Genomic DNA, 72,089 nt, shown 5'->3' on the forward strand with positions numbered 1-72,089 from the left:
CTGTTGCAAGGTGAATGCTGCTTTTGTATCTGAGGTGATCAAAACAGAATGAAAGCTTTGGACAGCCACAGTGCTTCCTGCTCACTCGGTGTCCAGCCAGGATCATGGGAAACTGAGTCTGATATCCCCACTGGGAAAGGACCACAAAACTGGAGCATACTTACACAGCCTCCTCTCCTAAAATTTGCAGTTTTGTACAGGGAACATTTCACACATACAGGCATTTGCATTTCATCCTTTGATTTCTAAGGAAAAACTTCTAGACAGAAGTTTGACATAAAATAAGAGCCCTGTACTGTTCAACCTGAGAGGGTCTTGTGATTGAATTTTCATCTTGGCTGAGGCAGATGCTTACATGGCTAGCCAGAGTTCTGGACAACAAAAAAGAGCTGAATGTTGACATCAAAGTTTGGCCCACTGATCTTACCAAAGAGAAGGTATTTCCTGAATGGGGAGCAGCAAGAGCCATGTAGTTCATATAAACTCCCAGCAAGAATATATGATGTTGCTGTTAGCAGAAAATCATTACCAGATGGCACAGTGATAGTGGGTGTATGCAAACCCACAGGGTGCAATAGGATGGATGAATAATATCTCTCTGTGGTACATTGCAAAGTCAAGGTGATGGCAAGCAAAGATCTTGCTCCACACTTGTTGGTCCTGCTCCATTGTGCCTTTGTGCTGGGCTGGGGCCCTGTGCAACAGGGAATGTGCCATGGGAATAGCCATGTCCCCAGGGGCCTGAAGGCTCAGCCTGGAGCCTAGCAAAGGAGAGCTGCAGCAAGGACAATGAAATCTGGCTTGGCCTGCTGCTGCACTCAGTATGGAGGAGGCTCCTCTGGGCTCATTAACACAGCTCTGATTCATAGCCCCGAGTGGAAGGAGGCCAAAAAGCACAGTGTGCAATTCCTCTGAGGGAGCTGCTCCAGCAAAGTGGAAGAAAAAAATTGCAGCACACTGTCCCCTGAGCTGCTTGAGAGGTGCTCTAAGAGTTTCATTAAAATGTCATGCCATTTTAATATCTTTTATAGTGAAGAGTGGGTCATTCACATTGCCAGGGAAGTTAGTATGTTGCTATAGTATTCTACCAAATCCTGTTTTCTGCTGCCTTGGTGGAAAGCAGCCTGTGTATTCTGTGAAAAATTAATGTTAAAAGCCCACCAACTTTTGAGGATAGTATAGGACAAAATAATTTTTTTCAAACTTGTTCAAGAGAGCCCTAAAGCTAAGCTGTGTGCCCTGTGACACACAGTTGTGTGATCCTGTCCTGTGAATCAGGTGCTGATCTGGGAACTTGGGATCACATCCTTTTCCCAGCACAGCAGAACAGGCTTTTGAACTCAGGGGGGTGGTAGGAAAACAACAGTGTATTTCTCAAGGACAGTCGCTTTTTCTGACCATGACTTTTCCAAGATCAAGGCCATTATCTTTGTAGACTTGGTAATTTCTAATAAGGGGTTGACTAAAAACTTATGCAAATTCATTTGTTTATGAACTACCTCCTGTGTATGTTCATGAAGGAATTTGCACCTTACATCTGGTGAGTTGTGTGACTTTTTTGATAGGGTTGTTAGAGCCACTCTTCTTCAGAAGGCAAAAACTACAAGACACTGTTGGCATGGCTGTCCATAGTGTGCTATTGTAGATCCCTACAAAGTTCACAAAACAGACCTGACTGGGAAGCACTGATCTCTGAACTGGGGCAGGCACACAGCCTAATTCAATGAGAAAGCTGCTGATTGAATGATTAAAGGAGATTTTGTTTCCTGGTTCTTATACTTGTGCTGAAGCTATTTTTCTAGTTACAGCTGAGTTTCAGCCAGCTCCCAGAGATGTAGAAAATCAGACTTTTCTTCTAAATATCTTTTTTTTACAACAATTGAATTCTACTAGTCTGAGAGGGATTTGGGGAAAGCTTTTAATGTTCCATATGGCTTTAGGATTCAAAGAATTTCCATGTAATGCAGTATTGTCTTCTGGACCTTTCCCTTTCTGCTTTATACTTAGCAGGCGGTATTCTAACACTAGCAGCTTGGGGCAGTTTAAATTTCATATTAGAACTGTAGGATCTGAACTGAAATCCCAAAGGGAATTTTTATCCCTTTTCTTTTCAGCATGTGTCAATGGAAACAGTCCTCTGAAGGTCAAGAACAAGTGCTGTCCCTAAATATAAAATTCCTTTGGTTATCACAAAAGCAGTGTTCACCACAGGAAGGGACTGGACTTCTGAGAAGGGTGCAAGTTTTGATTTCATAAAGTTTATTTTGCAGAAGGCTCATGGACAGAGTCTTGGAGACTGGTAAGAATCAGTGAGATATTATCAGCCCACAGCAAGGTTTTATGTTCCAAGGCTCCTGGCACAGAACCTGGGTCCTTCTATGCTACTGATTCTGACATTGTTATATAAAAACAAGAGTAAAGAAGACATTTTATAACCATGTTTTTCATTGCAGACATAAAGCAGATCATGCAGTTTGGTATAAATGGGGCAAGCACAGCTTATAAAATTTATTTGAGAAGGACCTGACTGCAAGAAAACTTATCTCAACACTCGCATCTGTAATAATGCACTAGTGTTACAGCACCTCTTTTTCATATTTGGGAACACGAAAAGCCAGTTGGCTTGATTGCACATGGAATGGTCACCTCATAAATGTGGTGTAATCCTTGTCATGAGGTGTTTTTAAAGGTTCTTGGTGAGAACTGGTCACAGTTTTCCACTTTTTTTTTTTTTTTTAAGTTATAATGAAAATATTAGGGTACTGCTGTTATCGTCTTCAAAACTTTTATGGATTTTGATTTTCTATAATACTTCAGTTAACATTACTTAGAAACAATATAGTTTGAAATATTTTTTTCCTTTCTTCTCCTGTTTTCTATCCCAGTTTTCTTCCTCCATCCTCCTCTGCTCATTTTTTGTCTCATGGCTGTAAAACCTCAAGTAGTGGTGAAAAAGACCTGTAGGAGTAAAGAACTATAAAGGGAGAAAGACCAGTTACAGGAGATGTGCTCTGCGACACATCTTCCAAGACAATATTACTGAATGATTCTCTGGCTCAGATTTTAAGCACAAATCTGAACATGCATTTAAACCCAGACTTATCCAGTGTCCAAATAGTCTGGGAATAGGTTTAAGAGAGCTCCTGAGTAAAGCTGGGAAGAAGCTCAGGCCAGCCTTTAGAGGAGACACAGTGTCTTGGCCAAGGTTCTCACCTTTTGTCAGTCGCCTTTCAGGCTCCCTGTGGGCGCCCCACGGCACTGGTGGGACAGATGCTCCCTGCAGGTCACAGGCAGCTGAGTGACAGATGTGTGGATGTACCCCTTGGGGTCCTGATGATTTCTCTCCATCAGACTTGGGCCCCTCTGTCCTGGTGTGTGAATAGGGACATAAGATTTCCTTGCCTCAAAGAACTCTTTTGAAGAAACAGTAAGTAAAACCTGGGATGCACTGAGGTACTGCATGAGGTGCTACAGAGAAGGACCACAAAGCAACTGTGACAGCTCCCTGTTGTCAGGGTGGGGGAAATGCTGTGCTGCCATTACCTAGAGGCCCACAGGGAGCTGAGATGCTTCTTGACAGGTTTCTGGGAGGTCCTGCAGGCTGGCTTCATCAAATCCTCATGTTTCTTTATGAAATGCACATGCTGATGCTTGGAACATTTGTCTCCACCAGTCACTGACACACAGGTGCCATATATCCTGACAAACAACTGCACTGCAGCAAGCAGAGGTGGAGGTGGGTCTTGCAGGGCACGTTTTGCCAGACAGGAGCCAGAGGACAACAGGAGATAGCCCCTACTTCCTTTCCTCACGTGCCTGTGATGAAATGCAAAAATATGTTTAGAATTTCTTCCTGAGCCAAACCTCTGTTTGTCAACAGCTTTGTTTTGTTCATGGGGCAAAACATGGCATGGAATATCTTGTAAATTAGCAACTGAACTAGAGGGATAGAGCATGATGCAGTGTCTTAGGAAGACCAGTGCAGGTGGGGCTTAAAATTCCAGCACAAGGAGTTCTGCCAGAAGCTGAGAAGAAAGCTGAATGCAAGTGAATTATTCTGTTTAGATTTTCCACAGCATGAAATTCCTGTTGTGTCAATCTTCATCTATCTGCTTGTTAGAGCCACTTGCAGAATGCCATAGGGAATAAACAGCTCTTAGCTTTTTCTGTGGTGGGGTGAAGCCCAGTGGTGCAGCAGCAGAGGAAGCCTCCTCTTGTGCTCATGCTGCCCTCAGTGTAGGGGTAAGCAGATTCCAATTTATATGCCTCTCAGTGGGCTTTCTTTTCACAACTCTTAAAATTCCAATTAAACATTACTGTAAGTCTTGAAATCAGTTTAAGAAAGTTAATCCATTGTTTGAAAAATCATTGAGACTCAATTTCATGTTGTGTGTAGTTATTCAAGTTCTGAAGCCCTGAAAAATAGACCTCACAAGAGAATTGGCAGCTGCTCCTTAACTTCAAATGTCATTGCTTTTTTGTGCTGCAATATGAATTATTTTCTGCTTTACAAGCTTATGTCATTCACCCTGCCATGGACTGGATTTTCATGTATATTAGTGACAAACTGTACTTGTTCTGCAAAATCCCAGGACTCCAGTGTTTTCTAGGTCTCAACAGCTGTCATCGTTTTCCCAAAGTACTTGAGAAATGTTCTGTGGAGTTGCTGTGAACCACAGATGTTTGTTCTGAAGGATAGGGTTGGTGGTCCAGGGCCATGTGTAGGGGCACCTTGATGAAATTCTACACGGGGTCACTTTCAATGATGCTCAGTGTTAGAAGGAAGCATTTTCCTTACAGTTGCCCATGAGCAGAAAAATGCTAATTTTTGAAGCCTCAGTCCCTGCCATAGAGAAAGGCAACAGGAGGTGGAAAAAGGTTTTGTTGTCTTTCCTGGTAGTTCATTCTGCAGTCTCCAAGATCCATCTGCTTACGGGAGTGGGGGACCTTCAGAAAGAACATCTGTGTGTATCCCATGTCATTGCACTTCCCAAGCCAATGGCAAAGACCTTGGCAAGATCCAGGGTTTTCAAACATGAGCCTTTTCTGCAAGTGTTTAGACAGATGGTTTGCTACTGTATGGAGCATCTTCAGGGAATTCACTCCTATTCTCAATGTTGCAATTACTGTAGGCTCAGGGCTGGCTGACTCCTGCGGAGTTTCTGAACGGTGTTTGTTTTTGCTTGATGAAATTCTGCCTTAGATTTTTTAGTGATTATGTTATATTGTGTTCTGCCAGGCTTTGAAATGGGATCAAATTGCTTTTCCCTCCACATTCACTTGCAAAACATATGTCGGCCAAATCCTGAAGTTCCTACTTGTGTACCGGTCACCCACCGAAAGTCAGTGGGACCTTTGACTGAGTAAGCACTGTGTGAAAACCAAGTGTGAAGGTGGGGGGCATTTCTTGGCTGCAGAATAATAGCTTGCAGCAGCAAATAATTTCTTTTCTCTGAAAGAGGGTATACTGATGTTGCCTTTGATGAGGTACTTTTAAGACAAACCTTGCCCAGACCATGGCAAAAGCAAGCACTAGAGCTGAACACTGCTCTCCAGTTTGGCAATATGTTTATTTTTTTAAAGTTGGTTTCAGTTTAAATGAAACTAAAACCCAAATTCAGTGGTATCTCCAGTGATTTGTAGAATCTGCTCACCAAAACTGACAACTTCTGTTATTTTTGCTGGCAATCTAGCTGTGAAATTGGTAAGAGAATCCATTTCACTGAGCAGTTGTGGAAAACTGACCCCTGATGGATCAAGAATATATTTTTGGGCAAAAGTCTTTAAGCTGGAAGGATGTAATACATAGGTCTTAGTGCACAGTTAATTGGTGTTTTAAAATTAAGCTTTTGTAAGAGAAACATCCACTAGTCTCTCATACACATATCCCAATATTTTCACTTGCTATTTTCACTTTCACTTCAACATTTTCACATATTCAGCTTACAAAGCTGAATATGAGCTTGGAAATTCTGATCCTTTGTGAAGGTGTTTGCAGTGGTGTCCCTTGGATTTCAAAATCAAAGAACACTTTAAGAGCTGCCATAGAACCAGGTTACTATCAGCTCTCTTTTCCATAATCAGGCAGACTTGACCACACAGTAAGGATGAAATGCATTGCTGAGAAAATAAATAGCATGCATGACTATTTAGATCCTTGAAAAACAAACTCGGTGGTCTTTGCCCTGGTCTGCTGAAGAGGAAGAATAGTACATTTTCTTTCCCATTCCAAATATTTAGCAATCTCTACACACTGCAGTCACTGTCCTACTGTCTATAATAATTGAAGCAAACAGGGCTGATTTTGTGTTCATGTACCATATGTGCCTGCTGTGATGTCAGTGAAATTCACATCAGTGTTAAGCTGGTGTGTTAGTGGACTTAGATCTGGATGCTATAAACACTTGGAAGATGTTGAAATCTTCAAAATTTAAATACCTTATTATTGCAGTGATTTAATTGTAGAAGGCAAGTTTATTTGTGGATAATTTTTTAGATTTTTCAGTTGAGTCTAGGGAAGTGAGCCCTGATTTCTTGCAGATAAGAGGATTTTGCATACGTGTGTGTGTCTGTGTGTGTCCCTGACACATTTTGAATTCATTGGCTGACTTCCACCAGATTTGTCAGAGGAGTATAGATGCCTAAGATAAGTAAGCCTTTGAAAGCAGATGGCTAGGTGAAAGAAAATTTTGTTGGGAGGACCTGGCAGTAGGGAAAAGAGCAGAACCAGAGTTCACTTTATTAGAAATGAGAGAATCCATATGGGGCAAAACCTTTACAGATGTCTGAGTTGCAAAAAAATTTTTAGATATCAAAATCACTCATCCGTGAGACACAAAACTAAAAGAAACTGATTTCATTGATCCTGGTGCTTTTGTTTCTGTGGCACACCTAGTTTTGCATTCAAGAACTGGGATAAGAATAAGAAAACCCTCTTCTCTGGAATAAAACTAAACAACTTAAATGTATTAGTGAGTATGGATCCTTTTAAAAAGAGCAGTGTTCTCTATTAAACTGAACTGAAACAGGTTCTGAATAATTGGTATCCAATAATGGTGTGTTGGGGGATACTGAGTAATTGGTATCTTCTGTTCTTCCATTCTTTGTGCCATTACTGTTTTAAAAATGAGGTTAATGATACTTAAGTGGCTTTGAATGTGTTTTGACCACTGCAAAGAAATTATTCTTGAGAGAAGTGGAAGTGTAATTAAATGTACTTTAAACTCTCGTTTCCTAGCACTGTAGCATTAGACTGTAAGATCTTTGAGTTACACATTTTCTTAATATATACAAGAGTGATCACTTTAATTGATGTTAAATCTGAGTAGTCACAAAAAGAGTGAGCTTCTTGTAATGCTTCCCTTTGTGTCAATTTATGAACTATAAACTCAAAAGATACCATACATACCACATAGGAAACATTTTGGTCTAGACTGTTAAGCAAGTAAAGTTTGGATGGGATCTATATGATCCTGTACAGTGGATGAATGTGGCTGTATGGTCTTCTGTACAGGAGGGTTTTTGAGCTTTGCTACACTTCTGCTAACTGGATACATATTGGTAAAAGGCATATGAAATATTTCTGTCAGATATTAAAATATAGGGAGGCTTGAGGCTCTATGTTTTATGTCTTTCCAAATCAGTCTAATAATTTCTTTTGTTTGAATAAAAAGTTTAAGGAAAATTTTTTCCAGAGCTAATATTTCTGGAAGCTTTTAAGGAACACTTAAAGCTTTGATGATGTCATTAAGAACATTGAAGTTGTGTTTGAGTAAGGGTTTCTGGAAAGGTTTAAGCCATGCAATGCTCTGTTCAGCTGTAGAGCAAGAGTTGCTGGATGGCTCTGTTGATTCTCCATGTCACTTAAATATGAAAAGTTTTATACCGTAGCCAGAATCCAAACCTCATTTTCTCTGGACCTAAATCTCAGATGTTATATAGCATTGGAGGGTTAGGGCTGAATATACCCTGAAAGATGCACCAGGGCTTTGTCCCAGCTCAGGTGAGGAGGCCACAGTGGCTTCAAGTATAAAACATGCAAATTTTCTGGGCAAGAAAATTTACTTTTTTTTAGTATAGGGAAATCATTCTAGCATGTTCTTTAAACAAATTAATCAAATACTGGCCAGATTCCCCCCAAATTCACTTGGTTACATTAAGGTCAACTGGGGCCCAATTAACTTGTGTATGCTTCCCAGGGTCATCTGATCTTGGCAATTTTCATCATTCCAATAAAATTGGGTTTGATTTCTGGTGCAGAGAGAACAGCTGTGATTCCAGGTCTTCATCTTTGTCTAATTCCAAGGAGCAGTGTGCAAACAAACTAATCATCTGAGATCTTAGCAATGAGCATGGGGAAGTGTGAGTTATGCACATCAGTACCTTATGCAAGGGAACTAATTAGGAGCAGATGCTTAAATTTTCCTAATGTTTATATGAGGAGAACAAATTGCCTGCTGGCAGAAACAGCCATCTGTAAAAATGGTGTTCCAACCTCATAATTTTAAATGTTCTTCTTGTATTCTTAATTTGCATGTACAAAATAAATTGCAGCTAGAGACATTCAATCAGCAATGGGTCTGAGTGCTTAAGGTCTGGACCATGTCACCCAGCAGTTCTATGAGACCATTACAGATTCTGCTGAGGATCTGGTGTCCATGTTTGTAAAAGAATTCTATGTATTTCCTCAAAAGATAGCATGCACAGAGCATCTCACAAAATCAGCGAGAGTAAGAAATGTTAGTTTTCTCTGATTCCCTAGAAAAGTAGTAAGAATTTTCTGGCAAATAAATGCTTCATTCTCCTTTTTTCTGTTCCACTAGATGGGAGAAAATAAACGAGTCATCAAAACATTGGTGTCATGCAAGGGAGTAATGTTCTCAAGGTATGAAAACACATCCCCTCCCCTTTGCAGAATCCAACCTCTTTTAAAAACAATGAATACTGAAGTGTTTAGGGATCCCTTTGTATAAATCATGCATGTTCCACACAGTGAAAGACCGGCCCATTCCCACAGATGTCAGCTGGGACATAAAAGCTTGTTTTGGCTGCACTCACCAAACCCTCCTGCTGTGGGCTGGAGCTGTCCCTGCCCCACCTGTGCTGCACTGATTGACTGAAAACCAGACTGCCGACCGCAGCCTGGAGAAGCAATTACTTGTGTCTCAAAATCAGTCTACTGGAGCTTGAAACTGACTTTCCAGAAGGCCCAGGAGGAGCGTTATGGCAGCATTGGGGTAGTTATTGGGAAGGTTATCCTCTGGGGAAATACTGACCCCACCAACCAAGCAGCAGGGGAGTGATTGACTGCCAGCTATTGCCCACCAAAGACTAAACCAATTGTATCCAGCTCACTGGCGTTACTGCACCACTGCTGAACTTGCAAGGGAGACATTGAGTTTGACTTTTATATCAAGGACACTCTATTTTGCAAGGCTACTCCTGAACAGAGTTCAATAAGTTGTGGTGGCAAAAAGTGTCTCCTTCAGGCTGGGCTTCAGCAATGATCTGAGTACTCCAAGCCATGGAGACATCCTCCAATTTTGGAGCTAATTTTTTTCAACATCTAATGGCAGACATGGATTTTATATAATAAAAAAAAGGCCGCATTTCTAACTGGAATTTTTTATGTCTTTGATTTGTCAGCTATTGGTCTGTGTTACAGTTATCTTTTCTAGATTAAAACAACCTGTCAGTGACTAATATATCTTAACATATTCTCTGTTTGAGGATATTCAGGCACCAAAACCAAATCACCACTAAATGTTCTTATTGAGAAGCTGAGTATATGAACATCTTTACATGCCTTGCTACAGGAGAATATTTACTGATGACATATTAATGGCTGTAGCCTGTGGACTTCTTCTCCTCTTGATGTCTCTCAAGACCTGTTTTCCCCAGACCTTAAGCCATTTCTGTGGTTCATTTCTGTTTCCTTCCTAAATTTATCAATATTTTCTGAAGGGCACACAAATTTGTAGCATGCAAAAATCTAATTTTTATTTCCTTGGGATGTGTTTCCACTGGGCTTCCAGGGATGTAGATCAGGCCCTTAATTACTCCTTTCATTCTTAACTCTTCTACAGCTGAAGTGAAGATTTTCAAAGCCCCTGGAGAGATCTCTTTGCTCATTTCTCAAGTAATTAAATTTTTCCTAGGCAGTTTTGACATTTCAGTCTAAAGCACTTTTTTTTTTCCTGGAGGCAGATCCTCAGGAGATAAGAAGTGTCACACATACATTGAGTCTAAACCAGAGGGTCTTATCCCAAGGCTGAATATAAACCAATCTTTTTCCCCTCCCATTCGTCAAAGATTCTTTTGCCTGGGGGGGACTTCACAGAAATCAATGGAATTGAACAGGGATATTCAGAAACACAATGATTTCTATCTGGGAGGATTATAAAATATAGGAAAAAGTTGCTAGTTGATGTAGGAACTTGGGAACTCTCAGTCCCTCAAAGTGTTTGAATTGAAAGCAGGTACCTTGCATTACATGTGCCCTACATCAGCCACATGTACCTACATGTTGAATGTGGAAATTTCCATGGAAAAACCCATGGCCAGCTTCAAGCAGTTGAGAACAGACTACCATAAAATCCTGTGCCTTAAAATCTCTTGATAACAGTTCAGCAGCATGGATAGAGCTAGTCACAAGCAGAATTTTGAATTAAAGACCTCTAGGACAGGGTGTGTAATTTTTCCACTGTGGTAATAGAATCTCTAAACAAAAAGGTGCTGGTTGTACCAGCACATCTCAATAACTTCCAGTGTTACCTAAAGTCGTGTCCTACCAGCCTGGGAAAGCTGTGCTTTGCAGGCATTAATTTGGATTCTTTCAGCTGTCTGTCCTCATTTTCAGCTAGTTTTTTTTATCACATTATCCTCATTTTCAGCTAGTTTTTTATCACATTTCAGGACATTCTGGTTCAGCTTTGTCCTGTGTTCCTGTTATTGTTTTAGGCAAATTCAAGAGCTGGCTGTCTAATGGTTTTCTGACCTCTGTAAATACCGACATGGCTAAAGAGTGCTAGCTGCTGAAAAGGCCAAGAGGACGAAGACAAGTCAGGGTTAAGTTCATAAGTTAGTTGAGTTTAAAGATCCCATATGTGGGGTTTATGGAACCACATTTTTCAGTTTTAAAAGATTTTTATTAAGTTTTCACAAAATACAAATGAAAAGTCATAAACAAAACCCAGGATCCTGCTCAGAGTTACCCTGAAATAAATCTGGAGTAACTGCCTTGGAGTCAGGCAATGACTCCAACTTTATGTTGCTGGGGCTAAAAGGAGAGCCTGACCCCATGAGTATTTTCAAACGTGCAGTTATAAAGTATGCAATGTTCTCTTAATAATTTAAACTAAGAAATTTACAGGCTGACATTCACAAAGGATTGAGTTTAACCAGTGATGTTTTGATTTAAATGCTCTTTTGGATCCACATGTCATAGGAATGGAATGTGTCCAGTGACTTTCCTGTGCCTGTTATCAGCACCACAGCTAGTGGTCCCCAGGCAGCAGGAGTTTGTCCTCATGACACCTCAGTCAAACAGGAAATCATGGTATTCTCTGGAGAAACTGAGGTACACGGTGATGAGAGACCTCCTCAGAGCCACCAAGGGCAGCCTGTTGTAGGGTGAGGGTAAAGCTCTTGTTGACTTCACCCATCATGGCCAAGGTTTCCCAAAGGTCCATCCAGGTCTCAGGGATGTGCTGAGTTGTGGAAGACAGCTACTGTCAAGATGTCAGGTCAGGATTTTTTGGAGGACTGAAAAACCTGTGTCCTTTTTGCCTTTCCACCTCTGCTGCTCTGTGTGTTCCACTTTGGGAAGAGATCTGTGTCAGGCATGGGCTGCCTTGCCTGATAACACCTCTGTTGCATTTACAGGCCAGGAAATGACCTGATCTGGATTTGGTTAGCATTATTTGGGTTTCTTTCCATTATTTCAAAATCGCTTGGATACCATCTTCTCTTGAATCCTTGCAGTCTTTTCCTTGACACCAGAGGGATCTGTGTATATTGTAGAGGGTGAGTGTCCCCACAGAGTTAAATTACAGGCAGAAACTGAACTCCTGTCCCTCTTGCAATGCAGGGAAGACTTGGCAGCCAAGCAGGGATTTCACCCAGACACCAGCCCTTTCTTCTGAGAGCTCTGCTCTGCAGGGTGTATTCTTTCCATTACAGCCTCTCTCCAGGACTCCACAAGGGCACTGTGAGAAAACCACTGTTGTCTCTTACATCAGATTTAGAGTCTGCAGTGCTCAAGCCATGAAAGCTCCACAAAAGCTGGGCAGTCAAATCCACGGAAATCAAATGAGAATTTGAGTAAAGCCCCTGGTTAATAAGTCTTTCCCAAGTCCAATAAACATAACTGGAAATAAATTGCATCCATACATTTCACAGTTTGATTTACATTAAAATGAAAACATAAGAAAGGCCTGCCATAGACAAGTTCAAACAATGCAAAATTCTGCACAGTTTGTGTTTATCCAACTGTAATTTATAGCTCAAATATTCCATTGAGATAAAAATAAATCAATAATAGTACACTACTTGTGATTTATCTTGGAGTCATTTACAAAACAGATGATTGTTTTCCTGTGCTAGTGTGGGTCTATCATAAAAGCCATCACATGTACAACATTTTGCTCTTCAAAGCCTCAGCAAAATGCCTTCTGACAAAGAGCCTCTTTTCACAGTTCAGACAGTTTTGCTTCTGTTCAAGCCTCAACCTTGCCAAGTTCCTCATGTGCTCAGTATCTGAAATAAGACCATCACTCATCTCTAGATTTAATCTCTGGATGGATTTTTGACTAGGGGGCTTCAATCACCGAGGCCTTTAGTGCCAGCATTGTGCCAAGGAGGTGGGTTTGGAAGCAGTGGAGGAGCACATCTGTGCACCCCCTGCCTGCTGACAGGAATGGCCATTCAGAGCTGGTAGCATTGTTACTCAACAAATACTATTGGGTGCAGAGAGAAAGGAATTCTCCCGCAGTCCCTATGGCTCCCATGGCTCTTGGCAGCGTTTCTGAGGTGAGTGAGTCATTGGCAGCTGCTGGGGAAGGGAGGGAAGGCTGAGCAGCAGCTGAGCAGCAGCCTGCCATGGCTTCTAGCTTGGCTCCTCCACCCTTCCAGCAGTTCAGGCAGTTTCTTTAAACTCAAGTGTCCAAGGTTTTAGAAGAAATCTTGGTGCTCCAGGTTGTGTGTTGGCTTTGGGCTTGTGTTAAGTGGGGAGACTCATTTAATATTAGTCAGAATGGTGATTATTAGAGTCATAAAGGACCTCTGGAGACCATCTAGTCCAACCCCCTGCTAAGGCAGGTGAGTCCTGACGAACTCCATGGATAGTGATTCCAGGGCCTCTCTGGGCTCCCCTCCAGAGCTTGTCCTCTGGGCTACTCCTGCAATAGGGTCCAGACACAGATGGGGGTACACACCTGCTATGATTGGGAAAGCTCCTGAAGGAAGAAGAGAATAAAAACTGTGCTTATTCATCTTAATGTGGCAAGCTCTGACATTCTAGGAGGCTGACAGCCCTCTCCTGCCACTCAGCCTTGTATGGATACTGTCCCATTTTTATGGGTGGGGAGGCAAGAGGTCACTGAGAAATTACTTCAGATCCACTGTCTGTAGCAATAGTCACCTTTATCAGGTTTGACTTGCAGCCAGCATTACTCTGGGTCATTCCTGTTAGGGCCAAATCTTTGCTGCACGAAGCATTTTCCACCAGGATCAAGACACTGGCCCTGATGTCCCTGCTGGGTTTCCAGCACCCTTGGCTGTCAACATTACTTCTCAGAGCACCTTAACAGCATGTCCAGCTGTCAGAGCACAGGGGTGCTGTTAACACAGCATTCAGCTAAATTTTATGCATCAAAACATTGCCTGCTATATAATTGCATTAGGACCTTTCAACAACCACAGCACATCTGTACATCTCACACTCCTGTGGCGTGTCCATCACTCTGGCGCCTGCATGGTTTCCAAATGTGGGCAGCTTTTTCCTGGCTGGTCCTTGGTATCTGCCCACAGTGCTCCTCTGCTTTTGCTGTGGCCATGGCATGCCCCATCACCTCTCCCTTCCTGAGAGCCTTCCAGCATAGGAATTGGGCAGGATTTCCTGCTGCCTTTCAACCCATTCAGAACTTTGAGGGTGTGAGGGAGTCGGTTTCTTCTAAGTGCTTGTCCCCATGCCAGTCAAAGCCCTGGGGACAGGGCTGGCTCTTGGCTGCCTCCAGCATTCACACCTCTGCCCTGGGTCTGCACACCCTCATGGCCACTGCAGGCATGGGCTGCGCTTGCAGGAGAACAATGAGACTCCTTACCCTGGATGTGATTTACCTCCTGCCCAAGGCACTGCTTTATATTCAAACACCCACAGACAATTTGTTCACTGCCTTTCTCTCCCTCCTCACACTTTAATTGCCCACAAAACTCGTTCCTAGGGCTTGTACCTGGATGTGGGCATGAAAATACTTTTTCTCCAAAGCACTGGAAAATGCATTCCTCCACTTCTGTCTCTCAGTCAAGACAGGCGCAGCCTGTTATTTGAGTCTGCCACCAAAGGGGAAAACAGGATTCTGGAGTTTGATAAAATTCTTCCCAGCCCTGGCACTTCAGCCTGGTATTTCACAGTGGGGCTTGGCTTTCTGCTTCACGCTCTGCCAGCAGCAACAGCAATTTTGAACTTCTTTTTCAAGGAACTCTGCATATGGCACATGAACCCATATCAAACAGCCCTTGCCTGTTATTACCACATCCTGCTTCTGAGGAGAAATTTGTCTGAAATTATAACTACCCTAGTAAAAGTTGCCACTATCTCCCAGTAAATATGTGGACAAACAAAGCTACATTTGTCTCTGATGCTGTTTCATAACTTAGCTCTGTTTACAAGTACTTTCCTGTGGATACCAGCACACTGACACTGAGCTGGAGTTGGATGGGTTTTGTGGAAATCATTCTGGGGTGTCCTTTGGAGAGGAATTGCCTGAGAAGGGATGGAGCAGCCCAGGCTCAGTGCTGGGCTGGTCACATCAGCAACCCCTGGTGCTTTCTGCCCCAGCCCTGCAGGCAGCCCTTCCAGACTGACAGCTCTCCTCATTTCTGTTCCCCTATTTTCCTCGGATATTGTTGACATATTTCAGATTCCCCTTCAGTGTGGGAAAAGGGAACTTGGGCCCTTGCTCGGATCAGTTTAATCCAGGCCCTGCAGGCAAGGAAGGTGCCTCCAGCTAAGGTCACTAGGTGGGATTGGCTAACCCAAACTTGCTTTCTTCTTCCCCTGCCCCAAAGCATCACATAATTACCTATTCTGTGGTCATAGGACTTTTAATTAGCCAGTATTTGGTAAATATTGTTTGAAAGTTACAAAGTTTATTAATAAACTATGAACCTGGATTCTTACCATCCAAACTTTCTGTAAAGTTCAATGCTGAATCTTTGCTCTAACTGGGCTTGTTTGCCTGATACCAAATTTGTGACAGATAGCAAGAGTTTGCCATGGACAAGGACTGTGCATTGTGCCTTTGTCTCAGCAGAGGAATAATTAGCTACTACATTGAAATGGAAGCATAGTCCTACTGAAATTAGCGGGACTTGAAGGTTTATGCCCTGTACTTCAGGTACATTTTTTGCCAAACTGAAATCCAAACCCAGTCTTGTCAAGGGAACAACTTATTTAACATATTTAATTTGTTTCTTGTTTCTGTCTCTGTTTCCTTTGAAGAGCTGATTTTCTTTATTTGCTCTTGCTCTTATTGCTGTGGGGTATCCATTAATTTCCAGTGCTGCCTTGCTGCTTGGACTTTATTCCTCCCCTCCATTTTTCATTCCTCTTCCACCTTCAACCCTGTGCAATTCCAGCGCTGCCCGCTGTAGTTCATCTTTGGTTCAAGAATTAGCAGCATCTGCATTTTGGGCTATTAAGTTTAGCTAGCTTAGGCTTGCTTGGGAGCTGGGAATTTGAAGAAATGCTGTTGTTGGAACAAAATGTTTACAATACTTTTCTGGAGTTCCCCTTTTTCTAGAGTCGGTCCAACTGCTTAATCCAGCTGTGGTCAAATATTTAATGATAAAATTAACTCTGACTATTGCAGATAATTCCTGCTCTGTACATTTCATCTGATTACCCTAAAGAGTTTTACCTACATAAGCTTCATAGCAGCACTTTGGGATGGGTTAGAGGTTATTCACTGTGGTGCAGCAATGTGTGCTCCACACTTCTGGTGAGGAGCATAGCAGCTGGATAAATGTATATTTGGCAGTCAGTCTTTGGAAGCACAGGGTATGGATCTAACCACGCCATAATGGAGACTTTAAGGAGGCAGAGTACAGACATTTAACATCTTGAGTTACACTTAGTGTAGAACGTCCTGTTCCTGCAGCACTCACAAGATAATGCCCCAAGATCCTCAGAGCAATTAAGACATCTGCTTTATACCCCTGTCAGACAGGTGGCTCTTCAGTAATACACCACCCTTGTGAAATATGGTGGAGCTTATGACCAGTGCACAGGAAAAGAGCTCTTGTTTTGTGGCTACTTTTACGTTACTTGTCCATTAAAAATACGGATCCAGCTCTGTTAATGGAAGCTGACACGCTCACGGCCAAGGGTAATATGCCTGCAGGCTGGCCAAAACCATATTTATAGCCCATCATTAAGAAGATTTGGGAAACTGTGTTCTGTGTATCAATAGTGTACTTAATTTTTTTCTCCACAACAGATGCTTATCAGGGATTTTCTCTATGTCTGTTGCAACAAAAAAAAAAAAAAAAAAAAAAAAGAAAGGGGAGGAAAAAATCCCAAACTGACATTATTTATTATATTGCCATTGAAAAAAGATCATGAAAGTAAGTAGTAAAAGCTATTGGGCAACATTAAACTTGTGCTGCTGAGTTCACGGGCTATCTCAGGGGACTCTGTGAACTCCTGCATGCCGGAGAGCTGGAATCTCTTGCACAGTTCTTGGGCACCGTCTTTGTTTTTGCAGTTTACAAATTAAGAGACTTGAGGGTAAGATAAATTATGAATGGGGGGAGATTTCAGACTAGCAAAGACTGTGGGTCTTTGTGGTGAACTTCAGGGTCATTGTTTCTTCTGTCATGGCTAAGATCTCTTCAATAACAGAAGCCCAAGATGGGGGGTAAAATTGTCACCAGAATGGATGTGTAAATAGATCCATGTGAACTTTTCAAACAGTTGCATTTTTTCACTGGCTTGGAGTGACTGAAACATATAAATTGGTATCAGATTTACAAACTTCCTTTGCCCAAGTCCCTCTCTTCATAAAAAAATGGAAAACATCTCTTTTTGGCATTTTCTGAGAAAAATATTTCAGTTCCTTCAATAGTATTCTATGTAAATGTTTAATTTAGTTTGCTTTAAAATAAATCCTCTAAAAAAGCCTGTGCATAATTAAACAAAATTGATTTAGGGTTAATTTCAACATATTTTATTTATTTTTAAATTTCATTTCATAAAAAACGAAATGAAAATTTTTTTATCAGGTGGATTCTCATCATGTTCAAAAACATATTTAATTATCTACTAGAACAACAAGTGAACTAAAAGTCTGTTATTTACTGATTTTGTGCAAAGCCTTCTCAGAATTAGTTCCAATGACACAAGAAGGTGGTACAAGTCCAATTGTACATCGTGTCTTTCCCATTTTACCAAACAGAACAAATCTGCCCTTGAGGAAAGAGGCAGAGGGGAATTTGGGGCCAATTTTCAAAGCATTTTTCATTGCTGGTTACTCTAGGACAGCTAAGTGGGAGATGAAAATCAAGCCAAAAGAGTCATACAGCAGGAAAAATGTTTATTGCATTAGCAAAGGTATAAATCAGAGTGGGCCAAACCGTGTGAAATCACTGAATTCTCAGGGGGTTAAAGCTTTTAATTTTGTTTCAATAAAGGCAACCAAAGTAAGGAAAGAAGACGATTCTTCTGAGGTCACAGCCTCTGGTGTTTCTAGAAATTGCACAGGAGAAATGGTCCCACGCAATTCCCTGGGGCTGCAAAGGGTCTGACAGTAAGCTCACTTTATCTTGCTTTTAAAGCTCTCCAAAAAGAAATTTACATTGTGATTAAAGGAGGAAGCAGAGCTGCACACTGAAGCACTCTGAGAAGATATACTGTGACCAGAAAGGCTCTGTCAGGAATGAAAACTTTCTCCCCAAATCAGCCAAATCTGATGGGGTGAAAAGGAAGCCTGGCTTTGCCAACAGAACAAATCCCATGAGGGACCACTGGTTTGTGTTGATGGGGTGCCCACTCAGCATGATATTGTCCTCACTACTTGACTGGAGTCTATGCAGAGTTAATTTGATTTCTAAATATAGCTGTGGGGTTTTATTAGACATATTCTGTGGGGCACAAGGTAAATACCTGTGATTTACAGACACTACTGGTGGCCCATGGTGTTGGTAGGGCTGAAACCATCATTATGCACCACTGGTAATAGGAGTGTCACAGAGATCTTGGCTGGGGCTCCACATGGAGAGAGAGTTTTACTTTGTACCTAAAATTATGATCTGAGCCCTCTAGAGAAATATAGCACATTCTCTGCAAATTCAGCACCATTCCTACAGGCAAAGCATGTTCTTCCCGAGAACATGATTTTATAAACATGAATAGTTTATAAGATGGAAGTAATTAAAATTTGGTTCCATTAAGTGTGTAGTACCTACAAATTTTGTTTCTCCTAGATGTTGCTAGGATAAGGTAAAGATGCCCAGCTCTCAAAATTTCAAATTTATGGGAACTTGCCAACATGCTGTGTTTGAAAACATCCAAACATAATAATACTCAACAGCAACTTGTTTTTTTGTTGTGGGTGAAAGAGCCATGGGAAGGGTAATGTCAGCAGCTCAGGAGGAAGTTGCCACTGTGCCTTCAGGGACAAATTCAGGGCTCAGCATCTCTCCATGCTGGCTGCTTTGCCTACATGGAGCCCACCAGCTGGGGTGCCTCCCTGCCGGCAGTCACCAGTGCCAGGTGCTCTCAGTGGAGGTGACATGTGCTGTTGTCACCCCCACGTGAGTGTGCTGGGAAATTGAGGCAGCTGCAGCCCTTCGAACACAGTCTTTGGTGCAGTGGGTTTGGCTGGTGAAAGCATTTGCAGCAGAAAGGGGGATGACCAGCACAGTGCTTTGCCACACAGCCTCAGCAGCCTTTCCTTGAGCTGCTGGTGTCCAGAAATGCTGCTGCTCTCTTCTGGCTATGGAGGTGTGCTCAGCACCAAATAAACTCTCACTTGCTGGGCTTTTTGCCTTCTCTGCAAAATCCCACATCACCCTGGAAGCATCCCAGGAGGAATCTTTCTAGGCTGTCACAAAGGCTGGGTGTTGTAATGCAATGTATGGCATTCAATTCCTGAATATTATCGGGAATCTAAAAGTACTGAAGAGATTTCTTAGGACAGCATGTTCCTGTAAATGACACTACTTGAACTATCACTGGGACTGGGACCATGACATACAGTGCAGAAAGTGTGAGTCTGCCTTGTTTAAGAGCAGAGATGAAAGTTAATGCTTAAACTTTTTCAGCATTATGTGGATTTAACCACTAGAGGGAATAATGACAAAGTTCATACATTTTGTTTACAGTCAGACTATCTGTTTTGTGCAGAAGCATGACTCCACCAGCTCTCCATTGCAGCGAGGTGCCCTGGCCATGAGAGAAGCAATCCTCACCCACACCAGCTGCACTCGCCCATGCAGAGCTTGCATTTACCCCAGCTGTGCACCCACAGTGTCACACGTCCTTTCCATGTGAGAAGACACTTGCTAGAGCTACCTAAATCCTACCCACAGTGCTGGAGCCTTTCCATTAGTGAATAACAGGAGTCTTCCAAGAAGGTTTTTTGTCACCACAGTGGAGAACTGCGGGATGGAGGAGGCATGAGAAGTAGAGAGATGGTGGGGAACTAGCTGGCTGGAAGCAGATTTATTTCACCAGTAACAAGCCCTGGTTTCACTTATCCTGGGTCTCACAGCATTTGCCAGAAAGAATATTCAGTGGAGAGTTGAGTTGTGTGTCCAGGAGAGTGAATGTACATCCACACTAACACAAAGCAGCTCTCAGTGTCATAAACACGTGAAGGACCAGGTCTCAACACTGAGTGCATATCTAGATCCATGCTAATGCAGTAACGAAAGCCAACTTTTTACCGTATGCTTTCTTTATATGATAAAGTGATCCATATGTGTTTGTGTCCCATAGGTCCTTCCAAAGCAAACATCTTAAAAACTGCAACATAGGTGCTATTGGAAACTCAAACTGGCCTAATAAGACAATAACAAGAATATATAAGTAACATGCTAGGATATAATAATGTAGTTACATAAATACATAATTACTTATGTTACTTACACATGCTGCCACAAATGGCTTTTCAATTTCCTGGGTCACAAAAAAAAATAAATTCAAAATTACATTGTGACCAAAGATGTTGATAAACATAATAAAAATCAATTGCTCACCCCCCTCCCAACGTAAATCACTAACCATAATAATGTTATCATTTTCTGCCTGTTTCCAGTGACTCCATAAGCCATGCAGCTCCTGGAAACCACTCAAAAGTGGTTGTCTCTCTGGCAAAATTAAAACATAATTATTAGTATTTTTAAATGTAGTATTTCACCAGTGTTTTGATCTTCTGGCAGGTGATGCACCTGGAACGACATCTGCTGTGACAAAAAGGCTTTAGTTGGAAGCTTGCAGTATCAGCTCATGTGTACAAATATTCAGCCTTTAAGTTGTTCTTATTCTTCTGGAAGAAGGGGCTTGAAAGAAAACATAATTGCTGCTTGATGAGAAGAATTACCCTCACATTGCAGGGCTCCTTGTAATTCCTACAGAACCTGGCTGGATGTCTTGCTGTCCCTGTGCCCCTGTGTCCAAATTGCCCAAGAAGAAGCCAGTGGCCATCATGGCACGAAGGTGACAGGGCTGGCCACCACCACGTGCATGCAGAGCCCTGTCTCCTGCAGGGCTGGGTGATGCCATCACAGCTGTCATTAGCACCCTCCAAACCCTTCATGTCCCATCTGATTGCATGCAAGACCTTGAATACCTAAACACCAAGCCTCAAATGACAGCTTTGATAGACATGTCATTTTCTGAAATCATGTCTTTAAAGACAGTTTTATCCCCATTGTCCCTGGTAAAGCTGGGGGCAAAAACATTGAAAAAATGAGTTTTGCCTAATAGGCAGTGAGTTTGGTGTTTTATTTGCAGTTTTGATACTTTAGATAATTGTTTATTGTATTTCCTCAAATGAACACTTCATCCCAAGATAGTAGTTTTATGTGTCCCTTCAGTGGGGGAATAATGCTGCCTCAGAAGGACATGAAGGAGTAAATAACCATTTATGGGTTCAAGGTTGTGGGGCTGCTAATTTTAAAAGTTATATAACTGAAGCCAACTCCTGCTGCCAGCAGCACTTTGCAAAATAATTGTGTTATTAGAGAGCATCTGGACCAGGGAGTACCTAAAGGCTTTGTTGAGGCTGAGCCCTCAACTTGCTGGGGGATACCTGGGGAGTGTGAATTGCAGCCCCATGGAGCTGCATTTCTGAAAAGCAGGACAAAAGGATGAGATAAATGGGGAACATGGTAGGGTGGCAAAGATAAATGAAATAGGAAGTTTCATCGTGGCTGGCCTGATTTCTAAAGTCAAGCAGAATTTGATAAGCAGTTTGGAAGACAAACAACAGAGTGGGATTTTAATGCACCAGACCTTTTCCCCTGGATAGCTGCAAACTGAAGGTTTCTGGCTTTTCACTTTGAAAGGAGATTTTTCATTTAGAAAGAGGCATGATAAAAAGCCATATTTGCAGAGTTAAAGAACATAAAAGCAAAAGGAAACTCTGGATTTAATATTTAGAAAAAAATATTTCCCCTCGCTATTCATCACATTTTTTGCTTTTTGTTTTGGTCCAAGTCTGCCACTCCTCCAGTCTTGTTTCCCTGCCCATGATTTCCCAGTTGCTCAGCAGCTGACCCTTCACTCAGCTCTGTGTGGCCTCTCAGCTCAGTTTAGCACAGTTCAGCTGTGGACGCTCCATGCAAGAAGAGCAGTGGTCACAGGCCAGCATGCCCAGCATGCTCCATGTCTGACCTTGGCTCTCTAAAATCTAAACATCTTGAGTGAACTGGTGGCTCTTGGCTGCTTCTACAGCCACTGAGGAGAGAGAAGCTTCTCCAGAGGATGGTTTCCTGCTCCCTGTCCCAGCTGCAGTGGGAGGACATGCCCTTGTGTCCCAGTGGCCCACGGAGGGAGGATCAGTGCAGTGAGTGCATTGAGTATGAGGCACTGGGTTCTTACTTCTTGTGTTCATTGCTCAATCTGAAATCTTGCTTGGGGTGAAAGCAGCAGTGGAATTCAGCATAATTACACTCACTGTGTACATTGTAGCCACAAAATATTAGAGCTTTTTCACCAAGCAGACCACAGTTAGCAGAGCTCCTCTTCCCCCGGAGCATCTCAGGGGCGTCATAGAAGGGCTTCAAGCACACACTGGGAACTTCTGCCATCCCATGCAACCTCAGCACCTGCCATTCATCTTCTGGCTTCTGCACTGCTGGGGTGAAGGAACTGTACTAACAACCAGGCTGGCACATGAAGTCTTAACTCCTTGCCTGATCCCACAGCTGAATAATTCAGGTTATTCAGTTTTATTGTGGAGCCCCAGAGCCAGGAAAAACTGCAGCCTGGCTGTTCCCCTACTCCAGCCTGGCTGTTCCCCTACTCCCTACTACTGATAGTCCTGGGCTGTGGGGGAAAAGCTTTTGGAGGGGCTGAGGGGAAAAGCTCCACTCAATGCCTACTCCTTTCTTTACTCTGTCTTTCCCTTCACTTGTGGGTTACTCTGAGGCAGAGGTTTACTTTCCTCCAGTGTAAGAGGAAACCAATATAGAGATACACGAGCTCTTTATTCTTGTAATAATAATAAACTAACAAATCCCCTGTTCTAAGTTTGCTATTCCATGTAGTCATGACCAAACAGTGCCTTGTGCAGGAAGCTGAGCAACACACAGTCTCCAGAAGTGTTTCCACGAAGATTTTAATCTGCGTAATCTAAGGAGCTTTCTTACAATAAACCATTGAAACCAACTCATCTGGGCCTATTCTTGTGTTTAGAGCGATTCTTCCTTCACATGTGCCTGGGTTGTTATGCCAAGCTCACAGACACGCTGTTTGTTGTTTCGTGTCACCAGTCCATCCTCAGCAGGCCCAGCAATCCTGAGCCTTTCCGCCGCCGCTTCCGCCTGCTCGGGGGCTGCTCATGTTTGTCCCCACTGCTCAGATACATCTTTCAGCTGCAGCCCAGTCCGGCCAGCCAGCATTCCTGCTGGGGCTGGAAACCTGACAGATGGATCCCGCTTGGGTGGGATTTTACTGCTCCCAGCCCAGACACAGTTGAGGGTGTTTGGTATTTGCACTTTGCCCCAGGGGTAAAGTGGAGATTGAGACGCTGCTCTTGCTGGAGGCAGGCAGGCCATGGCAAAATTTGAAGTATGTAAAATGTTAGTTATGGCTGGCACATATCCTAGCACTGCTGATGGGCAAGCTCCTCAGGAATCCTTTGGTTCTGTCTCCAGAAGATGACTTGGGGTCTGAATCAGGGTGAGCTTCAGGGTGGGCAATTTGGAGTAGAGTGGTCTTCAGGCAAGAGCCTGGGAGTCTATTACCTAGAGACCTAATGTGCCATGTGCTCCACACAGCAGTCAGCAGAGGTTTCTTGGTTTGTAGCCCAAGAGATTGTGCCGACCAGCACAGTCCCTGCTGTGTTCTCAAGGTTAGGGCTGCTCAGAAACTCTGCTAAGTAATGCCAGAGCTTAATGGTGCTTAATGCCCTCATCAGCTCTGTCCCCTTGAACAGAGTTTGGGCCAGGAGACCAAATTGTCATTGTGGGAAGGAGCTGAAGCCTGGGATGGCCTGGATGTCCCACATGTTCCATCGTGCAGGAGCTCAGGGGTTCCTGGCTGACAGTGAACCCATACCTGCGAACACTCCTGGGCAGGGATGGAAATCTGGATTTGGCTGTCAGCAAGGCAGAGGGGGAGGGATGTGGGTGGGAGATAAAAGCCCACCTTGCCTGGTATCCTGCCCCTTGGCAGCACAGAGAAGCGGGTGGTGGGCTTAGCTGGGATTTAGCACAATAATGTGTGCTGCCAGAGACAAGGGAAATTCTGCAGTTCTCCACTGCTACAGCTCTGAGAATGTCATCACTTGCAAAATTGCAAGCCACAAAGTAAAATGAGAAAGACGAAAGTTTTGAATGAAATTGAGTATTCTGTTCAGATTCAGTCAATTTTGAAAGACTTTTTATAAAAGAAACAGAGAGCTTCTTTCAAAGAGCAATTTCTCATTCATAACCTAGTGTTTCACTTTTTCAAGAACAGAATTAATTTCCCCTGATAGCAGCACTGTGGAAGTTTGGAGACAAGTTTGTGAGACTTACTGGTTTAATCTTCTTTTTTTTTCCTGTTTTAAAAGACAAACTTTTAAACTTTTAGATCTTTCTAAGTTAAAAATATAGTTAAAAACGTGGGTGAAGTCCCTCTCTCTTCCTTTCATGTCAGACAGACTGTTTGCAGACTGCATGCCAGATCAGAGTCTTCTCAGTATATCAGCTACTCTGGTCAAGTGTGAAGTCCTGGCTGTGAGTGCAATGAATTTTCAAATCAAAACTATCCTTCCTGAGACTAAAAGAACTTTAGTGCTGGAAAGTAGTTACACACTGGTTTTCTTTCATACCACTGTGATAAAGTCCTCAAGACAATGAGGTATTTATTCCAAGTTTCCTTGGTTTAAGAAAACTTTGAATGCACAGACCTTGTAGGGAGTGAGACACTGTTTATATTAGGCAGAGGCAATAATGGACTTAGATAAGGTATGATCCCCAAATAGGAATGATCTGTAGCACTCAGAGCCCCTGAGAGGAACAGGGCTTGAATCACCAAACCCTGATACCAAAAGGAATTGCCTGGCTGTAGAAACATCAGGCCAGTCACGGGTGGCACACTGCGGCCTGAGGTAATGGTCTGTGTCCCCATTGTCCCAGCACCGTGCTGCACCTCGCTGGCTGCAGCCTTTGTTCTGCACAGGAAGATGACTGCATGGCTGTCCTTGCTCCGTGGCTCCTGGAGTTTAAAAAAAGCCTTCCCTCTGTGAATCACAATATGCAGTCACCAGCCAATTATGTTTGGCTTCCAAACTGTTTACGCCGTAGCTGATGCATTCTTCCCCCTGGCTCTACCTCCACCCTCCTTTTTGTTCTTTTTAAGGAATAGCCAGGGGAAACCAGGACAGAATTTCCAAAATTTGACTGTACAAAATAAACAGTTTGGTTTTTTTGTCAACAGTCATGTTTCATGCTGGGTTGCCTGTTAACACCAAACTCCAATGCTGCTCAAGTTTAGCTAGCATGGTGCCAAATACAGGGAGAGCTTCTCAGGGAAATCTCTGGGTGCATTATCAACATCACCTGAGGGAAGCCAGTGCAGGAGAAATGGGGATGCAGTGAGTTCCATCCATTAAAACACACAATTTGTGTCTGGAGAAGAGCAGATAAATCTCTTGAAGTCATGAAACAGAGAAGTAAGAATTTTGGAGGATGAAATAGAGCATTTCTGCAGTGACTTTGTGCAACACTTCATAATTTTGAAATTATAAAAATACAGTGTCATAAAATTACTAACAGAATTTTGAAAATATGATCCAAAAGTCCAAATGGCTTCTCTAGAAAGGAGTTAACTGCAGTCCTAATTTACTCTGTCTTTTGTAGCGTTCTTCCCTATATGACTGTTGAAACAGAATTAACATGAATTTGCATAGCAGTTTGTGGACTCCAAATCTACTTTTTTCTGTAAAAGAAGATTCAACCTATTTTATGGAATTCTACACACAAGCTCTGCCTGCATGAGGAATAACTGAAATTTTTGTATAGCAGCTCCTGAAGGGCTTCCAGACTGACAGTCATACTCTGCTACTTCAAGTCACCTCTGTTACCTGAACCTTTGCCCTGTAAAATGCTGATGCTGTCTCCTGGGAGCACTGAGAGGTCTCTGTGTGTTTGTGGAATGAGCCTGTTGGTTCCCTGTGACTCTCCCACCGTTCCCTGCTCCCTGCCTGCCTCAAGGCTGAGTGTGCTCCTTGGTGTGCAGGTAAATCTCCAAATGCTGACTTCTTCAGCTCACAGCTCTAGTCGTTTGGTAGCAACAGTATGTCCTTGGGAGTCCTGGGCTGTAGCTGTAAAGCAAATCCTTGGAGCTGCAAGGATGTGTCCCTGTGCACAGCCAGGGTGGCTGGAGGGTGCTGGAGGGAGCAAAGGGTGCTCTAAGCCCACTGGCACCAGGAGCTGGATTCAGCTGCACTGCCCTGCAGCAATGACAGCTGGCCCAGAGAGAACACAGGACCACTCTTGAGCATGAAACCAAGTCTGCCTTGGAGCCTCCTGTGTTTGCTGTGTGGCTTGGCAGTGGGCAAAATTTCAGAAAATAGGAATGTGGGATCAAAAAAGAGAAGTAAAAGAGAGGGGGAGAAGGAGAGAGATAAGGGCAGACTGGAGTTCAGAGAGGATCTTGTTCCCACTTTAATGAAAATATGACTTCAGATGTGGAGTAATCCTGTCCTGGGCCAGGTTTCTTCCTCAGAGACCAGTGCAGAAGTTTTCCCCTTTCTCAAAGGGCTACCTTCTTCATGGCAGCCTTTCCTGAAGGGCAGTGGGCTGCAGAGACAGGCTGGGCCAGCTGCAGACCCACCCTGTATCTCCTACCCCCCCTGGGGTGCTCAGGCATCACTGCCAGGGCTTCAGGCTGCCTGGGGATGCCCCTCACATCCCTTCTGCTGTGAGAAATTGAATGTTTGCAGCTCCCTTTCACCCAGGGAGCTATGGCTTATATTTTACAGCTATGTCCTCGTGGGGCCCTGCAAGATGTCACACCATAGAAGTAAGAAGGAGATTGATCCTTTACAAAGCTGGATAGCTCTCATCCCTGGATCAGAATTCGGGGTAGAACTTGCCTGTGACTCTTTGCAGCTTCTCTGAAGTCTGTGCTCATTCTGAGCTGAGTGCCAGTGCTGCCAAAATCAGGGCAACTTCTCCACTTGGCTTTGAATGGGGTCCAGATCTTGTTTGCCTATGGTGTTTGAAGCATATCTGCTTCCAGGCTGGCTTGTTCTTCTTTGTGCAGGGTGCAAATTGAAAACTGGGTAAGTGTGCCTGGAGGTGCAGAAGTGCTGGAACACCAGGTTTCTGGGTGGCCTCTGTCCCTCCAGCTCCTCAGGTGGACAGACTGGACAAAGCAAGCAAAGGAGAAGGCATCTCACTTGCTATAATTATTTTCCAGTGACATAAATTTTTGGTCCACATTAAGAAAATCATGGGAAGATGTGGCTCACTATTATTTTTCATAGATACTTTGGCCATTTTTCCTCCCCTTTCCAGAGAAAATTTTGAAACACCATATTAGGCTGTATCCCAGCTGGTTCCTTTTTCTGATGTCGCCCAGAGTCAAGCTGGTGTTCCAGGAGCCTTTCTGTTGACCTCCTCAGTGACCTCCCACCAGGACAATGCCTGCTGTGCTGCTCCTCAGCCACCTCTCCTCCAGAGATGTTCAACTCCATCTCCCAGGAGGCACTGGAATACCAGAACATATGCAAATAATCTTTTCTGTTCGGGAGGGTAAAAAAAAAAAGAAAGAGGGGAAAAGTTTCCATTCGCTTTGACTGAAAGCCAGACTTTTCCAAAGAAAGTAAACAGTTTTCATGAAAAATTTCAATTAATTGCAAACCATGTTTCCAGTAAAACCTCCATATCAACAGTTTTGTGTCTGTTCTGCTCTAAGCCTTTCAAGGGACAAGACCTTTAAAGCTCATATAACGTTTTCTGGTGGGAAAAATCTGTGAAAAATGGTGCAATTGTCAAGTTTCGGTGATTATGTGCACTTCCCACCGCCCTGCGGAATAGCACTGCATCCAGAGTGAATCCAATGGCTTTCTGTTTGTAGGCCAAACAGGCCAGCGTGCAATCTATCTAAAAAGACTCTCAGCCTCCCAGTAATCTGTTAATTAACCACTGATAAATGGTGGGCTTAATCCTAGGTGGGAGAGTGGGGGTTTGATCCCAGTGCTGTCTGGTGCAGCCCGGGGGCCGCACAGCTGTGCAGCTGCTCTGGCACCATAGATGCTGGTCCCGTACAGCTGTGGGGCTTTGCCTTTATGGGGAGCAGGGAGGGGACAGCTTTACAGTAAATCCAACCCTTACTGCTCCAAAAGCTGCCTGTTTTTAGCAGCCAGCGTCCAGATGAAAGGCGTGCTTGCCCAGTTCAAGGAAAGTCTATTTTTTCCCTCTGACAAGCATCTAAATCACTTTGGGGCGCACCAGACATCCCGATGACGGTGTCGCCGTTTTCCCAAGGCTTGGCTCCACCTGGCCACCCTGAGCTTGGGATCTCCCTCTGCAAGTCTGGACAACACCCAGCCTTGATGGCCTGAGTGGTGCCAGACCTGGAGCCTCTGCTCACTTCCCGCTGGGAGCTCTCCCAATAAAACCCTTGCTCGCTCGGGAGTTTAGAGCTGCTTGTCGAATTACCTTTGTCTGCAGTTCAGACCGGGGTTCCTGCATTTGTGCTGACCCTGTTCCTGTCTCCTGCCTGTCCCTTAGCTGCCTGTCTCTGCTGGTTTCCTTCTCTTCCGGAGGGCCGGGCACGGGTGCGCACGCCGCGGCCGCCTCGTCCCCTCGTGCCCCGGTGGCTGGAGATGTGCCCAGGGGCTGCTCCCCTCTCCGCCCCGGGCAGCTCCCACCAGCCTTGGTGGGGCTCTGTTCCACAGCCTGCCTGTGCCTTTGTGTGTCAGGGACAGAAAAATAGATGGTGCAAGGCCAGTCAAACAGCTAAACAATGTGCTTTGTCCTGTGCCTGCTGTCCCTCGAGAGCTGCTCTCGATGGAGCGAGCCTGGTCCTCTCCAACTTCATGTAGGAGGTGGCCGGCTTGGATTCCCTCCAGGTACAGTGTGACACCTTCGTTGCCCCTTCTCCTTGTATGACAGGGTTTTGAGGGATGATGGCTCTTTTACTTCCCTCTCCCTTCACTGGCAGCAGCATCCTCATGTGCACAGTGGACTTTGAGAGCTGGCAGCTGTGGGGATTTGTAAGTAGAGTGGCTGCACACGCATCTTTCTGCTGCTCCTGTTGGGCTTGAAGCATTCATGATGTGAGGCAAATTTCAGCCTAAGCTGGCAGCAGTGCTCTCCTTCACCAAATGCTCTTGCCCTTAGACTGCAGCATTTTCAGGGCTGCTTGGTGTTAAACACGTTGCCTTTCACTTCAGCAAGTGAACAGACACCAGTATGGCCTTTACCCCATGATGAGCTTTGTGCTGCTTCTTTCATCCTGTGGCAACTCTAAGTATATATAAAGTGTGTGTATTTGTGGTTGAAACAGTATTAGGCCATTGAGGGAAAAAACAAGGTTTTAGAGTGAGGAAAACTGGCCAAGAAATGTTTATTTATTATTTAACACCTGAAGATTACATTACAGTTATGGAAAGTCAGTTTTCAATTTCAAATCATCTGCCTTTAAAAAAAAAATTATGACAACATAACAGAGATATACCAGTGATTTATTTGTCCTGTCAAAAGTGCTTTGATTTCGGAAAGCTGTGAAACTCACACAATTACCAGCCAGCCACAGGATGGAGTGTGCCTGTGCAGAGCATTCATTAAGGGTGCTGTAATCATGATCTGATTGGAAGCAGGTCAAGGAAACAAAAAGGGCTAATTTTGGGTAAAAAAATAATTTTCTGTGAATAATTAGGGTATGTATTAATGGGTAAAACATTTTGAAATGCTAGCTGCTATGTAAACATGCTTCTAGTTGTAATTCATGGAGTGAGGAAGTATTTTGACAGACAACAATCAAGATGAACTTTTCCTAGGAACAGTGTTTTCCACAGAGGAGCACAGCTATGGAGGGACTGTCTATACACATGTGCAGAGAATGCAGATGGTGTTTTAGCCAGCAGAAGTGGTATCAATAAGGCTGCAGTTTTCTTTGTCCCACACACTTTTGTGATCCCAGCGGGCCCACAGCAGGCCAAGTCTTGCTCGCCCACGTTCTCAAGGCTGCAGAGAGCAGCAAGGCCAGAGGCTGTTCATAGGGATGCTCTCAGTCAGGCAGCCTGCAGCTGGCCCCCATGGCAGCTCCCCTGCCCTAGGGCTGGGCTCTGCCCAGCTCCCTGCCTGCCGCCTGCCTGCTGGTGCTGGGTTGTGCCCCTCTGCCTGCTTTTATGAGAAAAGGAACAGAGTTTTGGCATTTGCCAGCACTGATATTTTGAGGAAAGCACATGCTTTCTTAGGAGATGTACTATTTTTGGTCAGAAGACTATAAACCCTCAAAAAGTCTGTCCCAAATTTCTCCAGTACAATAGCAGTTTCTTTATTCCTTTTTTTTTTTTTTCTGAGGTGTGAGAGAGTAGGGAGGATTCAGTAATTTCCTATCCTCGTCCAAAGGCTCTTGAGTTACATTTAAATTTTTTAGTGCAAAATCACTATTTCTTCTACAAGAAGGAACTTGTTTCCTGATACCGTCAGTTTAACACCTGAGCATAGAGTGCTGATTTTTAGAAGGTGTGCTGCGAAAAAAAGAAAAAGAAGGAGAGAAACCACCAGGAAACCTTAGCCCAACTGTGTTTTATCTTACCTTAGGAAAAACCTTGCATGCTAAAAGGGCTGTGACAGCTGAACCATTGGTTTCACGGCCCATGGTTTTGCTCTCGGGCTGATTCCCCGCTGCTGGCAGCAGGGAGCAGCGCGGGGCCGCATCCCTGCAGCATCTCATCGCCCTCCAGCGCACAGGGACCGCTCCCGCTGCTGCCAGCGCTGGGCACCGCGACCACGGCTGGGGATGGATGTGCCCGCTGCCCCTCCCCGCCACACCGACAGGAAACAGGGATTTCACATCCCCGGTCGCACACACAGAGCTCGCTGGGGTAAAAAGCGTTCTGTGCAGAAACGTTTCTGAAATGTTTTGGGAACTCAACTGTGCGGCATTAAAAGTATCCAGCAATATAATCAATCAATAACCATCATAATATACATCACAATATACATCTTGTTTGTGTTTTCAAAAGCCAGTATATTAGCCTGAAATATTGTCTCTCAGAAGTACAGTTCTAAAAATCCCCATGTTTTCAATTGAGGATGAAATTTCCTTATGATTTGATTTCAAATGTATTTCAAGTCTTAAAGTTGGGGCAGACAGGGAAATCTCTCCTTTTCCATTTTTCTTCTTTTTTCCTTCTCCTTGTTCCCCTTCTCATTTTTCCTTTTCCCTTCTACTTTGATTTTCTTTCTTTTTACAGAAACAATTTGCCTAAATCACTGAGGGTTCTTGAAATGCTCCTCTGACCTAAGTTTCCATTTTGACTGGAACAAGAAGTCCTTTGCTGGAGATGGACTGCATGCTGCAAGGTGGTGCAAGAAAGGTGGGAACAGGAGTAAGTGACAACAAATTTATGAGGTTCCACCTTGTAAATTTATGAGAAGGACAATAAAAACAGTTTTAAGGGTGTATCTGTATGGCTGAACTTTAATCCATGACAGAGCCACAAAAGTCCCATTTCCTCTGTTAGCACAGGAGCTCTCTAAATGATAGACAAAATCACTTTAGAGGCTTTTTTAATGGCCATATAAGCTAACCTGGGATTGTGAGACTCCTACTAGGGCGCCAAGTGAAGGAGACACCTTATCTTCTCACTGTGGTGACCTGCTGATAAAGTCCAGCTGCTGTGAATAAGAAGCCACAAAATATTTGTTTATCTAAAATGAAAAATTCCCCAAACCTAGATAAAGCAGGATGTCTAGTAGGAGTTTGGCTCAGATGTAGTGTTTTTCATCATTTTGCTTCAGCTGATGAGAACAAGTCTTTTAAAATAGGACTAGTAGTGCTTTTAGAGATGGCCAGAGCTCACCCAGATTTCACACCTAAGTGTTAGTCCTTTACTTTATCTCAACGCCTTGGTGCCCTCAATAGCCAGACGATACAACATGTCCAACATGCCACTGGAGCTGAGACAAAAAGTGCATTTACCCTTTGATTTCCCTTGTCCAGGACCAGCTGCTGGACTTCCCCACTGGTGGGGTGTAAGTAGCTTGGAGTGACTCGCTGTCCAGGGTAGGTCCAAGCAAATCACACCCACAGGTTCAAGAGACCCCAGGTGAATGTTCTATTAGGAACAAATTGAAAATGTAATTGCATCACTTGATTGGGCCATGGAAAAATTCATGTCCTGTTTTGTTCCACTCCCCTTGGCTATGATACCTCCCTACCTTCTGAAGGATCAAAAAAGTGCTACTGTCCCCTAAGCCTCAGGTGGCAACTTCTGCCTGGTGTGTGAGAAGCAGCACTGCCTAAGAATGAACAGTTGATTACAGAGAAAATATCCACCTCTGGACTGAGTCCCAGAGCCAACAAAGGCTGACCTTCCAAAAAGCGAGGGAAAAAATTGTGACAGAGACAGTAAATTAGGTACCAGCACCCTCTGTGGTTGGCCACACTTTTTCTTCCAGTTTTCACTTTTCAGAGAGAATCTGTGGCCTTTATTCAGCCTCCTGCCCTGTGCAGGAGATGTTCCATTGGCACCTGCCCTGCTCTGCCTGGCTGCAGGCTGGCAGCAGAGAGGGGGGCCCAGAGCTAGAGCAGCTGCTGGCTTCGTGGAATTTACCCTGGGAAGCAGAGCTTGAATCTCACTCACACCCTGCCAGGCAGGATTTGCTCTGCAGACCACATGATTTTTAATATAGGGCTGGGGATTTAACTCCAATCAGAGCAAATCTGAGCCTGGACTCTGTCATCCCATAAATTCTCCTGGCTCCTAGCCCTGCCATATCTTCACAGAGGATGCCAGTACCAGTCTGCCTTTGTCTGGCAGAGGGCAAAACTGTGACACAAACCTGTTTCCCCATTCACAGCAGTGTGCAGGGCTGCTGGACTGTGCTCCTGGCTGGCTGGCCTCGTCTCCAACCTGCTGGAGAGCACAGAGTGTCGCGTGGGAGGGTGGCTCCTCCGAGGCAGCTGAAATAGCTGCTGCTCCAGGGGCTGACAGCTGCTGGAGAAGCCTCTGCTTTTGCCTCCCTCCCCTCTGCCCTGGGCTAGCTGCTTGCTGTGAGGAGACAGATTTGTTCTATTAAAAGTGTTTTCCCGGATGGAGGGAAGTTCTCATGCACTCTGCCCTGGCCACCCCTGACCCTGCTCCGATGTGAGCAGCCTTTCATTCAGCACAGCTCCCTGATTGGAAGCAGACCTGGGTGGGAGACCCTCCCTGTTCACCCCAAAAACAGTCAGGGCACTGAGCATGTTGGGCAGGCAGAGGTGGTCCCAGTCCTGGGGCTGATGGGCAGGGCACCATCCCAGCTCCTCCTCAGGCCTCTCTGGGCTCATGCACAGGCTGCAGCCTCAGGGAGCCTCCACAGCTGCCTGCTGCCTCTGGGAAACAGCAGTGGTATCAGCAGCTGGGGGAACTGAACCTGGGGGTTTCAAAGGTCTTAGGGACAGAAGTTTGAGGGGTTTGTTTGCAAAAGCCTGGGTTTAGCTCTGGGGGTTTTGCTGCTGCCCTGTGCCACCTGGATGAGAGCACATCCACTTGTGGGCTGCACAAACAGTGCCTCACTCCCCTCCCACTCTCCAGCCCCCGGGACAAGGCTGTGCCTGCTATGGCCCCACAGCAGCACAGGGAGGTGTCCAGGGCAGTGCAGAGATGGTGCCTGAGCCATTTCCTGGCTCTGGGGAGGGTGGTGGCCCCAGAGGGGAGAAACACAATGCTCTGCTCCTTTCTTCCACAGAGCTCACCCATTACAAGGTGCTGGGAACAATTTTGTCATGGAAAGACCACTGGAACTTCTTGAAACAAAACTTCAGAAGAAAACATCTGGCTGTGCTATTTCAAACAGAAGAAATTGGGAGAAAATATAGCTGTGGCTTTCAGTTAATGAAGAAAAACTTTCAAATGCTAGCAAGAAATTAAGAAACCTCCTGTTTTAAACCAGCAAATTAGTGTGTCAAAACAAATCGGACATGTGTAAATTATTTATGAGGCAATGCAAGGAAGACCATATCACAAGTAAGCTCAGCCAGTAATGCTATCTCTGGGTGGAAAACAGCTGCAGGAATAAATATCAGATAAACACCTGTGTGTCTGCTTAGGTGAGATGCCAGCACATCACCACATGCTCATCACAGGTCCCATCAGTGCCACCGAACCCAGGAGGTGACATTCAGGTGTATAAGCTATGCCCCCAGGAACACTTCTTTTTTTAATGGAGCCAGAGAGGCATAATTTTAGCAGGAGAAATTTGGGCATAAGAGGTGAATGCTGCACCCATCATCTGTGAGCTGGGCAGTGAGCAGCAAATCTTCCAGCAGCTGGCAGGAGGCAGTGGTGGGAGTGAGGGCAAGGTGCCAGAGTTTGTGAGGTCTCAGTGACAGAGGGAAGTGAAGTGATTGCTCACTGCCACATCAGTCTGTGGCACTGGGAAAATGCTTCATTGCCCTGCTTCTTTTCATACTGAGGCAGAAAGATTTGCTAGTTTCTGAAGCCAAATATTTTGATAGCAAAATGTCTCATGTTCTCACATAATTTTGACAGGATCTGGATTCTGGGAGTTATTTTTCAGAGCCACTTACAAAAGGCAGACTCAGTTTCTTCCCAGGCAAAGCTCTTATCAGGGAAACACCCCTCCAATGAATTTCCTGTGCAGGGACATATCCTGGGAAGTGGATTTAATTTTCCCGTTGTTTGTGACATCTAATTTAGAAAGAGAATTTTCCATCTGCTGACACTTAAGCATTCCTTCACCTGAATGAATCCCACTGGCCTCTTCTCAGGACTGTCCTCTGATTCAGATACCTGGAGAGCAAAACTCTCTCCATGTAAAAGAGTTTATTCGAGTTCCTCCCAAAATGTCTTGCATTGATCCTCACTTGGAAGGGATGCCAGGCAGAACTTTTAGCTCCAATTTATGCTTGGACCACTGGTGCACCCAGTGATTAAGGAACTTGACCAAGGTGAGTCTGTGGCAGAGCAGAGGTTGGTTTTTGAGATTCAGATTACTGCCCTCACTTCTGGTCACCTTTTCTTCTTTACATCCTCAGTCATTGCTGCCTTTTCCTACCATGTAATAGTGACTGGATTAACTTGTCAGATAAATGTCCACTCAAGTAGCAGTTAATTGCGAGTGAGAAATTCAGGATGTGACACTTAAACCATGAAGAGTTTATGGGAAAATTTCCTGGGAAATTATGTGCTCTCTTCATTCCTACAAGAGTACTCAAGACCCCTTCTCCTGCCAAGGACAGCTGTGTCTCCCCTAGTGTGAGACAAAAAACGCACCCCTCAGGTTGTTGGTGAGCCAGATTTATTGTGGCAGCCGTGGCTTCAGTCACTGCCCCAGCCCAGGTTTAGGGTTAGTAATCCTAGAACCATGAGCTGGTGCTGTAATTATGGGACCTCTTCATTATGGCATTTACCAGAATCTCACCCTTAACAGCTCACACGTTACCTCTAATGATGCACCTTGCATGCCCCTAAAAAAGTATAAATGCTTGTCTGAGGTTAAAAAGGGCATTTACATAAAGACTCTTATGCATGACTTGAAAGAAAAATGGTGCACGGTGTACTTGTTAGTTTTATTTGTCATATTGAGCAAACATTTGACAGTCCAAGCAAACTCCTTCTGCTAGCTCAGAACACAGTTACTCCTGCAGCATTTTACAAACCTCTCTTGGCAGTGGTACAAAACACAGAGAAGTTATTGAGGCACATTCCCTGCAGCTGTTGTAATCTTTACAAACTGATTTCTTATTTCACCAGGGGAATAAAAATAATGATATTCGTAATAATAACAATGATGATGATGATGACATAGTTATTACATTTTCATCAGAGGATCTCTGAGCACTTTATAAACTACAGCTAAGCTTCAAAATAAATAATCCTGCAGGACATGTAAGTACTATATTGTATTTTGCATGGTCCCATTAGGCTGCAGAAAAGATAGAACAAATACTAACTTACGGACTACCTTAACTTTAAACTTTCTTTTAACCATGTTGTTTAAAAATGAAGTAGTCATCTGCTCAACACTTTTCAGAATTAAAATTTCCATCTTGAAATATTCTGTAAAAGTCTAAAGCCAAGTCAGAAAATATGAGAATATGTTGGAAACCCCCACAACCCTTATGTTGTTCTTAACATAACTACTTGAAGGTGTAAAAAGTGACAACTTTCTTATTTTTGAAACAGTGCTACTGTGCTAAGTAAAATAACAAAATGCTTGAACCCACATGTGGTCAAATCTTTTAATTCAGAAAACACTTTTATTTAGAACTATTGGAAAGTTTGTTTTTTAAAAATCTGAAGATTATTTCTGCTTAACCCCTTCATTTTGGACAAAGTCAACTGTTCAAACAAATCCTTTCCCACTTAACTCCTCTCACCCCCAAATCCCTGAGGGTTGTTTTGTACTATATCTGTTTACACTGTTACACAGGGCAAAGTTCTCCATCTTGTCATGTGTTTGTGTGGTTTGCTCCTCCTTTGTGTTCCTCTGAGCACTGATCTGCCAGCAATGCTCACAGACAGTTGTGTACCACAGGAACCAAAGGGATGCTGTTTAAATCCCGTGCTCAAGAGTGCAGCTCGCAGCACATGCAAGACTGCTCGTAGGATCCAGATTATTTGTTTTCTTAGTTGGATTGTTTGGGTATTCCATACATAACTAGAGAAATTAAAAACCCTCAAACCCTTTGGAACAGGAAAAAGCATCTGCAAAAAGGAGACCTACTCTCTCCCATTCAGTGTAATAGAAAGTAGCAATTGCTCTAAAGCCATAGACAGTAAGTCAGCCTGGCCAAATGAAACTAATAATTACATATTTCCCTTTAAATTACTTGCCCAAGGTCACACTGCAAATCAATGGCAGATTCAATAATTTAACCCAAGAGTCCTGAAACCCAATATCCTGCTCTCACCACTAGAAAAGCACGGCACAACTGGCTTCCAGTCTGGGAATGATACACGGCATAAGGAGAAAAACTATAGATGTTTCAGGGTTTTTCCCTGTGTAGTGATCATTTATATAGAATTTCTGTTTACCTTGGTCTAGGATAATAAATAGTTAGACACATTTTCTGTAAAAATATCTTGAAATGTTTGCAGAAGCTGCAGGTTTGTTCAGCTGAAAAAGACTTCTGGGGCTGCTGTGGGAACTGCTAATAAGGTGTGTGACTGCTTTCCTTGCCTGAAGAGTAATTCATATGGCCAAGCAGATGCATATCTGAGTAGTAACAGAAATTGCAAATTTACAACCATTTTCATTGAGAAAATTTCTTAAATATTTTTTCCAATCTGCTGACAATATCCTGGCTTCGATGTAAATCTACATCATACTGTATGTAGTTTTATCTCTCTTTTTAAAAAATATTAAAATATTTTTATATTTCAAAATTAGTTTTTCCCTGTTCTTTAATTTCCTTAACATTAATTGCAATTGAATAAATAAGACTGAGGGGCTCTAATTTAATTTCCACTGTTTTCTCCATTCTATATATTCCAAAATAGAAATTTGTCAAAGTAAAAGGGTTTTTTAAAAAACCCTAAAATTTATGGGGGTTGCAGTGGTTTAGAACATAATATGAATATAACCTCTGGATTTTCCTTTAGAATTTTAAAAGGAAAATGAAAAATTCAGATTTTAAAAGTCTTTCCGTGTGTAGAATAGAAAAATGTTCTTTTCCCTTGAGACCCCCTGAAGCAGCAAGAGGGAGAAGGAGCCCCAGCACTGGGGGTTGTTTCCTGCCCCTGCAGAGGTCTTGGTTGTGCAGAGCTCTGTGGAGGTCCATCCTGGTGAGATGATTCCTCCCATGGAGCCAGGGGACTCTTGCCTCTTTGTACCCCACTGAGGCTGGTTGGAGACATGATGCTGAATTGCTGCACGTTCTGCAAGCTCCAAACCCAGACCACAGGTTTATCCTTGGGTTCCTCCTCTAGGTGTGTGCTGCAAGGTCGTCATAAATCTTCCTGCAATCTCTGCTCTTGTGAAAACCTCCTACAGCAGGTGCTCCCAGAGCCCACCCGCTAATTTTTCAGTCCTGACCTCAAGCAGCAGAAGCTTTTTCCTGTCCTTCAGAGAGTATATGTGCAGGGAATTATAATTGGAATAGATTTTATTGTCAGGCAGGGAAACTCCCCATTCAATTCTCCCAGCACCAGATCCCCAGTGGCCCTGGCCAGTAACAAGGTTACAGGGACACTTTGAAGAGACCAGTTAGAAACTGGTAGCCTGCTGCTGTGCTTGGATCATGCACATCTGAGGGGCACTTTTCCTAACCCTTACAATGGACAAGCTCTGCAAGTGGGTCATCTGCAGATGAGGAAGAGTTTTTTGTCCCTGTAGTACCTTTCCCCACATCACTGGCCCTGGACAGTCCTAGACCTGATGCCTGTGACATACAAGTGAGCTGGGTCAGTGCTGGAACTGCCTCACAATCAAAGGGAAAATCCTCCTCCTCTGTTTTTTGGGATGTTGTGACTCCATGACCTTAAGAGAATTGCAGGGAAAGGAGTCATGGGGCCTCCTGAGATGCTCTGGTGCAGTAAATCACCAGGGAAAGATGGAGAGAGCCTGAAGGGAGTAGGTGCTGGGGTACCAGTGACAGTGACAAATTGGCATCACGTGTGTGGGGACCTGGGCTCTGCAGAAGCTGAGTTTGCTGCAGGGGCAGTGAAAGCAGAGTGTGCACAGAGAAACAGGGCAATGTGGGCAATGACAACCGGGAATGTGAGATCATCCTGTGCCTTGAGGGATGGAGAGTGCCCTCCTGGGCTATCCAGAAGAATCCAGGCACAGAGTCCAGGGCAGGTACTGGACAGAATATGAGACACAGCTACCTCATGCAGATTGCATTGGGCAGGCACTGTCTGCCAGTGTTAGCACCTACATATATTCCACAGAAATTTCGCACTGCCTGTTGGAGCCAAAGTCACTGATTCCTTCACAGCAAGTTCATTCACACTGAGCAGGGGCTGCTGGGCCATGGGTCAGCATTAAGCTAGCAGAGGAAGAGACCTCTGGGCCTTCAATTGTTAAAGATGGGCTTCCCTGCTTCCCCATGACAGATATATGGGAGGACTGTGAAGCAACATATCATCAACCTTGTGAGCACAACACATTCTTCTGCTTTCTATGAGTAGATGCGAGTCCCGAAAGAGAGAACTGGTTATTTCCATTGTCTTGCATCCCTGACTTCATTAGTAGTGCATTAACCATTATTTGGTTAACCATTATCCTGTTGCTGTCTTCCCATTCTCCCAGTTAGAGCAGCCATTCCAGAGCTCTACATGGTGGTATTTCCAGAGCATTAAAGGGTTATGGTAGAGCCATTTGAGACTCCCAATGACAGAAAGTAGTGCAGAGCTGCCAGGCTCTGGGCATGGCTCTCTGCCATTCCTTATTTTTGTTGGAGAGTCTGAGAAACAGAGTAGAATTTTGGTCCCTCATCTAAGCTTTGTGTGTGTGGAGATTTGCTATCATAAGCAGCATGATAAGACTGCTCTTTCCCGGTCTGGCTCTAGAATTCAAAACAAACTCCTATTGTTATCCCAGTCTTTAAAAACCAGTAAGACCAAGCTTTGCCCTTGGATATGTGTATAAATTTTCTACTGATGGCAGAATGGCCAAAGAGATCTTAAAGAAAGCCCTGCAAAAAAGGTTGGAGATTAAGACCCATCCAAAATATGACATTCAGAACCAGGACCTTGCTTGTTTTATAATCTGCATTTTACAAAATAGAACAGCAGTGGATCAATGAAATGAAATGACACCAGTGTAGAAATCTTGTCTGGGAGGGAAAGATCTGATTCCTTGGTTGAACTCCATGGCTTCACAGTGTGTGAGTACTTTTTAATGTACTCTGAAGAGTCCAGACTTAGATCAGCATTTAATTTTTGCCACAGCAGCATCTAAACATGAAATCCTCTTCAGGCTCAATTTTTTGCTTGAAATAAAATATGTTTGTCCTATAAAGTACAATGGAAAACTCTGAAATTAAAGAGACTTATGGCCCCTGCATGTGTTCCCTAACATGCTACACATCAGGAGACCAAACACAATGGGCAGCTCTCCTCCCACCAGTGTGTCCAGCTTGTGTGCAGAACAGCTCACCTAGAAATGCAGTGTTTAAACTTCATCAGATATAAAACACCATGCACAAATTAGCTGAAGACTCATGAGCTGGGGTCTTGTGTGATATCAGTAGGAGACATCACCTGATAAGAGGTTGCTTTGCAACCTGATTCTGCATTTCTCTTTATCATGTGTCCAGGCCATGCTTGGAGAACATGAATCTGTTAGCAGGCAATTTACAGTGCCTCGACAGGTCCATCTGCAGGCTTCTCTTTTTCACTGTGAATTATTGTAACATCAAAAGTGCCACCTGCTCCTCCTTGGGAAAATGCCAGCATAGGGGAAGCAGCCAGCAAAGCTGTCTGTGATCCATCAATCTTCCTTGTAGCTATGGTGTCACAAAAGATGTGAAAATTGGGAGATAAATGTCTAAAAGCAGGATGTGAGCCCCTCAGCCCCACTCAGGGAATGTCTTTCCTTAATTGCTTGCAATTACACCACATTTTCCATCACAAGAGATGAAAAGCCTGTCCATGCTCCTGGGACACTTCAGTACTGAAATGAATTTGGAAAGCAATGACCAGGCAGTCAGTGAAATCTGGAAATTACTCCAGAGGTAAGAATGAAATTTAATCAAGGATGGTGAGGCTAGATGTGGACAGCTAATAACATTTTGTGTCTAATATCTGTGATTCACACCTGCTCATCCCACCTCAGCATCCTCCTGTACAAAGCAGTTGAAAAACCAAAGGTATTTTTCTTCAGGTTACATAATTTCTCAGACCCAGAAGTAGGCACACAACATTTTTACAACTACACAGTAATTTTACTGAAAAGCTTTGATGAAGACATTGATCCTAATAACTGGGGAGAGATTTTGAAGCTGGTACCTTGAAATGAAATATTTCATGTGGCTATTTCCAGTGAACTCCAGCTTCCAGGAACTGCTCAGGCTCAAGACTTGCAGCATAGTCTGGCATTAGCTTATCTTGCACATTTTTTTTCTTTTCACTTTGATGCAAAATCATGTTTATAAAAGAAGCAGACAAAAGATTGCTTTGGTCAAACTTTGTGTTCCAGCAGGGTGGTACACTAGAATTACAGTGAAAAGTGGCTGGTGCTGTTTACTTAATGAAATAAACACAACTATAACCACAGATCTAGATAAATTACAGCTCTTAGCTTTAAGATTTATTGGTTTTAGGAAGAAAAACAGAGTTTTTCCCAGGCTTATTTTTGCTACTGACTGCATTCTTAGAAAAACAGGAATTTGGAGGAAAAGCCTCTTTCACTTGCTCTTTTGCATGTACATGAGCTATGCTGACCACCATCCTCTCCTGACGAGGTAGATCCCAGTCACAAAGGGTGCCATTCCTCTCCTGCAGTGAAATCTGCCCTGCCACAGTCCAGACTCAGCCTCCCAGGTCTGGACATGTCTTTACTCCTCTGGCTCCAAGAAACTCTTCCGTGTGTCCTGGAAGGGTGCAGCTCCCTGACACAAGAAGTGCCAGGACTCAGAATTTCGATTGCAGCATTTTTATCTTTTCCTCATTCACAAACAGCAACCCCTGTGTAAATCTAGCTACACAAGCAGGATTTGCCATGAGAGTCCAAGGGCCACCAGACAAGATGCATGGTGACAAGGAAAGGGTAGAGGGCTGAGGAGCTCTTGCAGAGAACACCATTTAACTCTTTTTATCCTAGAGTAGTGTTTGTTGTTGAAAACTCATTGTAAGCTCTTATTACAGAGAATAGTAATTCAGTCTATCTGGTGAAGAGATGCTTCATAAAAAAAAAAAAAAAAAAAACAACAAAAAACAAACAAAAAAAAACCACCTCAGAAATAAAACCCAAGAAACCTCAGGGGAGATTAAACCTCTGTCCCTTATCAATCTGCATCTCTTTCATCTCTCACTCCTGTCAAAGGCAACTTCCCCTCATTCACCAATGAGCTCCATAAATAGTTCAGTTGGCACAAAACAGCATTAGGGAGCTGCTGATCTACCCTGGCTGAACAGCTGCCCTGGATAGTTACTCCCCCTTAGAACTGATTAAATCATTTTTCAAGAAATAGGTAGTAGAGTATTTTCTTCAGCTCCTTTTGTTTTTTTCAATAGGGTTGGGCAGTTTGCTTTTAGAACAAACCATTCCTCCTGCTTTAATTGGAAGTCTTGTGCTCTGTAGAATTCTTTTGTTGCATGTTTTTGCTATTCTGAAACCAATATATCAAATGGGAGGTTTTATTGCTTTTTGCTTTTTTGTTAGTTATTTTCAGGAGGGGTTGAGTGTCCCTTTCTGGAAAGGTAAGAAGCTGTGTATGAATAGCCTGGATGAAGAGGATGATGTGAAGCAGAGGGTCTGTTCTTCATGGCTGGATTCTGCTTCCTCTGTGCTAATTGGTACAGAATAGGAATAAATGCAGATGCTGAATTACAAGAAAAAGAGCTGAGTGACCTCAAACCATACAATATCGTGCTAATTCTTTCACATAAATCAGGGCATAAGGAGTTTTGGCACACTCTGTTTAGTCAATAGGAATAATTTGTTACAGTATAGGAAAGAAAATGATGGCAGATTGGAGGTCTGGTTCAGACCAGAGTGAAATCATTGATTAAATACAATTGTGTCTGAATGTGCATGAGCTGAGTTGGAGCTGCTGTTCATAACTCTGTGGTCATTAAAAGAAAATGCATCCTTCAAAATGCAGGCTGTGCAATGCTTCACTAAGTGACTGTGCCTCTTGCAAAATTAAAACCTTCTCTCAAGTGTGGGCTGTAGACTTTGGGACAGCAGGGGATCCTCAAAGAGGTCCAGCATCTCATGCCTCTGGTCCCAAAGAGAATAGTGAGCAAATTGTTTTCTTGGACACACTGACTTTTCTCCAATGAAACATCCACAAAGAGTGAGCAAAACTTGTAATGTAAAACAGCCACCCAAAATATAGGACCTCACTGGATGTTTCAAGCAGAGATCAGCAATGGATTCAGGCACATTTGTAAAAGAGCACACAAATCCTGCTGCCTTGAGTGCAAGAGGAATCAGACCACGGGAGGAAAGGTCTCTCTGTACAGACCCTGGACTTCTGGTGAAGTTCCCAGCCAAAAGCCCATCTAATCTCTTGAGACAGTATCTGGACAAACTTTGAGCCAGAAGTCACCCTCTTTTTCATCCAGACCTTTCTTCCAGAAAAGCAAAACAATATTCTCAGCCTTCTGATTCAGAGCAGCCAAGGAGCCATCCAATTTCCATCTCCCTTGCTGTAATAAGAAGAAATACATAAAACTGGCATTAGTGAAGTTCAGTCAACATACCCCAAAAGTGTCACTTCTCTTTTCTCTGTTCCTTGCTTGTAACTTGGTTTTTATGCAGAATGATTTGCAGGGGAAAGAGGGGCATGTTGAGGGGGTGGAAAGAGAAGCATTGGGCCAAGGGAAAGTTTCATCGTCAAAAATTAAGGATTTTCTTCTCATAAAAGGAATAAATATTTGCACACATCAGCATTTAAACCTCAAATGATTTAATTTTGGATTGCAAAGTTGTGGAGGGAGCATTAAATTCTGGCTTTGCTGATGTACTCCAGTTTGTAGCTCTTCCTCCATCTGTGGATTGTTATGTTGGTAGCTTTCATCCTCACCAGCTGATCTTTTTCCCAGTGTCATGTTGATTTATCTGTCTTCATTGGGCTTCTGATAACATTTCACCAATAAATTAGTTTTAAATTAAACTTTCTGTCGTGTCTTTTATGCTGGACCCAGTGCATGCGCTGGAAAGGAAATTTCATTTCAGAGATACTTTATTCCTCTTTTTATCACCCTCTTCAGCAACAGACCCACCAGCTGTAACATTTATTTTACTTTGGATGAAAACTGCAAAAGCACTGCATAAATTCTGAATAAAAATTTGCTGTTAGTGAAGATGACCACTTGTAAGAAACATTTTAGACAGCCACAAAGCAGAAGCAGTTGTACATACAACTGAGTGTACAGCCTAGCAAGAGAGCCTGTGCCTCATTTATGTGGTACCTGATAGCAGAAAGAGCACCTGCAGTGATTGGCACTCCAGGCTTTGCCCTCCCTTGCTGCTGCAGACTCTAGGAAGCAGCACTGACACAGTCTGGCCCAGAGCCTGAGCTCGTGCTTTGTTTGCCTTTATCCACTTAGGTGAGTCCATCCCTGCTGCCCCATGAGCAAGCAGTGCTCAGGGGATCCGGGCTGGAGCCTCTTCCATGTCCTGCTTGTCTCCAGGCTGGTCAGAGGTCCCAGGAGGGCTGTTCCCCTTCACCTCTCAGCTGAGCTTCCCAGCAGCCTGCACTCCCCAGCACCTCCTTCCCCCTGTTCAGGCTCTGCTTCTCCTCCACTTCCATGACTGAGCAACTTTCCATGGTTAAGTTGAGAAAAGTTTTTCTCTTTTTGGGGAGCTTGCAGCAACTGAGGCAGCTGTGCAAAAAATCCAAGAAAAATTGTTTTCTTTTACATAAATCTAACAAAACACCTGAGCAAAGCAGAGCTCTGCAGCAGTTTGTTACATCCTGACCTCACCTGCAGCATGGCTGAGCTGCAAGCATGGGCAGAGGGGAAAAAACAAGGCAAGGGACCAGCTTCTGTTTGTGGTGGGCCAGGAAAGGCTGTGTTTGCTTTTCTTCAGCATCTCGCTGGCCTCCTCAGTGCTTTTAGACCAGGCAGGAAGTTTCTCCTCTCTTCAGCTCGTGGTGCAAGACCTCCATCACTGCAGGGGCTGCTGGGTGCCTTGGGCACATTCCTGAGGATGGCCATGGCACTCACCAGGGCTGCTGGAGGCTCATCCTGCAGGGTGCACTCAGGTCTTTGCGCTTTAGTTGCACTCTGAGGTGATGAGAGGAGGTGAAAAATGCATGCTTGGCTTAACCGAATTCCAAAATGGAGTATTTTGTGATATAAAATATAAAAGGTCTGAGCACCATTTCTGCTCTAGTTTATTTTTGTAGCAGATGCCATTCATTCTCCCCCTGCCCCATCTTTTCAGCGCATTGTAAGCAGTAGTGATGTATGGTCTTCTTGATGAAGCACTTATCTGGGGCCCATTACTGTAATGACAGAGCCCTCCATACTCTTTGAGGTTTTATTATCAGAATGACTCCCTTGCTTCAAGATGATTTTCATAAATCATCATTTTCTCATAAACCTTAAGGAAAAAAATGGTCTTTGGGATGCCTGTGACCTACTTTACTGCAAAATTCCTCAACACTGGTCCAGCTGCCAGATCCAAAGGCAGAGACACATCAGTCTGTAGTTTGCTTCCAGGAGATTATTTTATATTATTACATTATTTTATAATCTGGGTTCAAGTGGTCTTGCATGCAAGCCTTTATAGTGCCTTGCTCTCTATTGTAACCTTGAATTCTGTGCAGAATTGCTGCCAGAACCGCACACACAGGAACTGGAGTGCCTGGATCACTCCTCCAATTCTTGGATGCAGCTTCATGTTCCCATGGGGACAACCTGAGGAACACCTGCCTTGGCCACCCTGTCCTCCAAAAGTGGGAAGTTCAGCTGGGAGAGTCTGATCGAGGAGGTGCTGGGAGGCAGCCCTGGGGGCTCACACCTCCTGCCAGCTCTCAGTCAGCTCATCCCACTTCTGCCTCAGAGCAGAAAGAGCATTCATGTCTTGTCCTCTGTAACCTTTTATTATTTTTGGATAAGAAATCCAGAGGAATTTCTAACAGAAGCATGGAGAAAAAACAAATCTCTTTGTTTTAGTCCCCAGGGTAAACATTTCCAGAATGATGTTAAACCAGAAGAAAATCAGGGCTCCTGAGGTTCCCAACCTGCTCCTGCATCCCTGCACCCATGTGCAGGACACCCCAAACAGTGGCAATTCCCAGATTCTCCCCTTGTGTCCCAAATGCTGCTCACCTGCAAATGCCACCTCTCTGCCACTTGGGACTTCTCCATCCCACCCTTTCTGCCAGCCCTCAGTGCATCAAAGGCCACATCCCAGAGCCAGGATCCCCTCCCTGCAGCCAGCCCCACGTCATGGTGCCTCCATCCCTCCTGCCATGGGGCAACAGCTTCCTCCCACGCTTTCTGCTGGGTGGCATTTTCCTAACAGATGAAGCAGAGAAATCCCTGAGTGCCCCCCTGCCCCACCAGCTTCAGCTGCTCTGGGATTCTCCCCTCTCTCGCGGGAGGTTTGCAGCTCTCCATTCCCTCCTGATTCCCCCTCCTGGCTGGAGTTTCCAGGCTGTGCAGGCTGCCTGAGGTGAGGCTCTGTTGGGTTCTTGTGCTTTGGGACTGGCAGGGATCCCCCCCGTTCCGGTGACCGCTCTCTTTCCCAGGCTTTGGGTCATTCCTGTGTTGGGCCTTTGTTAAATCTTTGGATGTAGTTCATGTCTGAGTGACCATTTGGTTTGATGTTTTTGGAGGTTAGTCATTTTAAGATTTACTAAGATAAGATTTTTTGGCAAATGATATCATCCCACTGTTCAACTGAGGGAGTATCAGAGATTATTATGAATTTGGGATAAACAGCAAAAGATTGTTTTCTTAAAGGAAAAAATCATTCTGTTTAAATGTTAAACAATATTTGCTTTCTTCTAAACAGAAGCATTCTTTTGCTTCTGAACTACATTTTCATTTATAAATTGGCAACAGTCATAGAACTATTGTTAACAGCTTTCATAAAACTACCCAAATGGGCCATTTGTTGGTTTAGTCAGAGTCTTTGTGATTTTCTAAAATTTTTATTAAGGTTTCTTACCAGAACTCAAGCAAGCCCTTGGTTCTTGGATTTATAAATCACAGTGGTGTGAAGATGTGTTCCTGCACTTGCAAGAGCAGCTGTGTTACCCTTGGCATGAGGTTTGTGACAGAGGGACAGCGTTCATGGCTGCACTGGCCTGGAAGGGTCCTGCTTCCAAAGACACTTCTGTCCCTCACTCAAGATATTTCAGCCACAGCTGGTATGAGAGGAACTAATTTAATTTCTTCTCCAGGGATAATATGATGGGATTTGTCTTGTTTTTTTGTTTGGTTTTGTTTTTTTTTTTTTTTTTTCTCTTTCTGCTGATATCCCCTGTACATCTCTATTTTTTTTTTTTTATATATCCTGTTTTTTACCCCTGCTTTCTTTATCTAGCTCTGTGCCAGGATTTTACAAGACAACCAGAGCTACACGCAACAGATAATGAGGACACATGAATCAAATGTGCTACTGGTATATTTCATTTTGCTTTTCACTTTGGGAACCACGGCAAAAATTCCAAAGGAAGCACATACTCCTGTGTGGGAAATGTGGGTCTTCTGCAAGAGGTTAATTCTTAGTTACTATTTGGTAACCCCTTTGAAATTTTGTTTCTTAGGCATCTTAGAGATTTCTAGGCCACAGGTTGAAACCAGCAGTTTATTGTCCTGCGTTAGTGATGGAATGAGGGTGATATTTCAGTGACAGGGGCACAGGGCCCCACTACTTCCATATTCACCAGAGTTCTATTGCCTCAGGTTCTTCAGCAATGCCTCTTAAATAGGCTCTGGATCAGCAGTGCTGAGGGAAGCCTTTTGTGCACCAAAGCACAATGCAAAAATTTGTAAGAGCTGTCCAAGTAATGCCTTCTTGATACATGCACCCATGGCCAAGTAATTGGGATTAATGAATGTAAGTCCTTGAAGCCAATGGGATTAGCATGTGTAGATTCTTTCTGGAGGAAACCAGATGACTGGATGAGCTCTCACTGAAGTCACAGTATTACCTGTCTGCAATTAGTTAAAAAACTTTTTAATTGCAAATAATTTATTCAGCTATTGCCTGTATGCAGTTTCAGGGAATTTTGACTAGATGGAGCATTTTTGTGGTCTGCCTTATTTCATTGTTGAGATGTTTCAAACAAAGGAACAATTTGAACAGATTTCTTAAAGGATCAAGTTTCTAATTAATTGCAAATCACACACTAACAAATTACCAGACCACTCATCTTGTACCCAGAGGGATAAGTACTGCCAATTTGAGGAGGAGACTGTATTTTTCAAACGCAACAAAGAAGCAGAATTCCTGTTTTTATTGCAAAACGGAACTGTGCTTTAACTGTGAAATACAAAATTGTGTCTATATTAGAACAGCTCTAATTTAACTATAAAATTCAATTATCTGCTGATGATACTGTCCCATTTGAGTTCCTTGCAGTGATTTCCATCATTTCCCTAATACTATCTTTGGCCATCACCTGGAGGCATCTGTTCTGATGACTGCTGCCATTTCTCCCCTTCATTAGTTTCCTGACGCCCTTGTTTTTTGGCACTGATTTACAGCATTCAAGACAGGAAAGCAGCCTGAGTACCTTTGCTTGGTGTCACTTGCAGACCAGTGCAGTGATAGCACAAAACACATCAGAGCCTCACAGGAAATAGCTGGGCCCCCACAAAACATTGCTTGTTCACCAGATGTGCGAGGCCCGAGCAGTTAAGAAAACAAAATGTGACACTAAAATAAATGAGCCGCAAAATTCCACCCCTGAAATTTTAAAATTAAAAAATAAAATAAAATATTAGGTTATAAATTTTAAAGAGATACATAAAAGCATATTGAAAAACAAAGTGGAACACAGTTTCAGCTAATTGATTTAATTTAGCCCAGGTTTTCTGAACACTGCTTTTCTGATATAGGGAATAACAGTTGATGGAGATAAATTGTGGATGTCTGTGTGCATTAATTAAAGATTCTTGAAGGTGGATGAATCTCACAGGGCTTCTCTTAATTTCCCTTCCCCTTTTGCATGCCTGGAAGTTGGCATTCGTTTCTAGGCCCTCCTATGTGCAATTAATTGGGCAGGAAAGGTGCCATCCTGTACAGCATACGTGTGGCTGGGGAGCACGGAGCCCCTTCCAAATGGTGGGGTCTGAGCAGCACAGCTGCTGGGAGGGATGGGATCCCAGGGAGTCTCCTTTCCTCTCAGAGGATCAGAGGAGTGATGCTGATGTGAGAGGCTGCAACATGTGCCCTGGACCCAGATGTGACTCAAGTGCTTCCCTCAATTCCCCCCGTGGTCCTGCTGGAGCAGATGGGTGCCCTGGCTGAGCATCCTGTGAATCCTGGCCAGGATGCAGCCATATCTGTCTTATTGCCTTTGGGAAAAGTGGAGGCAGAAGTGTACCTGGGCTGTGCCCTCACACAAATTTGGCACTGACAGGCTGTGTACCTGGGACCACAGAAATGGACACACAATGCTTATACAGTGATCAACACCAATTTTATTTATGCCAAGACCTGCTTGTGCTAATCTGAAAAAAATGAGTGAACATTAATTTATTTCATTGTGTCTGTCTTATCTTCACAGCAGCAGAAGAAATTTGATAGGCAAGAATATTTGGCAGCTGGGACCAGGGCTGTTTAGGCTGATCATTACTATACATAAAATCATTGCTATACATAAAATCATTGCTATTAAAGCACTAACAAAGTCACTGCATTATAATAGCAGAAATTACACACCTGCACTCTTAGCTACTAAGCCCCAAAGAACCTCAGGCAGGGAAGGGTCTCCAATGAGAGAGATTTCTTGGAGCTCAAATTCCTGTATTTTCTCTCTTTCTAGGGCATTTCCCTAACCTGCACCTAAGCTTCTCCAGTGAAGGAGCTTGGACCATCTGCTCTGCTGCACCCATGGAAGGAAACTTTCCCCAAGCTCCAGTCCTAGCAGCCTTTGCTGAGTGTTTAGGTGATCTCTACTTGTTCTTACTTTCAAAAAAAGAATTGCTTATTGGAGATTTTTATGCATTTAGGAATTAGCCTCACCTCACCTTCATCTTCTCTAAACTAAACAATCTTCTATAGACTAAACAAGTGTAATTCTTTCTATCTCACTGGCTGCATTTTCCAAATCTCTGATCATACTTGTTGATCTCCTCTGGATTGTCTCCAGTATATCTATATCTTCAGTAAAATGAAATGCCCCAAGTGTCACAAAAGCCTTTTTTACTGAAACCTCCACACCAAAGTTCAGAGCAGAATAATTGTTTTATTTGTCTTATGTATGGTGCTTCATATATACAGCTCAGGTATCTATACTTTATTTTTGTCTAGGTGCTGCACTGCCAGCTCAAATTCAGTCTCTCATTTGTTGCATCCCTCAGACCACCTTTTGCCATGCCACTGCTTAAAAATTTCTTCCAGCTTTTAGTTGGGAATTTGATTTCCTCTCCCTGAAAGTAACACTTTATCCTAGTGGTTATTTAACCAGGTTGGCTGTGGACCATCTTTCTAGATTATTTCTGTGCTTTGATCCTCTGACTTTGATCCTTTTGTAGCCTCTTCAAGTTTGATGATAAGCACAGATTTCATCCTCTGCAGCATTAGTGAAAAGAATGGAAACAGGCCTTGAAAAGATCCCAGAGGAATCCCACTTGAACAACTTCCTATTTGATAGAACAATTGATAAGTGTTGTTTTGGAGTAAAGTTCCCCTGGTTGTGCTCCCATCTTGTTGTGACTGCGTTGTAGCTGATACCTAAGGCCACCGTATCAGGAGATAAATCACATGCACTTGCTCTTCTTTATTCACAAAGTCAGATACTCAGGTGGAAAGGGGGGAAATAGGCAGGTTTGACATGATTTGTTCTTGACAAACTCAGGTGGACTGCTTTTTATCACCATACCATAATTCTGGGTGTTTAACAAACTGATTGTTTAGTAACTCATTCCAGATTTTTGGGAAACCAGGATGAGTGGTTTATAGCTTCCTGGGGTCTCATTATTCCTTTTTTAAGTTCAGCACTATAGCCACCCTTCTCCAGGCTCATCCTGTTCTATAAGAATCCTTACAATACTTGCTTTACAATAATTTTTAGCTATTCACAGATTACTTCATGTTATTTTTTTAATAAGTTCAGGTGAACTCTATGAGGCCCTGCTGACTTGTGAACAGTTAGCTCATCGAAGTATTCTTAAACCTGGTCTTTTCCTGTTTTGACCTGCAGTTCTACTCATTTTAAAAATAATTTTGTTAATTAGCTGGTCACAAAGAGCACAAACAGTTTTTTTGGTTTTTTTCTTTTCAATAAGGGCTGGATAAAGAGACATGCCAGGCTTCTCTGCAAAATTTGTTACTTGCTCTCTCTTCCTGTTTAGCAAAGGATCAAGACTTTCCTTTTTCTTCCTCTAATTAAAGTGTATTTATAGAACCTTTCCCAGTTCCCGTTGATGTCTTTCCTAAGCTGAAATGCTTCTGTGCTGTTGCAGCTTTGCTTCTGTACTCCGTTGTTTGTCTTATTCTCTTGTACTTATCCTTAGCTAAGGTTTGTGTTACACATTTCAAAGTGCTCAGGAAGGTGCTGCATCTGGAATAGTACCTCCATGTGCCTGGTGTTCTTCTGCATAAGGGTAGATTGCTACAATATTCTAGCATTTCAGGATCTTTTCACTCTTCTACTCCTGCTGAAAACCTTGGTCATGTACTAGAGCTTTTAAGTTACCCTATTGTTTTTTTCAACACAGTTTTGGGTAACTAAAATCTCCTATTGCAACCATATCTCCTTGTTTGGATATCTTGTACAAATGCTTGTTAAAGTTTCTCCTACTTCCTATGAGTTATTGGATGGCCTGTAGCAGATCTGTGTCCTGAGCCACCCTGGGGTCAGCTGTGTCACAGCATCTGAACAAAGACTTACAGTTCTTTCTGTTCCCCTGGCTCCTTGTGTTTGCCTGCAGTGGTCAACACATCGCTCCTCTATTTACATTTTTGTCTCCTTTATAACTAATGTTTCCAATTCTCAGGCTGCAGCTAAGAACAACACATTTCTCAGTGAGCTGCAGGCTTTTTTAACCACACTGCTCTGGGTCTGCTTAAGAGGCCACTGCCAGATTATTTAATAGCTTGGGATAGCTTGACCCAAGTTTGGTACAATCTCAGCCACAGGCATTCCTCCACACCTCTGTGGGGATATTTTGATTCAACGTGAGGTTCAGCCTGAATGAGTTGATGGTAGTTTGGACAAATGCCTTCTGAAAATGTAACAAGATAAACAGAGTCCTAGAGAGGGATGTAACATGTCTGCTGATAAACCAAAGAGCACCCCACTGCAGCACAGAGTAGTCTCACTTTAAACACAACCATGCAGAGACACCATGACACAGAAAGATCAGACACCCATCATGATGTGTCCTGATGCTCTGCTGGAACATTAACTCTTTTTGATCCCAGAGAGAAACAGTGACCACCTCACCTCCACCAGACCCTTCCTGGGCCCTTTCTCAGACCCCTTTTCAGACCCTTTCTCCCCCAAGTCATCACTGAGCCCACAGAGAAAAAAATTTTCCCTCAGCACAGCACCAGCATGACTTCAGAGGTACTGCTCCTCTCCTGCAGCTACAGACATGCCTGGGCAAGAGGGTTCCTTTAGGGCTTGCCCTTGCTCTTACTGAACTTGGGGCCCTAATGACAAAATCAGGGCAGGACCAGGCCAGGGGAAATCGAGTTAAGGACGTTCAGAAGCCCTTGAAGGGCTGGAGCCGAGGCTACAGTTCTCATTTGGCCTGGCGTCGCTTGTGACCCATCCCATTGTTCTGAGCTTGGTGCTTATTCATTTCCTCTTTGCTTGTGTTTTCATATAGAATTATTTTTAATTGTGCTTTTTTATATTTTAGAGAAACAATAAAAATAAACTCCCTTGGGTCATAGAACGTGGATCAACACAATCAGGTCAAGGGACTGCTGTCAGTTTCAGTACTGATACAAACATGGATTTCAAGGTGACAGCTTTGCTAGAAACTTTTTGATTAACAGCTGTAGTCCTGGTGTGACTTCTGGAAATGAAAATACTCTTATCAGGAATTCACAAGGAACATTATTTTAGAGGGAAGGAGGTTATTTTTGAGAGGACAATTAAGATATTCAAGGATTCTCTCTCACTGCAGAACTAACATTGAGCATCCTGCAAAAACCTATAACTATTTAATTTTCCTTTGCATCATTAAACTACACTGTCTCATTGCAGTTGATGCTCACACATAAACTGAAGCTCTTCTGCCCTATGTCATGTCTTTATAGTGGAAGAGATGTTTATGCTGGGAAGGGACTGGAAGGGATGGAGAAGGAAGGGGGACTCTTTTTATCATAATGAAGAGAGAAGAACAGTAACAATTTCCTCAGATTCCTCTCTCCCTCCCTAAAGGGGGAGCTTTAGGGAAGGATTATAGGGGAACAGACAAGGTGGCTCTGCAAACTGAAGCTGTGGTCCAGGCATATATCTTTTCCCATTAGAAAGCTGAAATGCAGGTTTTTTGTAAAGCAGCTGCATGGACTGCTTCACAGTCAGGCTGAATATTAGGAGAATCAATAGATACCTAAATTATACCAGGGCACTGAGATTAAACATTAAAGACTGGAAGGGCCATGCAAACTAGACTTTGATTATTGCAATTTCACTAGAAGTGTTAAAAAAGGTGATGTGGTCTCCCTTGGGCAGAGGCAAAATGTTATTTAAAAGTTGATATTTTGAATTATGATGACACACTTATAGAAAACAGGTAATGCAGATACCATAAAGGTGTGACGCGTACCATTAACTGAGCATCACAAAGAAAATAAAAAAATCAAGTGCCTTCAAAATGTAAAATATTCAAGTCAGAGGATTTGTTTAGGGAAGGGATTAAAAGCATGTAAAAAAAGATTGTGTACTTTTAGCCCTTATGCAGTTTGCCAAGAGTTCTTTAAATAGAAGCTTTAAAAGCTGTTTATGCTTTTGAAAATTTATAAAACATATGCCCTACTGTACAGAATATAATAATAGTAAAATAATGCCACAAACAGAGACAAAAGATGTTGTTGTAAGGCCTTAAGTTATTTCTGTAGCTATATTAAAAGAAGTGGTGCTTGACCTAATTTTTGAATAATGGATTACAGTTGCCTTGATCTTTTGGCTGCTATTCTTTTGGTCTGTATTCAAGGTAGGCAGGTAATGACTGATGCCATTAATGATGAGGACAAGCAAAACTCTCTTCCTCAGAAACTGGAAACAGTTGGAGGAATTCACATTGAAGAGGAGATATTATAATAAGGGCAGACATGAGAAATGTGTGTAGAGGGTGGGTGGGATAGATAAGAGAGGGAAGAATTAATATTCACATTGTCTCTAAAGCAAAAGGTTCAGTGAAACTCAGCAGTAATGTAATAGTGATAAAGGGAAGCACTTTTTCACACCATATGGCAACTAGACACGGCAATCCCTAGTTACAGGATGTTTTTGGGGTTAGGAGTTTATCAGGATTTATGTAGAGAACATGCCAAGTCATCGCTGTGAATACTAAATAGAGCCAGGAGCCAGAGCAGCTTCCTGCAGGGATGGGGAACATCATTTCTCTCTCAGAAGGAGTCCATCACCCACCTCCTGCTGTCAGCCCCAGGATCCCTGCCCAGAGGGGCCCGTGGTGGGATGGCCTGGGAGGCTGCTCTCTCCCAACTGGCTGAGTTCACGGGGCAGCCCAGGCTCTGCTGGGCTCCCACTGCAGTGGAGCTGCTGGAGAGAGCCCTGGCACTGTCAGAGCTGCATGGGCCGTGGGCAGCATGGCTCCTTCTGCCTGCAGTGTTCCCAAAGCAAGCAAAAATACCTCGTCTCTACACAGGCAAAAGGCCTAAACAGCAGTTGTGGTGCTGGGAAAATCTGCGTTCCTCTGAAATGAGAAACCAAATGGGGCTCCAGCCCATTCCTCAAGGTCAGGAATGCAGGTGACAATGCACACCTTCAGGTGCAGCCCTGACTTTCCATGCTGAGGTGGAGCTGCCTGGGACCCCTAAGGGAGCTCTGTGGGAATGGGACAGAATCCTTTGCTCCAGGGAGGACCCATGACAGACTTTACATTCTGCGAATCTGTGACCCATTTTCGTTACATTGCCCTGAAGTCTGCCATTGGGAAACAATTCTTCAGTCTGAAATCCCTTATCTTGAGGATTAATGAAATATTTATGATTTTTCTCCCTGTTTACTGTACATGCTGATAAGCAGCCCTGGGACTAAGGAGCTGTCAGAGTCTATCCCTTTTTCCTCCATTGGGCTGATTAATTATAAAATAAATAAATCATTAATTGAGATTTCAGTAACTGTTTAAAAAAATTCATGCAGTAATAGAAAGGTCAATGTCCAAAGTAATTTGGGATTCAAATCCCAGCAGGTCTGATGGATGCCCCATTTCTCCAGGGAAAACCTAAGTGGGACACCTGAGGGGAGGAGGCATTGGTCATTAATCCAGGAGTCAGCAGCTGGCCAAATCCAGTGATCTCAGTAAAACAAAACATGTGCATGGTGTGTGGCTTCTTAGAACCCGGGTTTCTTGCCTGGACTGGCAGTCTGAAAAATTGCTTGCTTTTGCAAGTTTAATTATAAAATGTATGCCAAGGTCAGGGAATAGGTCCATCCAGCTGGGAGGCCTAAGGATGCCTCATAGGAATTAGCTGGACAGGAGGATTTTGATGGAAAACTGATGTGAAAGAATTGCTTTTGGAGAAAGGTCACATGCAAAGCCCATGCAGGCAATCATCTTCATTACCAATGTGTGTGCTCCGTGCAGAGGCACGGGCAGGGAAGGAAAGAGCTCTGATTTTGACTAATGATCAGTCAGAAGGACTCCATGATGGGGCAACATGTGTTCCTGTTCATGATTGCTTTAGGGCAAGCTTTGTTTTGTTTGATGAAAGACACACTGTCACAGTACATATATATCTATTGGTACTCTCAACCTCCATTTCATTGCAACTGCTACTCTTTGCATGGGGAAATATAAGAGGAAAAACAAGCTAAGCACATCAGGAAAAGGATGTGTCATTACTGGGAATAACTAATTTTGTACAAAAAAGGAAGATGCAATGGTATTGTTACTAATGGTCCTGCAGATGTGTGCTTTTTACTAAACTTCCAATCTAGTTAATCTCATCTCTGTCTTGCAGCATCACAGTGAAGTTAGAGTAACTCACTGGCTGCAGGTTAACAAAACTTTGCCTGCAGCTTGTGGACATGTGCTCTGTTTGCCATGTTAGAATAATTTGAGTGAGTTTTCTGTCTTAGGAGCTAAACTAATTTCAGTTGCCTGTATCTGCAGGGGAGTGTGAGGTTTGTGACAGCTCTGCACATGGAAACCCATCAGCACAGAGGACAAACTGTTCTCCACCAGGCTCTGGGGACATCCAGCAGCTCAGAATTTTCTGTGTCACAGTGCCAGGCATTTGGCATAACCCATCTCTTCTGCAGGGAACAATGAGCAGGCAAAAATTAAAACAAGTTATTTCCTGATCATGCAAATTGATGCAGCCTGTTTTTCCATGGGATTTCTGGATGCCATCAGCATAATGACAACCAATGCAAGCATTTCCCATGACCTCACTTTTCCATGCACTACCTGAAATACGTCACAGACTCTCATCTCTTCTCCAGAGGTCCTCTGACTCCAGGGAAAGCAAAAGCAGCATGTGCCACTGCCTGCTTTGAGTCTTGTGGACTTATTGCCTGGCTCTCAGATCTGTTTGTTCCTTGCTAGCTGGCAATCAAACAGGATAGGTTCAGACTTCTCTCACCTTGCAGTCCTTCCCTCACTCAGAATGCTCACTGGGGTCTCCATTCTCTATCCAAGTCCTGGTTTTCACTGCTTTATAGGAACTTCTTATCTTTGATATCTCTTCCATTTTATCCAGTGTGACTGAAGGTAGCCAGTGGATTCAGAAGCTGTAGGGAAGTTTGCAAGTGAGGGAGGAAGGAACTAACAGCACATGCAATGTGACAGCTGTGCAGCACAATTGGCTGCAAAATATCACATCTTCAGAAAAATACTACCCAAGATGTTGGCTTTGTGTGCACAACTTTCACCAGCAAGAGGATGTGAAGGAAGATACCTCACATGGGATGGATGTGCTGCACCAATTCATGGCCAACTGGAACATGATCAGATTCAATACCAAGATATGAGGAATCCGTGGAAAACTGGGCTTGTCAGTATGGCACTTGTTATCAGCCCTAAATGAAGTTGGAAGTAAGCACATCCATTCAAGAAATGAGCAAGATATAAAAGTTGCATGTGACATTTGAGTGAAACCTTTTGTTTCTGAGCTTTTAATGCACAGAATGTGCAGCAGGATCTACTTGCAACTGCTTAGCTCTCAAATGCTGTTATTGGACATTGACAGACACAAAAAGGTAAATCGGTACCATTACCATCTTTAAGGTAATAAGAACAGGAGATGGATAAGGCTTGGACAATCATCAGAGCTTTGAGAATAGTCCCAAGACCCTGTGGAAAAATTCTAACTTAAAAAAATGAAAAAAATTATAACTGCTTTCTTGCTTCTGACTCCTGTTGTTGTGGTCTCCTGACCATCTTTTGCTGAGATATGAAGATCACAGCCTGGCTGGTGGCATTTCTGCAAGCAGGAGTCCAAGGCATGTCTCTCTACATCTGCATACAATTCACCTCAGTAACAGAAACTTGCTTCAGAAACTCTGCAAATATGGGGGAAAAAGGATGTTGGAAAAGATATAAAATAATTTTTTAATTTTTTTTTTCTGTCTAGAAGAACCTGTAGTATTCAAACCATGTGCTGATGGTCATGGTATAAATTCCTGGAGGCTCAATGTTGTCTGTATTGTGCTGGTTAAAGAACTACTACTTTCTTTTTAGGCATTTCTGTTCAGCACATCCCTTTGAGAACAAGATTGAATGTCTGAGCTTTGGAATAATTAGAATTAACAAATGATGGCATTGCTATTTTTATTGCTGTAATTTCTAGGAGCCAAGTTCATACTAAAGCCCATGGTGACTATCTCTTTTCATGACAGTCAGGCAGAACAGAGCCAAGTTCTGCTTTCACTTACAGCCATATAAATCTAAACTACCTACATATTCCTTGCCAGTAATACTTGTGTATGCTGGAGTGGCTATTCTATAGTATTATTTTCCCAGAGAAAGCAAAGCAATAATTCATCCATCTGACTTAAGAGGGCAGGTTCCAAGTAAATTGCAAGCACAGCTAAAAATGGAACATGAAATGAGTGGGGAAAAATACAAGGAAATAAAACAATTTTAATATTCCCAGTCTTGAACGTAAGTATGCATTCACATGTACACATACCAAAAATATCTGTTTGCAATCAACTTCTTTGTCACTTACTGCTGCAGTGCTGGATTCAGAGAGCCTGCTACTATGAGATGATGTGCGAGAAGCTGTTCAGAATGAGAGAGTGGACCCACAGCAGCCAAGGCAGCCCCAGGGAGAGACTTCTCAGGCAGCTTTTGCTTTGAGAGGTGCTTGGGCAGCTTGACTGGGGAAGCCAGAGCAGGACTGATAAAGATGGAGAGATAGAAAAGATGAGTCTGTTTGGAGTACTGAAGCAGCATCCCAGCACAGGCAGAGCCTTTCTGGATCTGCAAGTGAGAATACCTTGCAGATGGGAGGTGATGGGGGTTTGGGGGCTCAGCTGTGCTGAAGAGGAGCCTGTGGCATGGGAGGGCTTTGCCAGTGGGCTGCACACATGGCTCTGTTTTCACAGCAGAGGGAGGTTTGAGGGACAAGGGGACAAAAGTCAGTGCTCCCTCCCTGCTATGCAGCTGCCAAGCGTGCTTTGACACTGTCCTGAGGGTCTCTTGCTGTTGTTAACACAGGTGCCACAGGAGCTCTCAAGGAAAAGTTATTTGAAGTGGAAGCAATCCCTGCAGCCTGGAGGGATGCCATGTGGAGAAGTCTCCAGACCCTGGCTCAGCCAAGAGATCATGTGCCAATTTGGCATTTAACACATACAAATATATGCTTATATTCGTGACAAATATTATATGGTTGAAAATATGTGGCTGGATACCAAAATGGAGTATAGCTTTATGCAACTGCATTGGAATTATCTGCACCCAGAAACACAAGCCAGACAACAAGAATGAATATAGCAAACTAAGGAAGGTATTTGAGAGGAAAAGTTTCCCACGGATTTGCAAGAGCTGCAGCTGGAAAAGACATGATGTTCCTGGCCCTGTGTGCCAATGCTGAGCCATTTTGCAGAGTTACACACCTCCAGCATGTGCTCTGGGTGTTAAAATAAAAATCTAAGTAGGCCTCCCTCCCTTTTGTCCCCTGTAGGTGGAGTGGGACCAGTGCTGCCATACAGGCTCTCCTGAGAGGCTCCTCATGGAGGGAGGCTGGCACAGGCCTGCTGGTCTCTGAAATGGCCACACTGCTCTGGGAGAGCACTGACCAAGCACCCATGGTGTTTGTATCATCAGGTGCATTGCCACAAGGGCACATGGAAGTGACAGCACAGTCTGAGGCCTGGATCTGGTACAAATGTGACCATTTCTTCTGTGTCCCTTTGCTGTTTGTGAGCTGGCCCTGCTGGCTGCCAGCACACTGCATTTCTCACGGGGCTGCACTGCACTAACTCATGACGTCCTCCTTGACCACTGAGGATGGTGGTGCCTGGGTCACACACTGCTCTTTCTATCTCCATTGGATGGTGCAACATTTGCAGCTCAGCATACCAGGCCTCCAGGGGACTACTGATTTCTCTCTGAAAATCTACTCATGGCTTTTCCCACTTTTCCCCTTACGGTCAGTAAACGTATTTGAGAAGGCTACCTGCAACAGCTCCCTCCAAAAATATCTAAAAGAAGTGAAACAAAGTGGGGGGCTTTAGGCTAAGTTCTTGTTCTCTCAGTCCCCTGGCTCAGACCAGGAATGCATGGAGCTAGGAAAGGGGGTGAAGTAATATGCATTCATTTTATTTCTCCCATTGTTTTCACCAAGAGTATGTATTTTTTTCCTGTTTCTACCGTTAAAATAAAATTCTAAGTAAGCCTCCCTCCCTTTTGTCCCCTGTAGGTTGAGTGGGACCAGTGCTGCAATAGAGGCACTCCTGAGAGGCTCCTGATGGAGGGAGGCTGGCACAGGCCTGCTGGTCTCTGAAGTGGCCTTCTAGGTAAGTGAAGAAGATAGCAGTACCTTTTGGAAACTGAATTTTGGGAAAGCTAAAGTGCACTAGTGTGCCTTAGTTTCTATTCCTTGCATCACCTTGGGAGCTCAGCAGCTGAATAAGCAGGGAACAGAGAGTGATTTCTGCTCACAGGAGCTGGCACCACTGCCAGGAGAGCTACAGGGAGGCACTGCCTCTCCTGGGCGCGCAGGGCACTGGGGAATACTTCTTCCATAGTTCCTGTGTTGGCACTACAGGCACTCCCCGTGGGAGCATCCAGGGTGACACATCAGCAGAAATGGGGAGTGCTGGGGAGGTGTCTCAGGCTGCAAGTCATGCAGCCCTGGGGTAGAGAAGCTGTCTGTACATCACACAGCACCTCCTGCTACTTTCAGCACACAGGGAAGCAAATCCTTTACTCAGTAGCCTTTCCATGCAGCACAGATGACCACTGAAAGTCCACAAAACTCAGACCATGTCCCCAGGCTGCCACCCTGGGTTTGGCTTCCCCAGTCCCCTGTGAAAACAGCAGCTGATTCCTGGCACATGAGTCCTTTGAAAGGAGACCATGAAATCTCTCTGGTTTGTTTCAAGTCCTCTAGTGGTGCTTGATTATGAAGACCTCCCAAAAAGAAACAGCTCAGTCCAAACTGGCAGTAAAAGGCTCCTTTGGGAAGTGGACAGAAAGCCTCTGTGCTTGGTCCAACATGAGGGAGAGAATGGTGGGGACTGATTGTGAAGAAATTCTGGCTCCTCTCCTCTTGTCAGAGGGACTGACAGGTGCTCAGTGCAGGCAAAACCTCTGGGGAAAGGATATAATATTAGAGAAATTAAAGTTAGCTTGCCCAATATTGGCTAAAGCTTCCTGAGAACACCAAAGATGCTTCCCAGTATCTGCAGTGAGTAGGCAGCCCAGTTTCAAGACCTTGCCTCCAAGCAGGGTGATGATGAGTGACAAAGTTTTCTTCCAGTAGGAATATCTAAACCTGTTATCATCTTATTGCAAAGCTCTGATACCTTCTCAGTGATTTCTCATGGGTATCTCCTCACAGCACTGACTCCTTCTTCTCCACAGCTCAGCCAACAAACTCCAACTCTCTCTTCACCCAGCTATCCCACTCTTTTGTAGCACTCGTCTTCTTATTGGACACAGCTGTGGCCCATTAAGGGCAGGGCTGTTCCTAATCTTTGGTGATTGGTACAGCTGCAACTCCTCAGGTGTGAGTCTACTTTCTGCACTATCCTCTTACATTCTATCCCTCCACATAAACCATCAATTTCTTCCCCTTTCCTCACATTTTAATAATTAGATATTGTCATATTTTAGTGTCCTCTATTAGTTAAAAAAAAAGAAAAAAAAAACCAGAAAACACCCATCTTGATCTGATATTTATCTCCTCAGCATGAAGAATATCATCTGGATGGTTCAAGCACAAAGGAGTAATTTTTGTCAGACCAAGGTCATATGAAAGGACAGCCCAGACTTCTCTAACTATTCTCTAACGAACTCTAACTTCTCTAGCATTGCTGGCAGAGTGTGTGTGACAGAGACTCAGTCACACAGTGATGAAGGCTCAGTATAGAACAGACCATCAGCATCCCTGGCTGTGATTCGTAGTGAGGCCTGTGAAACAAAGCTCTGGAGGTGAGATGTTGGGAAATGTACTTGGAAACATATTTTGAAGGCTCCCTTGACTATAGCAAAAGGAACAGTGGCAATAACTGCATGTTGGTTTATTTTATTCCAAGGGTTGTGGTTTTCACTACTTGGCTGGGGATGGCTGAGTTCCTCATGCAGTGATAACACTCATCCATAAGCCATGATTACAGCAAGTGACACAGCAGGGCTGGAGACAGGGAGCAGCAGCTTTTCCATGGCCAAAGCAGTCCCATATGGAGGCAGTCTGGGGAAATTTCACACCAGACATATGGGAGTGGGGGGCAGATACTGTGAGATACTGAAGATGTTACACTTCAGTGGAATTGACAAGGTGCTGAGAAAACTCAGTGCCTCAAAGGTTAAGACTGACTGGTATTTCTAGGATGTCCTCCATATTATGGGAAATATCACAGATTCCAGAATCATGACCTGAAATAATTTGTTTCTGCATTTTATGTTTCCCTATTTATTCTCTATTTCTACCCTTCCTTTATCAGTTATATTCTCCTACCATTGGAATACAAACTTTATTATGAAGCAACTTTTTGCAAGTATTTAATTCCAGAAAAAAAATTTCAGTAAATCAAAATTCAGGTTTTTAATTGAGTGTTGCTCAACAAGTCTTTGATTGGATTTAACTTTTCAGTATTAGAATTGGTGGATATTTAGTATAATTTCATGAATCTCTTAACTTCTTGTAAAAAAAGAAGGAAAATAAAACATAAAAGAAGAAATAAAAGAATGAAACCTTAGCTCCTTCCTGATTTCATATGTTGCCTCCTCTTTTTCTCTTACTGCAGTCCCCAGCCAGAAAAGTGGGAAAAGTAAAATGTCTGAGGAGATATAGAGAGAGACTGAACATTAACATTTTTCTCCCATTCATCTCCTCTCCATTTCCTTTGTCTGTGGAAAAAAAAAAAAGGATAGAAATATGAGCCTCTGTCCCTCCACCTCCCCTTCACAAAGATCAGAGAAGTTTAAAAACAAAGTGAAAATCAAAACCTGGGATTAAAAATCAACAGAATTACTTGGATTATTTTGTTTCTAATATATTTGGCACAAAAATGTGTTACTTGGCAGGAGAAAACACTGCCCTGTTTCATTTATTTGTCAGGTCTGTTCATTAGCAGTATGTTAGGAGTTTGTCACTGCTTGTGTAGACCAGATTATGTCCATGCTGCCTAATTAGTCCCATCCCACTGAACCCCTTGGTGTTTTCTGATTTTAACCTAAAACAATAGGATTTTATATTTAAAAAAGGGAGAAACAGGGGTTGAAAGATCTGGCAAGGCTGAAGCCTGTGGTCTGGAGCTGGAGGCATTAGCCCTGGCAGGAGGAGTGCCTGCAGTGCTTGCAGAAGGACTGGGCTCCTCTTCCTCACAAAGCTCCTGCCAGCAGAAATTTAGAAGCTCCCTCTCTGCTGGGAGCAAGCTATTCATTGTTATTCATATTGATTGCTGGATGCCATTCAGAGGCTCACGTGGCAGACAAGTATTTATTTTGCACTGAGGACTGGAGGGGTTCCCACTGCCCTCACTGGCCATGGGCTCCACAGAGCTATGGGCAGCTCTGCCCAAGGCTAATGCCCTTATTTATTGGCACAGAAAAGCCCAAAATTCAGGTACTAGAATCTCACAGCAACATGTCAGTTTTTTTCTGCTTGCTTCTCACACATTACAGATAATTTATAAATATTTGAGTAATGGTTTGTTTATAACTTGATTAAATTATAATAATAATTTATAAATCTTTCTCACTGCATCTATTCTCACTCCTGCATCCATCTTTGCACACAGAAATACCCAGAGGCACCTGGAGAAAAGTTTCATTGTGCTATGACCCCTTCTGCCCAAGGACTCCTGTAAGAAGCAGGTGCCAATGCGAAAACTGATGAGAAGAAGAGATCACAGAGGTTCCCTTCCACCTCTCTGCTGCACAGAACACCAAGTGCAGGTTTCCTGGCTCCCAGCAGCATCTGCCACAGCCATGGGACCACATCACCTCCAGCTTCTAACTCCTATTACAGCATCACATGCCTCTAGGCCCCATGGCAGCTCATTGAACCTCCATTTTCCAGTTCCTTGCACTCTAAAAGGGTGACAAAAATTCTTGCCAGCCCCACAGTTGGCTCAGGATTAAACGTGTGCACAGCTTGATGAAAAGACAAGGTGTGAATGCTGGCTGCTGTCAGTGGAGGAAATGGGGCGGTTTAGCAGGTTAGGATGCCACCTACAACTTCTGTATTTATTGCAGCAGAGAACAGGGAATTGGGCTTTTGGTTTTTTGGCTATTTTCTACTCATTGGAGTACATTAAGTGTAAGAGTAATTTTGAAATACAACAGAGAGATATTGCTGGTAATGATGGACACAACAAATATTGAAGACAATAACAGCGTCGTGCTAGCCATGTCAAATTCCATCTCGCTTCAGCTGCTTTCCAGGAAAATAGATTTCTGGCTTTAAATATGAGGATTAGCAGCAGCAGATTTAGGGCTTAAAATAAAGTATGTATTTTAGATTTATTTAAGGGCCTTTGACTCCCAAACACTTTGCTTTTAATATATCGCTTACTGGGCTGACATGGTTTTCATTTTTCATCACTACTTTACATTCCAGTGTTTGAATGGTTTGTGAAGGGGAAGCCTGAAGCTGGAATTCTGCTGCTGCTATTTAAGCAATAGTTGCTTTTCTTTTCTGCCTGTAGCAGGTTCTTAGCAGAGAGAACTGTAATTCAGAACAATTCAATTTTCCATCATTTAAGAAGCAAGACATGTAATGGCTTAATCCTGATTATACGCAGCCATTTTTGAGGGCTGATTTCCAGATGTTCATGTTATTTTGTTTGTTTTTCTTTCTTTTTTTAATGTGAGTGCTATCCATTTCTTTGGACTTGGTGCTAGGAAAGAAAGCTCTGAAATCCCCAGGATAGAAACCTTGATCAAACTTCAGTCAAATTGAAGTCGGAAAGCTTCCTTGAATTCTTAAATATTCACCGATCAAGTCCAACTCAGGCTGCAGCAATGGAAAATTTTCTCTTAAATCCTGCCCTGGAGGGAATTTCTATTTGGAGAAGAGCATGTTCACTCTTCACTTTTTCTTGGACTCTCTTTAGAGATTGTTAAGTATGACGAGGTCAGAGCTCTAGGATCTGGTTTGTATCCAACCAACTTTCACCTTGTGAAGGAATTGGCTGTACTGCCAGCCAACGTTTCATGCTTAAAGGTCAATTCAGATTACTCCTTTAGTTCCAAAGAATTTCAGGGGGGAAGTGGGGAAGAAGGCAATGACAGCATTGGAAAGTCAAAAACTAGTTTGGTAGCAAATGTTCTGTGTATACCAGATTTCAGAGTCCATATCTGCCAGTGTCAAATGTCCAAGTCATGCAATCCCCTTAGCAGGCCTTTCCTGTAAACCCATGCTTTCTGGCTCAGTGATACAAGCTGGCTTTTGAGATGTGAAATGCTCTCCCTAGTCTGTTTCCAACAAAAATTGCCGTCTTTAATTGAATTTTGAGGCTGTCTTTGCACACATTATTCTAATCAGACTGCTGGGAGGGCTCTCTATGTTGAAAAACTAAGAGGTTCATGCTGAGGCTCTGCTGTGCAGATCCAAGGGACAAATTGGAGTTCATGTAGCTGACTTGCAGGCAAGCTTGTTAATAAAATTTAACTCTTAAAGAAGACAGCTTAGTCCTGACAACTCTGATTGCTTTGGCACACTGTGGTGGAAACACAATTACCAGATTGGACTGCTCTCAATTTGCTCCATATAGGGAAAAAGGAGGACAAAAAGTGGGTTTTTAATTAGAAACAAATAAGTCAGACTAATTTGAGGAGCATCCTGATTATTGCTTAGCTCAGCATTAACTTTTCATCTTGGTAATCCTGGACAGGTAGATAGATCAATAAATTTCCTTCTCTTCAGCAAGTGCAGTGAGCCTCAGGCATGAGCTGCCTGGGATGACTCCCACGAGCCCCTGTGGGCAGCCAGAGCTCCCTGAGTGCTGTTTACTGCTGCTCGGTGGTGGGTTTCAGTGCAGGAGTTTATAAGAGCATTATGAGAACCCACTGTTGATTATAACTTAGTTATACAGTAAAAACAGGGGGCCTTTGATCCTGCTGTACAAGTTAGCCCCTGCCTGTCAGTTTTCACCTGCTTGGCAGCTTTCTGAGCTGCTGGAATGGCAGGAAGGGCTGTGTGAGGGAGCACAGGGCCAGATCCCTCTGGCTGCCCACAGGGGCTCGTGGGAGTCTTCCCAGGCAGCTCATGCCTGAGGCTCACTGCACTTGCTGAAGAGAAGGAAATTTATTGATCTATCTACCTGTCCAGGATTACCAAGATGAAAAGTTAATGCTGAGCTAAGCAATAATCAGGATGCTCCTCAAATTAGTCTGACTTATTTGTTTCTAATTAAAAACCCACTTTTTGTCCTCCTTTTTCCCTATATGGAGCAAATTGACACGTGCTGTGGGCTGGGCTGGCAGGATGGAGGCTGGGGCAGCCCACAGCACGTGTCAAGTGTTAATTACTGCTCCCACACCACGCTCAAGCATCACTTACTGCACTGGGGAAAATGCTTTATCAGCCTCTGTGTGTGTGACTGAGCTGAGCTCCCCAGCAAGGCCCTGGCTCCAGGCAGAGGTTGGGATTGTGGGGAGCAAAATAAAACAGAGCCCAGAAAAACAGGAGGTGCTTCACAGCAGCTGAATGAAGACACACAACAAACCTGCCTGATAAAGCACTGCTGAATTAAAGCAACCCGATCCCTGCGTTAGCTGTGGTGATGCAGCTTATTCATCACCCAGGAGAAGGGGCCGGCAGGGAGCCGGGGGGACAGCATGGGCAGGATGGATAATTGTGGAGGCCTGCTGGTAGATGGAAAACATCTGGTTTGTGTTTGAGTTAAGAAGGGATATTTAACTCTATTACCCAGATTTGTATCTGTCTATTACTTATTCAGATTTATTAGCACAGGATCACAGCATCAAGGTTACGTGAGGCTGAGGCATCTTTGTGTGTCAGGAGCCACAGAAAACTGAGGTTTAAGGCAGTAAAGTTACAACAAACACCTGCACATTGGTGCCTGCTGATGGAATCATGGGTAATGTGTGCAGGGTGTGTGTGGGATGCCCAAATAGGGAGGTACCTGTGCATGTGCCCAGTGGTGGGCACGGATAAGGGGATGTGAAAGGACAAAGGAATGTAAATTTGAGACACTAACACTGTCCAGCTTGAATAAAGACCAGCAGCTCCCAAAATCAGTGAGTGGGTGGGTTTTCAGTGACTTTCTTCAACACTAAGCTATCCTCTACCTTTCTGCTGTAGTTCTTTACCCCCACACACCACCTACCTGCAGCACTATCCTCCCTGTCCTCTGCCTTGTCCTGCCACACAGCCCATACTACCCTACATTCCTCCTCTAGTGCTTTTGCCATGCTTTTCCATGTCTCTTTTTTCTGATGTAAAATCTTTACTCAAGATATTCAATGTCTCCTTTTGCCCTCCTCAGTCTGTGAGACTTATGTGTCTGGGGGCTTACAAGTAATCAGTTCCCCTGAAAGCAGTCCCCAAAGTGTCTTAGCTAAGGTGTCTGAGCTAAGGGCAATTTCAGAAATGGGGTGACCCAAGCTAATGGCCTTAGGACCTGTGTTTGCAAATTCAAGGCGCCAAACTGCACTGCTCTGAGGCTGACAGCAACCATGGCTCTCCTCTCCCGCCTCCCTCCAGCTCCTGCCTGAGCACTTTGGGAGCAATGACTCTGCCAGGTTCCTTAGGCGATCATCCACACTGCAGGAATAGCAAGGAGTGAAAGAAAATAAGTCACAAGCCCCCCCTAGGCTGAAATTGCTATCCAGCACTGTGCCATGGGTCCCCATGAAGAGTGAGCACACAAACACAAGTGCCACTCTTTTATGGGACAGTATCCGCTCTGATTAGTCAGTGATGGCTTCAGAGATTTTGTCAGCCAGCTGCTGGCAGGTGAAAGCCTAAATTTAACATTACTCAGTCCTGACTGTTATTTAAATGAAAATAGGGACTTTCTTTCCTTTAATTTCCATATAATTCCTCCAAGATATTGGCTATAATTCATCACATTTCTAACTTCTGAAATTAACTTCCCTCCCACAGAGTTCAATAAACAACACTTTTCCTGAATAGCTCATTCACAGTGTAAAAACACCTTCTTCCTCATATTTTTCACTTAATAGAATGAAACCATATGAGGTGGTTAAAATTTACATGGTCAGCTCTGGCAGGCTTTTTATATTTATTTGGGTTGCAAGATATAAATCAGTACTGGCCTTCCTCCAAGAACAAGGTATTTGTTATCTTGCTACATGTGTGTTTCTGGGTCAAAATGTGATAAGGTGTTTTTAGCATTATTTCATGGGGTAGGTAGGGTTTACATTGTTCTGTGCCAGGTTCCATGTTTTGACTGCAGAACATTACCTTATACTGCGTTTTATTACAACTGATCAATGGAAGTTTGAAAATTTTCCCAACTCAGAAATAACATATGTAGTTGAGAATCAGTTTTCTTCAGGGACAGTCCCATTTAACTGCATATCCCAAAAGCTTATGTGAGATCACAATTAGAATTTTTTAATGGTTTAGACCCATGATTTGAGCACAAGGCACAGTTCAGTAACAGGAGTTTGGTGGCTTTGTAAGTTGAAACCATCAGAAAAGTATGTTACTGTGACATTTAGGAACCTGGCAATGAATCAGCTGCAGGGCAACTGAATTGAAATTGTGGCAGATAAATGTGCCAGTAACTTCAAGGGCTTAGCCAAGAGTATTCAAGATGTAAGACCTGATCTTATGTACAAGCAGAAATATGGAAAAATTCCATGAATTTTAGTGACTCCTCATTCACCCCATGACTCTTGGATTTTGTTGCTGGAATCAATTATTTGCTGAATGAATCAAAAGCAAAGGACTTTCAGATCAATCTGTGCTTAACATCAGCACTCAAGAGATCAGTGTCCTGACTCTTCCCACAGAGGTATCTGTGTTAGAGGAAGCAGCAAGTGAATTCTTATTATTCAGGACTTCTAGATCCTGAATCTTTTTGTTAACTATGAAATAAACCAGGTTTTCCAGGGAGTCATCTGGGGACCCAAATTTATGTCCTGGCTTTGAAAATTCAGGGTGAGCCCATGAGGTACCACTGGAGCCCCAGGTAGCTCAGCAGGACAGACAGATGGACGGACCTTGGAAGATCTCACTTTCAGATCTGTTGTGTCTAAAGGATTATTCCATTTTGTAAGAGAGATTTCAGTTTTCTGCTTACAAAATGGCCTGGACAGCCCTTCACACAATTCACCAGAACACTGAATTAGAGCTGCCATTTAGGTCTTCCTTAACTTCACTTTTTTAGACTAGATGATGGGAAAGTCCTAGATCTCTTTTCCATTATGCCTGTTATCTTTTGATGCAAGTAAATAAAGGAATAAAAACTTTACAAAGTCGTGTTAATATTCATACAGATCCAAGCCTCCCCTTTAGCCTTGTATCTGTATGTACCTCCTAAGCTGACAGTTTTTCTTCAGATGTATCTGTCTTATGAGAATGACATGAAAAACATTACTTACATACAGATGATTTTAGCTTAAACTTTGTTCTCTGCACCAGGACAGTGACAGGGTCACTTGTACAAATTGGAAAGGTGATCTCACTTGTTATGTGCAGAGCTCTTAAAAATTTTCATTTTGAAAAATCCTCTAATTTAAACAAGGGCAGGTTCTCAATTTCCAAAGGGAAACACTAATGTAAATAGGATTTATGATGGCACAACAAAGAAAGAACAATCTATAATTTCTTCAGAATTTGACATTTCTAACCCCATTTTCTGAGTTTTTAATTCTAAATCTGAATGATTTTACTCTCAGCATATCAGCTTATTTTGTGGAACAGAACTTCTCTACTACATGAAGCCCCTGGATGTCTTCCTTTCAGAATTTAACTCAAAATCTCATCCAAGCTCCAAGCCTACATCAGAAGTGAATAGAAGAAAATGGCATTATATCCTGGGTTTGGTCTTTCTGCTGTGAGAGTTTTGTTATTTGATCCTTGTTTCATTCAACAAAACTCTTTTCCTCCCCTGCCAAAATATTCTCAGATCTCTTTCTCATCTTCAGTTCTTTCCTCATCTTCAGTTTCACTTTGCATTAGTCTCTCATTATCTCTGGAAGGAAACCCTTGATGTTCCCCTGTCCTTGACTATCTTTGATATGCCGAAGTTTCCTTTTGAATGCCATATTCCTGCTCCTGCTCTGGACAGTTTTGTTACTTGACTCCCTGATAGCAGCCATCTCTGTATATGTCACTGATCAAAAGTGCGAGAGGAGAAGGATGCAAGAAAGAAAGAAGCAAAATACCTAGAAGTTTTGTTTGGCAAAGATTCAAAGCCTCCTATCTGATCAGTCATAACCTCCCTTCTGTCACTAACATGTTTCTCTACAATTTACATTTAAGTGGTGTTAAATGAAGGCTTTTCTCTTGGCTGCCCACCCCACTCCCTGTCATGGGAGCATCCTTTCCTTCCACTTTCACCTCAGGTTACTTGCATGGAAACCCAAGAAGAGATTCAACAACCCACTCCTGATGGTTCTGGTTTAACCCCATGTATAAAACTCCTTCTCTGTAGGCACCATTGTTAATTGACAGGCAGCTCAGGCAAAGCCATGACAGGCACAATAAAGGGAGAAATTTCACTATGAGGAAAATCACAAATCACTGCAAAGGAAGCTGTGAAGCATTTGCTCTGCTTTATGGAAAGAGTCTGGAGTTGTGAGATATTTATTGATGTAAAACTATGGAAAACTAGCCCTAACAATAATTTAGAGATTATATGATGGGGTTGCTTAGGAAGGGGGTTCCTAGGCCCCCAATCTTCCATTTACTGAGCATGTCACCATCTCTTCCCAGTAAATTATCCCCTACAGTGCAAGGTAACAGCTGAATCCTCCTGATCCCAATGGGACCTACATCAGGTCTCACTCTTAGAAAATTCCATATTTCACACAGCACTGGAAATTCAACAGCATGGGGTAATTAATGGTCATAGAATGATAAAATGGTCATCGAATGATAATTATATTCTACTATAGACTAGAACTTCCTAAGATGGAAGCAACTCACAGGAGTCATCAAAATCCTGGACTGGCACAGGGGTCAGACACTGATCTCTTCTCTCTGGGGACCAGTGGCAGGATCTGTGGAAATGACACAAAGCAATGTCAGGGGAGACATTGCTTAGAAATGAGGAAAAATTTTTAGGTTAGAAATGAGGAAAAGGTTTTTCATCTAGGGGGTGGTTGAGCACTGAAACAGGCCCTCCAGGGAAGTGGGTACAGCACTGAGTACTGTGATGAGTACACATGTGTACTCATGATGTATACAAACCAAAAGGGCTGGACGTCCCTAGAAGGGGCAGAAGTTACTGTGAAAATTAAATCCAAATTAATGGGGGTTTTTTCTTGCTTTCACATGCCTCCAGACCCAGTTGTTTAAGCTAAATGTCTCCCCAGGAAAGTGAAGATATGAAATGCAATAAAGACCTTGCTTTCTGATGAAGATATTCCTCCCCTTTGCAATATTTTGTAATTTCTCACATTTAAGAAATATTTTCTTGTGCTCAGTGCTCATATGCACCAAGTTATCAGCTGCATCTTCCTTTTCTGCTATTTATCAGTTCTGAATTTTACAGGTTACTAGGGCATTTCATTGAAAACAGTATGGGTCTGTAGGCCCCTTGTCCTCATTCTTGTGATACCAAAATACCTCAGACCTGCAAAGTTTTTGATGATTCTATTCTTTGGAGGCAGGAGGAAACATTATCCACCCCGCACAGATGGGGAACTGGAGCACGCGCCAGTTGAAGTGATTTAGCTGAAGGAAGGAAGTTTGTGACTGCTCCATGAGGAATTGAATGCAGTTTTTCCTAGTCCCAGTGTGGTCCCCTTCTCCAGACAATGCTTCTCATGCCAAGTGCTCCAGCATCAGATCTGTCATTAGGCAGCAAGAGGTCTGTGCTAATGATGCTTTAGCGACCCAGGCATGAGCACTGCACAGTGAAACACTTGGGCAAAAGCCTGACCTGCAAAACCTGCAGCACAGGAACAAGGCAAGAGGAAAAAACAGGGCTGGACTCAACACACTTTGAGTTCAGCATGAATCTGGCCAGCATCCAGGTCTAGAAAATATCACACAGTGTGATTTTGAGCAAAGACTGTTAATGAGACCACATGTAAACTGGGGGGACAGATTGTGTGTACAAGAAAGCAGACCTAGGGCTATATACACTTAATGTGCTTTTCAGATTATTCTCCATCAGTCAG

This window comes from Ammospiza caudacuta, chromosome 9 (genome assembly GCF_027887145.1).
Source record: "Ammospiza caudacuta isolate bAmmCau1 chromosome 9, bAmmCau1.pri, whole genome shotgun sequence".
NCBI lineage: Eukaryota > Metazoa > Chordata > Aves > Passeriformes > Passerellidae > Ammospiza > Ammospiza caudacuta.